General features: G+C 40.2%; 2 protein-coding genes across 3 annotated transcripts in view; both read left to right on the forward strand.

Moving 5' to 3' along the window:
• LOC109913006 overlaps positions 1–20,392 on the forward strand; it is a 194,196-nt gene extending 173,804 nt beyond the window's left edge. Inside the window, exons 104-114 of the mRNA XM_048609619.1 lie at positions 303–429; positions 3,716–3,900; positions 4,457–4,547; positions 5,955–6,072; positions 7,731–7,912; positions 12,747–12,893; positions 14,551–14,684; positions 17,720–17,853; positions 18,495–18,589; positions 19,199–19,385; positions 19,509–20,392. Of these exons, the coding sequence (XP_048465576.1) occupies positions 303–429; positions 3,716–3,900; positions 4,457–4,547; positions 5,955–6,072; positions 7,731–7,912; positions 12,747–12,893; positions 14,551–14,684; positions 17,720–17,853; positions 18,495–18,589; positions 19,199–19,385; positions 19,509–19,612 (1,504 nt within the window). The 3' untranslated portion in view covers positions 19,613–20,392. The remainder of the gene's footprint in view (positions 1–302; positions 430–3,715; positions 3,901–4,456; positions 4,548–5,954; positions 6,073–7,730; positions 7,913–12,746; positions 12,894–14,550; positions 14,685–17,719; positions 17,854–18,494; positions 18,590–19,198; positions 19,386–19,508) is intronic.
• Positions 20,393–32,798: 12,406 nt separating this feature from the next.
• On the forward strand, positions 32,799–58,830 carry narfl (nuclear prelamin A recognition factor-like). 2 transcript variants are annotated; one of them, XM_048609765.1, is made up of 12 exons: positions 33,197–33,218; positions 35,634–35,802; positions 36,757–36,852; positions 37,297–37,440; positions 40,857–40,989; positions 43,279–43,413; positions 44,990–45,108; positions 46,919–47,048; positions 47,618–47,690; positions 54,302–54,439; positions 56,114–56,271; positions 57,438–58,830. In XM_048609765.1, the coding sequence occupies exons 2-12, from the start codon at positions 35,767–35,769 to the stop codon at positions 57,677–57,679; spliced, it is 1,404 nt and encodes a 467-aa protein (XP_048465722.1). In that variant the 5' UTR covers positions 33,197–33,218; positions 35,634–35,766; the 3' UTR covers positions 57,680–58,830. The 2 variants fall into 2 exon arrangements, with proteins under 2 accessions (XP_020366728.1, XP_048465722.1); XM_020511139.2 differs by lacking the exon at positions 35,634–35,802 and having other exon boundaries at positions 32,799–33,218.
• Positions 58,831–72,089: the final 13,259 nt, after the last annotated feature.

Consider the following 72,089-nt stretch of genomic DNA (forward strand, 5'->3'; position numbering starts at 1 on the left):
CATTCAGGCACTGCCTTTGAACAAAGGACCTTGCCGTGGAGATCACAACAATCCACAAAGGCTTGCACTCCACGTTTTAACACGTTTGCCCCCTGTTGAGTTATTGCCAGTGGAAAAAGAAAGACCTCCTTATTGGGCACTAATTGCCTCTCAAGCTACTAAATTGGGAGTGTGGTGGGAACACTGACTTTCCTCTACAGATGATGGGTGAAAGTCGTTACAGTACATGAGCGAGAAATAAAAGTTGTGTTTAATCCATCACGAAGTAGACTTTAACCTGGGAAATTCACCTTATTTTTTAGCCCTGAGACATTCCCAAATGAAAGCTGCGAAAGTTACTTCCGGGTAGTTGGACGTGCCAACATTAACATTTTACCTCAAGGATCAGCAAGAAGGCAGAATCTATTGAGAAATGCTCAAGCGTGCCTGGTGAGTTCAAATGCCTCTTCAAGACTATTTATATTAAAACAATGAGAGCAATGTTCATTGTACATGTTGTGATGGCCAGTACCTGTCTGCTATAGAAGATGAATGAGGCTATCCACCTAACTCACATCCCCTGTTTGTAAAGTAATGCTGTTTCTCGGTTACCAGTCGCAAAACTCTGCCTCTCATTATTGATGAGCATTTTAAATACTTTGCGAAGCAGTTAATAATTGTGTTTTGAGTTTTAAACCTCTTCTACAGCTTGCAAATGTGACATTGCCAGCTCCCTATTAAAGTAAACAGGACATTGCTGCTCTCACAGTTCAGGTTGCAATGCCTAGTGATATTATCGCTAAACAATTAATCCAGAAGCTCAGCTAATGTTTCGGGGACCCAGGTTCAAATCCTGGCACGGCAGATGGTGGAATTTGAATTCAGTAAAAGAATCTGGAATTAAGGGCATTATGATGACTATGAAACTATTGTTGATTGTTAGGGGAAAAAAGCCCATGTGGCCCACTAATGTCTCTTCAGGGAAGGAAACTGCCTTCCTTACCTTGTCTGGCCCACATGTGACTCCAGACCCACAGCAATGTAGTTGACTCTTAACTGCCCTCTGGTCAATCAGGGATGTACAATACATGCTGACCTAGCCAGAGATGCCAACATGCCATGAGTGAATAAATTGGAAAGTTCAACTTTGTATGTGGAAAAATAGTTCCTTGTTAATCTGCAACAGGGAACAAGTTGTTGAATGTTTTCTTATCATTAGTAAAGGTTAAGCACCAATGAACTCACTTTATTTTCCCTGGCATGTAAAAGATCTAAAATTAATCTTTACTAAGATGTTTTATTTCCCTACTTAAAAAGAAAGTCACGTTTACAGCAAGGGGAACACTCAAATGGTGATTGTCACTGCATTGAAATTAAAAGCTCAACCTAACGCCAAAATAATGGATATTAATGGATTATCTTCATCACTAGTATTGGGTTGCACAGAGAAATTTTAATCTTTGCAAGTTTGTTATTCAAAAGAGGCCAACATTCAGTTTTGTTTTAAGTTCAAAGCTGTGACGAGTTTTTGTTTCATCGTTTCCATGTACCAAATTGGTTTATAATGATTCAAATTCTTCTTCTCCTGAAAGAAAAATTTGCAAAGCGGGTTTTCATTCAGCCACAGAGAAGTCTTGAAATCAAGAAGCAACAATAAAATAAAAATCTATACTTCCTGCAGTTTGAAACTCAAACAGGATTCACTGGAAACATTCAATCCATTAGCTAGTATCTATGGAGAGCACAGACCTGTTCCAGTTTTGCCTGCAGTTTCTTCCTCAGGACCTGAAAATCATTTTAACTTTACTTGATGGAAGCAGGTCCACTGAACAAAGCAGAGCATTCATTCACAAAATGTTGTATGTGATGCTCGAGATGACTATTATTTATAAAAATCAGTTGGACATGAATAGTTTACAGTGTTGTCCCGGGAAGTTCCTTAGTTTGCAGTTGACTGAGTTGAGATTAGCCAGTGATTGGTTGGTGGTTGTTGTATTGGAAAGCTGAGCATGTTATACAGCAGGTCTGAAAGTGGTGTGGGTTATGTGCCCTCTTCTCCACAAATTTGCTTGTTGCTGAAGCAGTGAGATGTGAGCTCATGCCTATGAGGATAAATTCCCTCAGACCTTCCCCACAAAGCTGCCAAAACTGGTGACAATTTGGTAGAAACCCTGTTTGCACTTAATAATCAGCTTCAACTCATATCTGCAGGAGTTCCTTAGAGTAGTGTCCCCGACTCAGTCATCATAGGTTGGCTCAGTGTTTAGTACTGCTGTGTCACAGTACCAGGGATCTGGGTTCAATTCTAGCCTTGGCTGACCGTCTGTGTGGAATTTGCACATTCTCCCCTCGTCAGCGTGGGTTTCCTCCAGGTGCTCTGGTTTTCTCCCACAGTCCAAAGATGTGCAGATTAGGCAAATTGGTCATGCTAAATTGCCCAGGCTGGGTGGGTTAGCCATGGGAAATGCAAGGTTACAGGGATAAGGTAAGGTGATGTGTCTAAGTAGGATGCCATTTGGAGGGTTGGTATGAGTGTGATGGGCTGAATGGCCTGCTTCTACACTATGATTCTATGATTGTCAGCTGCCTAAAAATAACCCAAGACTTATACCAAGGAAAAGCGTTCCAAAGACTCGTGACTTCGTCTGAGAAAAATGTTTCCTCATCTCTCTTTTCAGTGGGTGACCGTTAATCCTTAAACATTCTTATTCTCAAATCTGCCTCTTACATTCCAATTAAGTTGGCTCTTGGTTTTCTAAACTCCAGCAGATGCAATCCTAACCTGTCCAACTTTTCCTCATAAGACAACCTGCCATTTCAGATACTATATGAGTAAGTCTTCTTTGAACAACTTCCAATGCACCTAAATCCTTAAACAAATAAGGAGACCAATACTATACTCTTGGTGTGGTCTCACCAATGACCCGTACCGCTGATCTTTATTCTTTCATGGGGTGTCCACCCTAAATGTCCTTGAACTAAGTGGCTTACTAGGGCCCTTCAGAGGGCAGTTAAGAATCAATGTCTTTGTGGGTCTGGAGTTGCACATAGGCTGGACCAGGTAAGGATGGCAGATTTCCTTCCCTGAAGGATATTCATGAACATGATAGCTTCTTATGACAAATGCTAATAGTTGCATGGTCCTCCTTGCTGGGACTAGTTTTGGATCCAGATTGATGAATTGACTTTAAATTCCACCAGCTGCCACAGTGAGATTTGAATTTGAGCATTACTGAGGTCATTAGTCCAGTGTTAGTACCGCTACGCCGCTATCTCCAACTTAAGAGATAACATTGTGAATCCAATGTGTGTCATCGTCAGATTTCAAATGCTAAGTCTGTTTCTCTGTCCTCGGGTGCTGCCAGACCTGCTGAGTATCTGCAGCAATTTCTATTTCCTCCACAAACCCCTGTTCGCTGTGTGTTTGGAATCTCAAGCATGTGAATCATGCTGGGTTCCAGGTAGTGAACCAAGTGATGACTTCGCCTTTCTTTGGAGTTAAATCTCCACAGTCTGTGGGACAATCCTGATTTACAGAATTCCCTGCACCTTTCCAACCTCCTCCACCCACTGCCAGCCAATTAGCTTAGTTAAACTCCCAGCAACCTTTCCTTTCTGCCAACAAAATTATAAATAGCCCAAAAAGGTCTAAGACGGACTGAGTAAAGAAAGGGAACATAAATGGAAAAAATGCTGCCTACTTCCTTATCATTTTTATTTGTATTCCTACTCTCAGAAATTTTCCAATGTAAATCTGTCAAAAGATAATGTGACAATCTTGAACAATTTGACCTGCGACTATGAGGGAGACATCAAAACAGCTGACGTTTCTATATTAGAAACTTTGAAAAATTGTGTCAATTACACGTCCAGTCGACGGGATGCTATTGACTTCCTGCTTAACCAAAATACCACATTTGGGTAAGTTTTAACAGTTCTCTTTTTCAGGGGGTACTGTCACTAATATAGGCAACGTGTACACTTCTTCTTCAGCTTCATGTTTGCTGTGTTTTGTTAAAGTATACCAATAGTTTGAAAATGCTTTTGCACTGAACATGGATAGCCCATTAACACTTAGATAACACAAATGAGTGAGAATTTAGTGTTTATTTTTATTAAAGTTTTGGAGTAATGTACTACAAGGGATTGCTTATATATAAAAGGCTTTATTTAAGTTAAAGAAGTTGTATAATTTACATTGTATTATGAGGGTAATGTGACTTTTTGTAACGTGTAATAATGGACTTTTATATTGCATTAAAAGAAATGAGTTTGTACGACAAATACCTAAGTTTAGTACAGTTTTGTTTTATGGCATTTGCATTTTTTAAGAAAAAAGCATCTTTGACCTATGTATTGTTCTACAATGTTTAACGTAATTTTATTTAAATAAAATGCCTTCACATATTAGCGTATATCTCGAGCTCTGCATTTTAATTTTGCAGTAATTTAATGCTGTTTTTTCATATGCCTTCAGTGATCCCACCACTTGGACAGAGTCCACTCTGGAAAATTTAGGGTCACTTGTCTTTGCTGTGAAGAGAAGTACATGGAACAAAGTCAGCAAGGTATAAAACTATTAAAAAAGCTTTGAAATTATGTTAACTGGATTAACACTTCTGTTTAAAATCTGATGGTTTGGCTGCTATAAATGCAATAAAAACCTTTGTATACGAGTATCCAACCTATAATATTTTAATTAGCTGATTTGCAGCATGTTTGTATGCTGGAATTTTCATTAAATGCACTCCAATTACTTGCTTTCCTGATGATCTGATGACCAGACCTCATTGCTCGACCTGCTATTGTCAGATTTTTTTTGTTGCGCCTCCCTTCATGTCACTGCCCATGGTATTGTTGTCCCATGACCAGGTTGAAACTGATTATCCATTGGTTTCTATTCTCTGTGAGGCAAAGGGGAGTCCTTCCATTAAGATGAGTAATGGAGGTTCCAATGTAGCATTTTTCCCATTTATTTTACCAGTCGTCAGATTTTGGGCTCATTAGTGAACGCGTGCCAAAATTCAGTTTCCAAGAATTCTCTTTATATTTTAATCTTCTCCTTATTTACTGTCACACATATTACTATGTCAGCATAATTAGTTGTTAGAGTCAAAGGTCTTACAGCACGTAAAAAAGTCAGCTTTGTCTATAACGGTTATCAAATGTCCACCTATTGTGATCCCATTTACCAGCATTTGGCCTGTTGCCTTGATTGCTCAGGCATTTCAATTGTTCATCAAAATAGTTTTTAAATGCCTTGAGTGTTCCTGCATCTAGCACCCTTTTAGGCAGTGAGGTCTAGATAGCCACAACACTCTGGGTAAACATTTGTTTCACCAAATCCCCTCCAAACCCTTCCACTCCTGATCTTAAAACTGAGTCCCTTGTTATTGTCTCCTCTATTAGGGGAAAACTTTTTCCCTATCTACCCTGTCCTTGGCACCCTGACTTTTGTATGTCTCAGTTGGAATCCTCTGCAGCCTTCTCTCTGCTCTAAGGAAAATAACTCCGGTGTATCTAGTCTCTCTTCATAAATGAATTGCTTCAGCACAGGCAATGTGCTGGTGAGTCTACTCTGCACCCTCTTGAGAGTAATGGGATCCTTACTATAGTAACATGACTAGAATTACACACATAGTACTCCAGCTGTGGCCTAACTAACATTATATACAGTGTTGTCTGTTCTTTAGCACAGGCTGGGTAAAATCTAAGTGCAGATATTAGCAACAATAGAAGGCTGGGCCATTTTGGTGTTGGATGTACCCAGAATGAAGCCATGAAAACACTTAATTTATTGAGAAAGTATTTTATTAAGGAAAAAGGTACCTTTTTTAATGATTATACAGGATGGGCAATCTGTGACACATTATTTTAGCTCCTGTGATAAGTGTAAACTTTATTAAGTTTACCAAGTCTTGTATTTTACATTTCTCAAGGCGGAAAGTTGGCTAATGGTGCTTTTCCCTTCACAGAATGTCATTTTGAAAGGCTTGCAACGATACGTGAGGAGACAATCTAGATATCAACTCCAACAAAAACAAAACCTTCTCTCAGAACTCTTCCTGCATACAAGATCAAGACGTGCAACTGGTATGTGATCATTTGTGTCATGCTCCCAATCCTGGTTGGAAACGTTCTTGCAGATTTAATCAATTGGCATTCTAATCACCTTACCTGTGACTGCATGATGATTGTTTCGTTATTGTACCTCTCTCCCTTTCTCCGTGGATTCAGATTCTTTGTGAAGGTTTGATGATTTTGGACTGTCGTGTTGACCTGCATTTAGACCATACACAGCATGACTAACAAGTGCAGACCAACCTAAGGGCTCAGTGTTTGACGCTTTACTTACTGACAGGACACATCATCGTGAATTCAGCTCAGCACCAGCGTTTCTAAGTAATCTGGGACACGATGTCAGTGAGAAAGAGAACTTCCATGGAATTGTAAAAAATGCTTCCAGTGGAGGCTAATTTGACACTGATGATTATGCCAGTGTTTTCTTTATTTCTGCAACTTCCCCATCATTTCATATTTCTCCTGTTACAGATATTTGTCCTATTAGCTTTTAAAGGGCGTTTAGTGTTGACTTCAATAGACATTTGCCATGAAAGATTCAGTGCTTTAATAGCTCTTAGTTCAAGTCTGTCCCATGAGGATTTTAACCTCTCTCCCCTAATTCCCCATTTGCTGTTTATTGAAAACAGTATGTGATTGCTGACCCAGAGTACATTCCCAAGGTTTCACATCATCCTCTACTGCTGGGTCCTCTGTTGGCATATCTCCATCTGTAATATTGTTGCTGATTTGTGCAATTTAAATTTTGTTCTTAATTTTTTTCCTTTAGCTGTGTTAAAATTAAGGATGACATATCAGAGAAATGAATTACTGGTGCTGTCCAAAAAAAAACCAAGGAATGTGGAATCTCACTTGCGTAGGCCTGATCAATAGGAGCGTGGATCCCTGCTACTCAGTAGTAGGTTGGATTTACCTCCTATTGGTCCTGGGCATATTGTATGACCCTAATCGCATCTTGAGGAAATTTTTTAAAAATTTCCTCATGGGATGAGGGAGTCACTGGCTCAGCCAGCATTTATTGCCCATCCCTAATTGCCCAGAGGGCAGTTATGAGTCAACCACATTGCTGTGGGTCTGGAGTCACATGTACACCAGACCAGGTAAGGATGGCAGTTTCCTTCCCAAAAGGACGTTAGTAAACCAGATGAGATTTTTCTGATAATCGGCAATGGATTCACAGTCATCATTAGACTCTTAATTCCAGATATTTATTGAATTCAAATTCCACCATCCACCGTGGTGGGATTTGAACCCAGGTCCCCAGAACACTGGCTGGGTCTCTGGATTAATAGTCTATTGGTATTATCGCTGGTCTATTGCCTCTCTCCTGACACATAATCCATTCCCATTCACTTTCCCTCCATGTGGTGTGCTCAGACAGTGCAACATGTCTAAGTTCAGTGACACAATCAACTTTCGCAGAGATGAGGCAATCAAAGGAGATGGTTAGAGTGTTTCTAACAGATCAGTAAGTCAATGCACCATCTGGTGTGTTATCCAGCCTTAAAAAGCTAGATGACCTTTTGTTTTTGGAGAACTTGCTGATGTTGACAGTTTTCACTTGGGAACAATTCTAGAAAGCCTTACCATAGCCTAAGTCGCAATCCAGCAGAGTAAACTTAAATGTTTTGATTTTTATACTAATTACCCTTTTATCATTGTTTTCATAGAATGTACAAATGGCCAAATAACAGCAGATAAGATTTTTGATGTGATACTACCTGCACAGTATAGTGCTGCTGATTTGGACGCCTGCCTGGATAATAACATCCTGAAGGATCGACTGTCTCAACTGGGAACTCTTGCATTTTCTACAGAACAACTTCAAGTTCTCAAAAACAAACTGAGTCAGGTAAAGTTACACGGTGTGAAAATAATTACTGCAAGTTTGACAAAGAAACAAATGAGGCATGTGCTTTTGTATAGGTGAGGTGAACATTTGGTGTCGGGGGAAATCATATCAGAGGGAATTCCCCACAAATCATTAGCTTTAAATTTAAGTAGTAAATACTTCAATGTTTGCTTAATGATTATGCTTTTCTATTTTAATGGAGAATGTGAATTCTTTTTTGCCCGTTCTGCTATTTTATTGCATGAATTTATCTTTGTCAACATCTTCGAATGGTAAAGTAGTTTGTTCTGTTAGAAACCCTTGTGGCCTTCAGGGTCTTTTCTCACAGCAGCCAAACTGATGGAATAAAGTCATTTGTTTTGAATAGTGTAGGAATAAGAGAAGGCCACTCAGCCCCACCATTCAATTTAACTACATCTGATCTGCAGCTTAACTCAGTTTTCCCATGTTTGTTCCATACCCTTTGATACACTTACCTGAAGAAAATGACTAATATCTGTCTTGACAATTGAAATTAGCCCAGGATGCACAGCCATTTGTGGGATAAGAGCTCCCAAGTTGACACCCTTTCTTCCCAGCTTTTCAGTACTAACTGAAATAATGCATTGGATCATTATTAAAATAGCCATCCATTCACAAGCACAATTAACTTCTTTCCCAGTCAGTTTTTTTTTCTTATTCCAGAGGTGGAATTTATCACTTTATAACCGAGCAGCTTAGAATCAAGACAACTGGTTTCTAATGAGGTCAGCCAGCTGGACTTCATAGATTATGAGTTCCCTGATTGGGGCTCTTAATATGGTCCAACCAGGGAGCCCTGGCTGACAGGTAAAAAACAGGAGGGTCAGAGATACTGACACTCTGAGAGCTGACTCTGAAGAGGCAGCACTAAATTCAAGACCTGTTCATGTGTAGAACATAGAACAGTACAGCACAGTACAGAACCTTCGGCCCACAATGTTGTGCCGACCTATTACCCTACTATGTAAATAAAGGGTGACTTGGTGACAGGATACCGGCCTCTTTGGAATAATTTCATTGGACATCCTGGCTGATTATTTGATTCAGCATTGCTAGCTGGGAGTAGCACTCACGAGAAGCATATTCTAAGAAATCACAGGTTGCCAGCTTGTGGTGTTACAACCTGCATTCCTTGCAGGCATTAACTGTGATGGCAACTTGCTTCTTTGCTCTCTTCATTGCATTGGCAATAATAGCCTGAAAAATGCCCAATCATTTAAATACTTCTGGTTGTCAGCAAAATTCATTGGCAGTTGGGAGGTGTAGGAATTCCGCTTTTTGCAGTGCAGATAAGTTTCCTGAGAGGGAGGCATTCCTGGAGATTTGAACCAAGTCTTGAAATGCTAATAATCCACGGCAGAGATCTCAAAATTCTGTTGAGACACAAGATATTCTTTTGGATGTTAGAACAGTGGAGGAGAGACACAGAAATACAGATGTACATGTATACTTTCCAGCACACAGTTACTTACTATACTAGGGTCAATGACGACAGCTAATTCTAACGGGTCATTAACCAGAAAGGGTACCTAGCAGACAAGAACATGAAACACAGCAGGTCTGGCAGCATCTGTGGAGAGAAAAGCAGAGTTAAAGGTTTGAGTCTGGTATTACTGTTCTTCAGAACTCTGACCTGCTAAGTTTCTCCAGTGTTCTCTTTTTTCAGATTTCCAGCATCCATAGTATGTTGTCTTTATTCAAGCACACAAGGGAAATGGGTGAAAGTATAAACCTATATAAATAGAATGCCTCATTCAATTATAGAGGTCTTGTGTAGAGGGCAAAAAACACCTAATTAGATCCTTTTGTAGACCTGACAAAAGAATGGGAAAATTACAGTTCCTTTAACTTCCCCCTTGCCTTTTTCTTTAAAGAAAACAGTACAGAAAATGGGTTTCCATTTATTGTGAAATAATGTCATCCTTTTTGATTATTTTAGTGCCAGTATCAGGGAATGCCCAGATTGGCTGCAGTTTAAGAGAAATGGGAATGCTACATCTGGAGGGGTGGGGGGAAGAATTGAGTGACAGAATATTTCTTAACTGCCGAGTTTTGGGGAGTATGGGTTTCCAAAGGGACCTCATATGTCCTTGTTCGTGAGTCACTAAAAGCTAACATGTAGGTAAAGCAATCGGTGGGGAAGGAAAATGGTGTGTTAACAAGGGAGTTTTTGGCACAGGCTAAAAGATACCTTAAGTGATGAAAGGTGTGTGATTTTTTTTGAGGTTAGATTTTAAACTAGTGGCAAACAGTGAGTGTTGGTCTATTTTTGTGAAAAATGTTAAAAATTAACTAGATCAGTGTTTCCATGATTTTAAACCAGTATGTGCCTCCTGAAGTGTTAAAGATACTGTAGAGTTTTACAACCAGTGAGAGCAAATGTTAAGCCATTAGCATAGCAGAGGTTAGGAAGAGCAAGGTTTATTTTCAGATTAATTAGAGTTTTTGAGTAGCTTGAGGAAGACCTGACTGGAATCAGAAGCAAGTAAAGCCTCTCATAGGAAAAGGAGATTGTTTAGAGCAGTTAAAGAAATTGATTACCTTAGTGAAAGGGTGTTATTTGTGAAACTTCCAGATCAGAAGTGTGTGGTTAGAAACCTGCATCGGTTATTCAAAGACTGAGGAAGTCTAAACTCTCAGTTGTGTGAGTGGTCAAGGCAAAAAGTGTCACAGATCATGTGACCAGAATGGTGAAAAAGGAATTCAGTCAAATCTACTGAACTGATAGGGAAGGAATTTCTCTGGGTTTTGTTAAACTGTAAAGTGATAGCATTGAAGAGTAGATCTGATTTTGTTTTGTTGTGTGTTTTGAAGTCTTTTAAGCTGTTATATTTAGAAAGAGCTTGGTTTATTTTATTTTAATTTTTTTGAGGTTGACACCAAATGAGCACTTTAAATACTTATGTTTCATTGAAAGGCCAGCACATTGAAAACTAAATGAAATATGATCTATCAAGCCAGACTTTATTCTCGGATCTGACTTGTTCAATAGTAACATTGGCTGTGATTGTAATGCTTCCTACAGTTCTGTCGATACTTGGTGAGACAGAGCTATAGTATTGCGCGCAGTTTCGGTCTCCTTATCTAAGGAAGAATATACTTGCCAATGAGGGAGTGTAACTGAGGTTCAACAGATTAATCCTCTGGAATGACAAAGAAACCAAATCTGGAATTGACAGCTGGCCAAACAGCATTCATGTAACCACTGGTCAATTGTCATAAAAACCCATCTGGTTCACTAATGTTGTACAAGGAAGGAAATATACTGTCTTTACTTGGTCTAGCCTACATATGTCTCCTACAGATGGTTGAGTCTGGAAAATTCTGAAAGCAAGCAGAATCACAGAAGAATCCCTAAGGTATGGAAAGAGGCCATTCGGCCATCGAGTCCACACTGATCCTCTGAAGAGCATTCTACCCAGACCAACCCCCTTCCCTATCCCTGTAACCCTGCATTTCCCATGGCTAACCCATCTAGCCTGCACATCCCTGGACACTACAGACAATTTAGCATGGCCAATCCACCTAACTTGCACATCTTCGGACCTGTTAGAGGAAACCAGAGCACCCGGAGGAAACCCACACAGACATAGGGCGAACCTGCAAACTCTACATGGATAGTCGCCCGAGGCCGGAATCAAAACAGCTCCCTGGCGCTATGAGGCAGCAGTGCTAACCACAGAGCCCACTGTGCCTATCAGGGATAGGCAATAAATGCTGGCAAAGTCAGTGATTCCCACAACCCATGAACAAATAAAAAAGAAGCTGGATTTTCTTATGAGAAGAGAATAAGTCTTTTTTCTGGGCCTGTATTCTCAAGAATTTTGAAGAATCTCATTGAAACTTACAAAATATTTACAGGGTATGACTGCATGGATGTGTATAGGATATTTCCCCTGGTTGGTGTGTCTAGAACCAGGGGATATAATCTCTGGATAAGGGATTGGCCATGTAAGACTGAGGTGAGGAGAACTTTCTTCACTCGGAAGGTGGTAAATCTTTTGGAATCCTCTACCCTACAGGGTTGTGAAAGCTTTATCGATGAGAATATTCAAGAGAGAAATCAATATATTTCTAGAGACCTAGTGGGATCAAGGGATATGACGACAACATGAGAAAGTGGCATTGAGGTAGATGATTAGGCATGATCTTATGAAATGGTGGAACTGGCTCAGTGAGCTGAATGGCCTGCATCTATCTATATGATCCCTGTTGCTAATTCAGAGTTGCCCAGAAATCTTGCAAGAAAACTGAAATTTCCCTGGTCAACAGGCTCCTCAGCAACTTGCCATGCTGTTTACAGAATTAGCTCTCCAGGGCATGAGTGGATCCTCCAATTAACTTAAATCATTAGATTAGCCAAATGTGGTGGAAGACCCTAACTGATTGCTTCCTTGTGCAAAATACAATAACATAGAACTTTTCAGTTCGCGTGTGGAATGAACTTACTGACGAAGTGGTGGATATGGCTACAATTACAATGTTTAAAAAACATTTGTATAAGTCGATGAGTTAGAAAGGTTCGGAGGGATTTGGGCAAATAGGAGTAGCTTAGTTTGGGATTTTGTTTGGCATGGATTGGTTGGACCAAAGGGTCTGTTTCTGTGCTGTATAACTCTATAGAAAATGATCCTTATTCTTTTCTTAATCATGTACAATATGAATAAGTGTTATAATTCATCTCTAATTTTTCACTAACTTAAACATTTTGATTAATGTTCATGGATCTGAAACATTAACTAAATAGAAGCTAGCTAATCTTTGTCCGACATTTTCTGTTTTTATTTTCTAACTCTGAATATTTCCGAAACAGATTTATCCAAATGGATTACCAGAAGAGAAAATTCAGCTGCTGGGAATCATTGCTGTGGTGTACAATTCTACCGAAATCAGCACTTGGAATATAACCAAAGTGGAGACCGTTTCAGCTGTACTGCCAAACAGCCAGAATGATATCACGGTACAACAGCTCAAAAGAAACTTTTAACAAAAATTAAGTTGAGGGATTGTCTTGGTTGAAAGAGAGTCTGGCTTTAAACTCAGACCTTCTGGGCTTATTTGTTTCTGAATATGGGGAAATATAGGGCAGTAAGACAAGTCTGCAAAGGAGTCAGTTGGATTGATGTTAGGCTAAAATTTCTTTGCTGTTCTTTCAACATTTAACAGAGGATTACGGTTGAAAATGTTAATTATCATTTTTATTAACATCCTGTAATGGAAAACTGTTTTATAGTTTGCTAATGGTCTAATGGCTACTGTAGGGAATTTTGCTTCTTTTAAAATTACTCCTTGTAAAAGGATTCTACTAAAATGGAAACGTGGATCATGCACATAGAGCTTTCAGTTGATTGCCCTGGATATTCCAATGGCTAGACAGTTGTAGGAGAAGCATAAACTAATGTTGTACATTAGTACCATGTGGAGGTAGCGGCTGACTTTACAGGAAATGTCCAGGAAGTTGAGAATTCTGACGGCCAGCTCCCCTGTGTCTGGAAACCTCTGAGAAAAGCCCATAATTTCAGGGATGTTGGAGAGTTCTAATTCAGCGCAGCCTTACAGTTAGGTATGAGTTAGAGAAACCTACTCCAACTCCTGAGTATCTATTAAACTGAACTACTAAACTCAATCCAGTTGGATCCAACACCCTCCTTCTCCACATTCCAAACTGATACCAAACCTCCCCCCACTTTCCCAACTAGACAGACCCTCAAGCTGAGCATTCATCCATGTACCTGGTATCTCACTGAGCTAGCACCCAAACCCCCTCATCCACCCTTCCCCCTTAACACCCACCTGCTCCTTACTCAGCACCTGCAGAATCCACAACTACTACCATCCAGAAGGAGAAGGGCAGCAGATACTTGGGAAAACCCCAGACTGCAAGTTCCTCTCCAAAGCCACTCACCATTCTGACTTAGAAATATATCGCTGTTCCTTCGCTGTCGCTGGGTCAACATCCCTAACATTTCCTAATAACAGTTTGGGTCTACCTACAGCACACAGACTGTAGTGCTTCAAGAAGGCAGTTTACCACCAGATTCTTGAGGAATTAGGGATAGGCAATCGGCCAATAATGCTGAGAGTGAATCTAGACAGTGATTTTTTTTTTAAAAAGAAAAAAAGATTTTGAAATTTCATCAGAATACCTGGGCAATTTATCCCAAAAATCAGAATTCAAATCTAATCCAAGTTACAAAGGTTCTTTGTGAAAGTGAATTTTGGCTGTCTTAACTCAGCAAGTGCAGATATTCAGCTCAGAGTTGCTATAATTTGAAGTAATTTGGTAATTTCAACTAAACAGGATGTCAAGGTTTGCTGCCAGGTGAAATGAAAGTGTTCTGTTAATTAAGCAGGGCAATGCTTTGAGATTGGGGTTAGACATTAAACAGAACACACTGGAGGGAGTCTTGATTTTTCAATAACTGATGCCATATTACTAACAGTGTCATAATTGAATACCATCTGGTACTGAAGAACAAAAAAAAGACAAATTAAATACTACCAAAAAGAATAAAGTAAAATACGCAGAAAGTTTTGTCGTGTGAAATTCACTTTGATAGAAGATTACTTGCCTAGCTGCAGTCATTTTCTTAACATTCTGTCATTCTAATCCATAGAGAAAAGCTGTTGTTTCAACATACTTGAAAGCAGGTGGAGTGTTAAACGCAAGTATATTGAATATGATCGGTGGTAGCGTGTTGTGTCTTCTTGATGAAAGCCAAATCCAGGCAATCAGCTCCACTGAAATCAGGTAAGTGTTCTTATATCCAGGCTGCTGAGAACCAGTTACGTGTATTCTGTGTTTACGTGGCCATTGCTATGAACCAGACCAGACCCTGTCAATACATTTTAGGAAAGTCGCCTAACCCTAACTTTCTCCTTTTTTAAAGACAAATATGAAGTGCCTATCCCAGATGGAATGCAACTGGTCAAACTACTCAACATTAAGCAAATCACAATTTATTTAAACATCATGGTTAAAATACATCCAGAGCAAACAGGATTTTAGAATAACAACTCTATTGGAAGACTTAACAGAATAATAAATACAGTAACTATGACTAATTAACTGTTCCAATATAGTCATATCTTACAAACACACCCTTTGGCAAAAAGGCAAATTCAGAAAAAAAAGATTTTGTCTCTCAAGTAATCTAGCAGCCTAGGAAGACAACCCTCAGTTTTTGGCTGTAATCAAGAGGGGAAAATAGCTTCCACTTCTTCAAGATTACAACAGCATCAACTCTGTTAAGACTCCGACAGCAACTGCTTAAAACTAAAAAAATTAAAAATCTTGGTCTGTGAGAGCTGGCCACACCCACTCAGGCTACTTCTAATTGTTCCAACTTGAAAAAACACCCAAGGCATCACGAGCTGTTTATGTTACCACAGACTGCTCGGCGCCTCTCTCAACTGCTCTCATTCAATCTCTCTTATAAAAAAGTCAGAATAAAATAGCCTCTTAAAGTCACAGCATTGTCACATCATGCAAATGTCACAGTTCTAACCCACACAGGAACTCGTTTTTATACTGATTCCTTTTAACCAGGACCTGGAAATTTGCAATCACTTCCCCAATCCTCCAAGTTCCCTCAGCAACAAAAATTTAAACGGCCTCGAGTCTTCTATTTTCTTCAGTTACACTTTGATTGCTGTAGAAGTCTGTTTCAACACAATACAGAAGGATGCACAACAGATGCTGCCATACATAAATAACATACTTCTGTACATTTTATACTTAGCAATCCATTGAAGACACATCTCAATATTAGTATGTAAGAAGTGATGACTACACACACATTTGCTTTAAACTCACGTGTCCACATTTCTAATGAAACTCTCTCAGTAGAGATAGTAAGAACTGCGATGCTGGAGTCAGAGATAACGCAGTGTGGAGCTGGATGAACACAGCAGGCCAGGCAGCATCAGAGGGGCAGGAAAGCTGACGTTTCGGGTCGGGACCCTTAGAATTGTCTGTAATTACAGCCTCCCACCACTGGTGGTGTAGCGCCATCCAACCGTTCTAACTCATTCTTTGAAGTGAACTGTTTCTGTTTTACCAAAAACCACATTGCACTAGGTTTTTCTTTCCCTAAACAACGGATAATAGGAGAGAATCAAAGTAATATATAAAAATAAGAGTGGAAATATATAACTTATTTAGATAGAGACTAAATTGGCTGTAAACAGTTTGGTCCAGTTAACAGGCTGTTCAGAGACAATTTGTTTTCATTGATTATTGCTTTAGATTCAGTTAGAAAAATATTCCTTCTGAGCTTTTTAGGTGTAATGTTTTGTTTGATACAAAAGCTTAAACATTTTATGATGACTTTCTTAAAGCAAAGTTACAAATGATTGAATAATTCTGCAAGCTTGCTATGGTATTTGTAAACTATCCAACAGTCTCAATGAAAAAATTGCACAACCTTCACCAATAATTTCATATGCCTTAACTTGCACAAATGGAAAATGTGTGTTTAAGTACTCGACAATAAGGACCTAAAGATAGGGCGTAAAAGGGCCATAAATGATGATGGGCAAAGTGATGATGAGGAAGCATAATGTGGAAGCACACTTGGGGAAGGTTGATCATTTGAAAGGGAATAATGGCATTTTGGAGTTCCTTTTGATGGTCAGCCTTCCTCAACAAGAGTGTTAACTCCAATTGTGCTTTCAACAACCCTTAATGGTCCCAAACTCCCAGCCAACCCAGCTGGAATCACCAGGGAAACCTGCGAATGATACATACTGCTCCAATGCATCTTATATACCATGGAATTGAGCTGTAGTACATTCATTTCCAAGTATCACTGTTTCTTTTTAACTAGTTTTTCCCTCACCAAGCTTCTTAAGTCCCACAACCACAAATCCCAATCTTTCCTTTTGCTGTGTGATACTCTTATAATTTTCTTCAATCTGACTTTAAGAACTTCCACTGCAAAACCTCTTGTTTTCAACATACCTCTCTTTGTGATCCAACATGTAAGCCCAGCTAATAGAGTCATACAGTTGTACAGCATGGAAACAGACCCTTCGGTCCAACTAGTCCAAGCCGATCAAATATCCTAAATTATCTAGTCCCGTTTGCCAGCATATAGCCCATATCTCTCTAAACCTTTCCTACTTACATACATATCCAGATGTCTTTTAAATGTTGCAATTGTACGAGGCTCCACCGTCCCCTCTGGCAGCTTCTTCCATACACACACCACCCTCTGCGTGAAAAAAAATTGCCTCTTAGGTCCTTTTAAAACTTTCCCCTCTCACATCAAACCTATGCCCTCTAGTTTTGGACTCCCCTACCCTGGGGAAAAGACCCTTGATTATTCACCCTATCCATGCCCCACGTGATTTTATAAACTTCTATAAGGTCACCCCTCAGCCTCTGCCACTTCAGGGAGAATAGTCCCAGCCTATTCAGCCTTTCCCTATAGCTCAAAACCTGGCAACATCCTTGTAAATCTATTCTGCTCCCTTTCAAGTTTCACAACTTCTTTCTTATAGCAGGGAGACCGAAGTTGAACGCAGTATTCAAAAAGTAATCTCCCCGAGTATTCCTGGAAATGTAAGCATCTCCTCCCAGTGCTTTGAGGCCTTGAGTGCCCCATAAGGTACTATTAAATCCCAACACTCTATCCCAGTACTGCCATGGCCTCCCTCAATGCTAGGACTGGTGCCCAAGTCTCTGACACTGAACCATGCTTTGAAAAATCCAGTTGTTGAATGGAATACTGCTTGCTTTTTGTAAGTAAAATAATTCAGACTGTTGTAACTATTTTCCCACAGCAACGCTTCCACATTGAATATTTCGTCGTGCTCTCAGTCAAAGAAAAAGATAATATACAACAAAATAAAAAGCATTATCGAGAAACAAACTAATGATTCAGTCATTTATTATAATCAGATAAAGACGTACCTTGGTAAGTAATACAGATATAAATCTCAGCAAAGAAGTTGTTCTGAATTCTGGATTTATTTCCTGTACTGAATTGTACAATTTTCAGGACTGATATATAAAAAGACTATTTTTTCCACGATTGGCAAAAGACTATTAAAATTTGTGGAAGTACAAATTGAACCTTTGAAAGCTACAATTAATCAGAATATGACATTGAAGCGGAAGAAGCATTCTGCTGCTTTTATTAAGGAAAACTCTCTTCTATCTAATTCTTATCTACTTGCAGATATAGTTATTGTAACAAATTAAGGAGTAATGATTGTAAAATGCTGATTTAAACCAAGACACTATTGACATAAACATTAAAAATGAAACTAATCTGAGATTGAACTGCTACTACTTTCAAAAAATTGCTGCATTTCAATTTTGTGTGCCTTTTATTGGTATTTCAGGTCTACTTATTAACACTTTAAAAAGAATTGTCAGCACAAGTACGAGTAAATATTGTCTCAGTATGAGAAGGGAATTTTACTAAGGAACTCACAATGATCACTGTATTACTGAAGCTTATCATGTGCAGGAAGTTCTGTATATTCTAAGATGCCAGTGCTTGGAAAGCACACTGTCATTTTTATTAAACGAGTTCTTTTTTGTTTTCTAAAGCTGGTGCAACGACATCTGATTTACGGACTCTTGCTAAGACCACTACGAACATGGACCCGAGTGTATTCCTGACACTGAATCCTGAAGAAGTAAAAGTATGGAAAAACACAATATTTATGATTGTGTGAGTGTGTGTGTGTGAGTGTGTGAGAGAGAGCTGGGAGGAGTGGGTGAACAAAGTTGAGCTTGTCCTTATACAGTGATGCCTTTCAAAATCAAATAATCTGTTAATAAGCATTTGTGACACGTGTTCAGAGAATTGTTACTCAGTTTAAGTAGTAAATGTCTGCCACTTCTAGGTTCCACACCGAGAGCTAGCGCCATTAGAAAATTAGCAGGATGATGTGTAACATAGTGCAGTGGCATTGAGTGAAATTATGACCACTAAAAGCATGAGCTTTATTAGTTTGGTCATGTCATTTCCTAATCATTTCATATTATAGCAAATGCAAAAACTGGGTTTAAGTTAGAAACTAGGCTTTAATAAATTGACAACAAATACATTTGACTGAGAAACATAATGGTACATTAAGTTCACACAAGCTTCATGAAAGTGCAAATCTTTCTTATTCTTTTGTTCAGAGTTTCAGTTCTGCCCCATAATTTAGGCACTTTCCAGCATTTTATGCACATCAATGAGGTCTGTTGTGTGGTACGAACATGACCATTTTTCTTGAAGTAACACACAGTTCTTTTTGTTTCAGGCACTCAGTCCTGGCAATTTGAGAAATTTGCTTGGAGTAAACCTTCAAACTGTTAAGGATGCTGAAAATTCCACATTAGTCCAAAAATGGATTGAGCAGCATACAGTAAGTGAAGTCCAGAGTCTAAAAATTGGCTTGACAGGAGGGAACCCAGACATAATACCTCCAGACCTAATAAGTATCCAAGGTAAGTGGAGTCGATTATAAGTGAATTATGTTAATAATGATTACTGATAACAGAAATGCATTTTAAGATTTTCAAAACTTGTTGAATAATTAGAGTTAAAAATCTTTTTGTTTTTCATTTTAGAAATAGGTTCATCATCATCTTCTATCAACAAGAACTGTCTCCTATGTACAATCCAATCTCTATCTATCAGCATAATAATCATCATACTACAAAGGTGGTTATAGTAGGGAAAGAGAGTTATTGTCCTCAGCAGTATCTGTAGTACACATGTCAGTGAGGAATTCAATGATTTCTGTGTGCAAATCAATAATGCATCCAGCTAATGAAAACACAGTCTGAGTATACCACTCACAGACGTTTACTGTATGGCTTAAATTATATGCTAATATTTTAATTCACAAAACAAAATCTATATAAGTTCTGCTCTGTATATTAGGAGATGGTTAACTGGGATCCTAGAACGATTAAAAAGATTACCAGAATATGATTTTGAATGAATCATGAAAGTCATGCGAAGGGACACAAATTTGAAGGAGAAACTGAAGAATTGATATAAAGAAGCTCTTTAATCAGAATGTTAAACGTTTTTGAATAACATGCCACTTAGCCTACTGAAGAATAAGTTCATTGTTCAAAATCAATATTTATCTTCCAATGGATGTAAGAAGCTACCTGAGAAATTAACTACATTGGATCAAATGCCATATCTTGTTATTTTACTCCTTTGCCATATTTTATATTTAAAATGCATTAAAGATACATATACTAAGATATTGATATATTTTTTCAGTAAATAATAATTGAACAATTTATATGTGATAGGTGAAATAATTATTTTTGTTCTGGATGGGTGTGACAATTAGTTTTGTTAAAAGAGCAATAGAAAAATTTGTGTTAAATCTGATTGAAATAGTAATTAAATAATTCAGGACAATGATATGTAAAAACTGCATTTATCTGTCCTAAACTAAAATGGAAAAATAAATTGAACTATTGACTTGAATCTCTGACTTGTGTTTTCTTTAAAATATCCACGCATTGTAGTTCATAGGATTCCTACAGTGTGGAAAGAGGCCATTTAGCCCATGGAGTGAGCAGTGACCCTCTGAAGAGGATGCCCCCCCGCCAAACCCAGACCCCATCTTATCCCTGTAATCCTGCATTTACCATGACTAACCCACCTATCCCTGGACACTACTGGCTATTTGGCACAGCCAATTCACCTATACTGCACATCTTTGGACTGTGGGGGGGAGACAGAGCACCTGGAGGAAACCCACGCAGACACAGGGAGAACGTGCAAACTCCGCACAGACAGTCGCCCGAGGGTGGAATCAAACACTGGTCCCTAACGCTGTGAGGCAGCAGTGCTAACTACTGAGCCACGTGCTACCCCTAGTTGTTGCCCTATGTAACATTTAAATCACCAAGAAGAATTGTATGAGCACCTTGAGACATTTCAGATTCAAAAATTCAAGTACCCCAGATTATAATTAGTTTGTCTGTGCCTAGTGTTCAAGGGAAATGTGTTCAAGAAATACCTTATGCGGTTTGTTCATATATACTCCATGTTAGGAGGCTGTTTTACACTGAACAGTTTTTAACACTTCTTCACCACAGTCACATTTAAATACTATATGTCATTCTGATACTTCAGTTGACGGAAAAAGAGTGGATTCACTGAGAGCAGACCTGACCGGCAAGTGGTCAGGAATTAAATCTCTCCAAGCTTGCCTTTCTTAACATTACTGCCACACCAGCTCCTGCCAAAAGACAAAACCTGGCCACAAATAAGGATGGAATAAATTCCAAACTGCAGCATAAAGTATCATTTACCAGAAACCGAAACACAATTGAATGCTTTAAAAAGTAACAAAATAAAGCACAAAGAAGCTTTTCACAAGCTCCCCTACCCATTCAGGAGAATGGTCAGATTAATCAATTGGTTACTGAGCATTCACACTAGGTGGCAGTCTAAGACTGCTCAAGTGTTTTAATGTCTTACGTTACGATCAAGGATGAGAATATAGGATGGGAGATGAACACTCATTCTGTTCTGTCAATCAGGCCAATCATTGCTGTTCCATACCTCATTGACCTGTATGGTTGTATAAAAGTATGATACATAGTCAATTAGGTTGTGAATAACTTCACCTCTTTGCCTGATGAAGGAGCAGCGCTTCGAAAGCTTGTGATTTTAAATAAACTTGTTGGACAATAAGCTGATGTCACGTGACTTCTGACTTTATCCACTCCGACGCCGGCACCTTCACATCGTGAATAAAGTATGCTGTAACACAGTCAGACAACAACAGGATGTTTGGAAAGGGTGATCAGAAATCAAATCAAGCTAGATGATCACTGATGTGTAAGCTTTATCATCTTTTTAATGACTAGAAGTCAACTAATATTGAATGTATCAGTAAAATCCATAGTTCTCTGTCATATTCTTGTCAGTGGAATAAAGCAGTTTAAGAATTTATATCTTCCTGTTTTTCTAAATTTAACTGTCTATTTTCCAACAGATTTAAGAAATACACATGCAAAAACATATGACTACCTAGTTCATCAGGTACAGCAAGTAACTATGGTCACATACCCAAGTTATCCTACTCTGCAAACAGATGTGAGGCAGTTGTATAAAATACTTATGGGAGCCACTAACACTACAGACCCTTGTTTGCAGCAGAAGTGTTTTAGTCTCCATCAAATCAATTTAAAAATATCTATTTTAAAGGAAATTAATTCCAATCAGTTCTAATCATTAAGTTAAGGATATTAGTCTAAAATGGTTACCTGTCATATATAAACTATATTTAAGAAAGAGAATTTTGTGGACACTACGTTTGATCTCTCACATATCCTACTCCGTACCGATCCAGCCACCAGCATGGATCTTCGTAACTCTATCCCATCCAATGCCCTTCTATCCACGACCCTGGTCTTTTGAAGCCCCTATGCTCCCTGCCTACCACACCTTTCCCTTCCCCTGCCATACCAACCCATCTAGTATCCATGGATAAGAATCAAAGGCCACAGTAATGTGCCTATTCATGATGTTGCTATTTGCAAATAAATGTATTGAAATTCCTTTGACTAATCCTTTACAAAAACAGGATCTGTGTAATGGGTTATAGAGTCATAGAGATAAAAAGCACAGAAACAGACCCTTTGGTCCGACCAGTCTAATCTGACCATAATTCCAAACTAAACTAGTCCACCTGCCTGCACTTGACCCAAATCCTTCAAAACATTTCTTATTCATGTACTTACCCAAATGTCTTTTTAATGTTGTAATTGTACCCACGTTTACCACTTCCTCTGGAAGTTCATTCCACACGTGAACCACTCTCTGTGTAAAAACAATTGCTGCTCCATCATGTCTTTTTTAAAATCTTTCTCCTCTCACCTTAAGAATGTGACCCCTACTCTTGAAATCTCTTGCCCTAGGGAAAAGACACCTGCCGTTCACCTTATCTACATCCCTCATGATTTTATAAACCTCTATAAGGTCACCTCTCAACATCCTACGCTCCAGTGAAAAAAGTCCCAGCCTATTTTTACAACTCAAACCCTCCATTCCTGGCAACATTCTGGTAAATTTCTTCTGAACCCTCTCTAGCTTAATAATCTTCCTCCTATAACAGGGTGACCAGAACTGCACATAGTACTCCAGAAGAAGACTCACCAATGTCCTGTACAATCTCAACATGACGTCCCAACTCCGATACTCAAAGGTCTGAGAAATGAAGGCAAGCGTGCTAAAAGCCTTCTTAACCACCCTGTCTATATGTGATGCAAACTTCAAAGGATTATGTATCTTAACTCCTAGATCATAGGATTGTTGACAATTTTGACAGTCTTTGACACCTTGTCAATTATTTGTCACCTTTGACAGTTCAAATGAGTTTACACACTCTTTACTTAAATTTTGGTCTACATACTGCAACTCCAAGGTTAGCTGATACTGCCATAACAGCAGGGCAGCTGAGCCCAAACTGTCCTCATACTGCATCCACAGGGGTACCATACCACATCTGTCTCCAGACCAGCCAAAATAAATTCACTGAAACAAACCCCTGGTCAGCTCTGCCACATCCAAGTTTCGGACAGCAGAGAAACCAAAATGGGATTTAAATTGAGACAGCTGATCATTTGAAAGGGCACAGCCAGTTCTGGAGCCCACATTTTCAGTATTATTGCTGGAACATTGTTACGGCTTACAGCCTTTGGCAGTATCCACTGCCTCCGACTGTGTCTTAATATCCGATGGTGTGAATCGAGTTAGCTAATTGTCATCTAAGATGCTGGAAAAATGTTAGCATTTATTCTAAGCAGAATTGTGTCCAGGACGAGTAAAGTCTTGCTTCAATTGTATGCGAGCTTGGTTGCACTGCACCTGGAATACTGTGAAAACAGCTTTAAAGGGTAGTTAATGTAACCCCATCATTTAAAAAAAGTAGAGAGAAAACAGGTTGGTTAGCCTAATATCGGTAGTAGGTAAATTGCTACAGTCAATTCTAAAAGATTTATTAGCAGAGCACTTGGAGAACAGTGACAGGGTCGGACAGAGTCAGTTAGGATTTACAAAAGGGAAATCATGCTTGGCAAATCTACTGGAATTTTTCAGGTATGTAACTAGGGCACTTGATAAGGGGGAGCCAGTGGATGTGGTTCACTTGGACTTTTGGAAAGCTTTCAATAAGATCCTGCGTAAGAGATCAGAATATAAAATTAAAGCACATAGGATCGGTGTCGTGTACTGACAAGGCTAGAGAACTGGCTGGCAGACCGAAAACAAAGAGGAGGAATAAGCAGGTCTTTTCCAAGTAAGACCATGAGACCATTAGATATAGGTGCATAATTAAGCCATTTGGCCCACTGTGACTGATCCACCATTCGATCATAGTTGTTATGTTTTTCAACCCCATTCTCCTGCCTTCTCCCATGACCCCTGATTCCCTTACTAATTAAGAACCTCGCTACCTCTGATGAAAACACACTCAATGATGATTTGACCTCCACAGTCTACTGCAGCAATGAGTTCCACAGATTAACCAGGCAGTGACTAGCGGGGAAATGGATGTATCAGTACTTGGGTCCTAGGTATTCATAATATATGTTAACGATTTAGATGAGGAAACTAAATGTAATATCTCCACATTTGCAAATGACACAAAGTTGGCTAGGAGGGCAAGCTGTGAGGAGGATGTGGAGATATTTCTGTGTGGTTTGACCAATTTAAATGAGTGAGCAAATACATGGAAGATGAAGTATAATGTGGAGAAATGAGAAGCTATCCATTTTGGTAGCGAAAACAGGATGGCAGGTTATTATCTTAGTAGCAGTAGAATGATAGACGGGGAGATGCAATGAGACTCGCACGTCTTTGTACATCAGTCACTGAGACTAGAATCACAAAATCCCTACAGATTGAAGCAGACCATTCAGCCCATCAAGTCCACACCAACCCTCCAAACAGCATCCCACCCAGATCCAACGCCTCCCCCACCCCCCATAACCCTGCATTTCCCATGGCCAATCCACCTAACCTGCACACCTTTGGACTATGGGTGGAAACCAGAGCAAACCCATGCAGACAGTTGCCCAAGGGCAGAATCGAACCTGGGTCCGTGGCACTATTAGACAGCAGTGCTAACCAATGAGCCACCATATGTACATAGGTGCCACAAGCAGTCCAGAAGGCAAATTGAATGTTGGCTTCAATGTAAGAGGATTTGAGTACAGGAATGGGGATGGTTTGCTACAATTGTACAGGGCCTTACAACTGGAACATGGTGTGCACTTTTGGTCTCTGAGGAAGGTATTGGTTAGTTCAGGCTGGATAGTTGGTTTGCAATACAGAGTAATGCCAACAGCATTACAGCCCGTTGTCTCTTTCCAATGAGAGGTCCTCTGAGGCTATGGCCTTTATTACCTGAGGAAGGATGTTCTAACTATGAAGGGAGTTCAACGTAGGTTTTCCAGATAGATTCCTGGTTGGCAGGACTGACAAATGAACAGAAAGTGGATTGGTTAGGACTATATTGGAAGAATGAGTTGTAGGGGGGATCTTATTGAATCCTATAAAATTCTAATAGGACTAGACAGGGTGAATGCGGGAAGGATCGTCCTGATGATCAGGGAATCCAAAACCAGGGGGTCACAGTCTAAGGACACAGGGTAGTTTGTTTAGGGCTGAGATGATGAGAAATACCTTCATCCAGAAGTGGTGAGCCCGTGGAATTTTCTGCCACAGAAACTGGTTAAAAATATTGAATGTTTTCAAGAAGGAGTTAGATATAGGTTTTAGGGTCAAAGTGATCAAAAGGCCTGGGGAGAAAGTTGGAACAGGGGATGGAATTGGCCATGATCATATTGAATGGCACAGCAGGCTTGAAGGGCTGAATGGCATACTCCTGCTCCTATTTCCTAGGCTTCCATGTTTACAAAATACTTTAAGGGATCGACAGCGTAGCTACAGGGAAGATATCCCCCTGGAAGGGGAATCTAGAACCAGGAACACAATTTAAAAATAAGGGATGGGGGTGTCACTTCGAATTGAGATGAGGAGAATTTTCCTTACTCTGAGGAACCTTTGGAATTATCTGGTACAGAAAGCTGTGGAAACTCAGTCTTTGTGTATGTTTTAGGCAGAGATTGACAGATTTCTAATTACCAATGACCTACAGGATTATGGGGATGGGGTGGTTCAGACGAATTGAAACGTTTGATCAGCCATGACCAGATTGGATGATGGGGAAGCCTCAAGTGGCAGAATGGCCTACTCCTGTTCCTAATTTTAAAGTCATTCTTTTGGAAACAAGTAACATGAAAAATGGTAGCCTCAAGAAATCATAATCATTGCATACTTTGCACCAGTTGGGCCCCTGTCATGTCAGGAAAACAAAGCTATGCATGTACAATGTAAACATTAGCAGAATGAGTGGCATAGGGTGGCACAGTGGTTAGCACTGCTGCCTCACAGCACCAGGGACCCAGGTTTGATTCCACCCTCAGGCGACTGTCTGTGTGGAGTTTGCACATTCTCCCTGTGTCTGCATGGGTTCCCTCCAGGTGCTCCGGTTTCCTCCCACAGTCCAAAGATGTGCAGGTTAGGTGGATTGGCCATGCTAAATTGCCCATAGTGTTCAGGGAGGTGTAGATTAGGTGCGTTATAGGGGAATGGGTCTGGGTGGGATGCTCTGAGGTTGGGTGTGGACTTGTTGGGCTGAAGGGCCTGTTTCTACACTGTGGGGATTCTTTGATCTATGATCTTACCTGGCTTTGCCATTTTTGCATCCCTGTCACTAACTTGATTGAGTTTTTTGAAGAGGTGACAAAGAAGATTGATGAAGGCAGAGCAGTAGACGTTGTCTACATGGATTTGAGTAAATTATTCAACAAGGTTCTGTATGGTAGACTGTTTCGCAAGGTTAGATCACATGGAATCCAGGGGGAGCTAGCCAACTGGATACAAAATTGGCTTGAAGGTAGGAGCCAAAGGGTGGTGGTGGAGGGATGTTTTTCAGACTGGAGGCCTGTGACCAGCGGTGTGACACAAGGATTGGTGCTGGGTCCACTGCTTTTTGTCACTTACATAAATGATTTGGATGTGAAAAAAGGGGTATGGTTAGTAAGTTGGCAAATGACACCAAAATAGGTGGTGTAGTGGAAAGTGAACAAGCTTATCCCAGACCTTGATCAGATGGGCCAATGGGCGAAGGAGTGGCAGATGGAGTTTAATTTAGATAAATGTGAGGTGTTGCATTTTGGAAAGGCAAACTCGGGTAATAAATGGTAGTGCCCTGGAGATTGTTGCCAAACAAAGAGACCTAGGGATGCAGGTGCATAGTTCCTTCCAAATGGAGCCGCAGGTAGACAGGGTGACGAAGAAGGCATTTGGCATGCTTGCCTTCATTGGTCATAACGTTGAGTAAATTAGTTGGGATGTCATGTTGCAGCTTTACAGGACATTGGTGAGGCCACTTTTGGAATACTGCATTCAATTCTGGTCGGCCTTCTATAGGAAGGATACTATTAAACATGAAAGGAGGCAGAAAAGATTTACAAGAGTATTGCTAGGACTGAAGTGTTTGATTTATAGGGAGAAGCTGAACAGGCTGGGGTCTTTTTTCCCTGGAGCATCAGAAGCTGACCTTATAGAGGGGAATGGATAGGGTGAACAGCCAAGATATTTTTCCTAGGGTAGAGGAGTCCAAAACTAGAGAGCACAGGCTTAAGACGAGAGGGGAAACATTTAAGAAGGACCTGAGGGTTTACATTTTCACACAGGGGTGGTGAGTGTATGGAATGACCTGCCAGAGGAAGTGGTGGGTACAATTACAATATTTAAAAGGCATCTGGATGGGAATATGAATAGAAGGGTTTAGAAGAATATGGGCCAAATGCTAGCAAATGGGATTAGGTCAGATTGGGATATCTGGTAAAGTTGGACTGAAGGGTCTGTTTCCCTGCTGTAAGAATCTGTAAGAGAATGTTTCAGAGCTGCCACATTCTCATGCCTAACTGTAGGTGTGCAAGGATTTATTGTATTGTATTTGATTCATTTGATTTATTGTAGTCACATGTACCTAACTACAGTGAAAAGCTCTGTTTGTGAGCAGTACGGGCTGATCATAGTAAACAAGGACAGACAGATCATAGGGTGCTTAAATAGAGTGAGGCATACAGGTTACGACGCAAAGGAGGTGCACGAAGCAAGATCAACAATAACAAGATCAACATTATACGAAGTTAGAGAGTCCATCCATCATCCTAATGGCGGGAAGAAGCTGTTCTTGAACCTATTGGTGCGTGTGTTCAAGCTTCTGTATCTTCTGCCTGATGGAAGAGATTGCGGGAGAGCATTAGGGGGGGGGGGGGGGGGGGGGGGGGGGAAGGGTCTTTGATTATGTTCACAGCCTTTCTGCAGCAACAAGCTGTGTAAATTGAGTCCATGGATGGGAAATTGGCTTCTGTGATGGTCTGGGCTGTGTACACAACCTTCTGTAATTTCTTACGGTCGTGGACAGAGCAGTTGCTGTACCAGGACATTATGCACCTGGACAGTATGCTTTCAATGGTGCATCTGTAAAAGTTGGTGAGGGTCCTTATGGACATACCGAATTTCCTAAACCACCTGAGGAAGAAGTGGCATTGTTGTGCCTTCTCAACCGTCGCTTCTACATTGGGAGTCAAGGACAGATTGTTCGTTATCGTCACTCCAAGGAACTTGATGCTCTCGACCCTTTCCCCCTCTGCTCCGTTGATGTAGATGGGGGCGTAAACTCCTTCTTTCTTTCTGAAGTCAACGATCAGTTCTTCTGTTTTGCCGACATTGACAGACAGGATGTTATCATCGCACCACAACGCCAAGTCCTCTATCCCCTTTCTGTATTCTGACTCATCGTTGTTAGATATCCTTCCTACCACGGCGGTGTCATCAGCAAATTTGTAGATGGTGCTTGTTCGGAATTTGGCTGCACAGTCCTGGGTGTACAGGGAGTACAGTAGGGAGCTGAGAATGCATCCCGGGGGGGTGGGGCTCCAGTGTTGAGGGTTATCGTGGAGGAAGTGCAGTTGTCTGTCTTCACTAATTGCGGTCTATGAGTCAAGAAGCTGAGGATCCAGTTGCAGAGGGCAGATCTGATACCTAGGACTCAGTCTGGGATGTGAAAGGACGGCTTCTTTTATGAGGAGATGCGATCATGGTGAAGTGCCTGTATTTAATCTCCCCAGTGTAACATTTGTAGTTTCGTTCTGCATAAGATTATCTAGCCCAGAACTCTTAATCAAGGCAGGATATTGGCCTCTTTGCAAAGTCACTGTCACATTGTAAGAGGGCATAAGATGTCACATCCTGGTGAATGGTGTGAGGGATTGGAGTAACATCACTGATAAGCTGCTCTATTCCAGATAGAGACTGAGGGAACTATCAGAGGGTCCCGAGTGCCATTACTGACCATAGTGTCGGAGAAAACAGTAATTGCAACACCTTTCCAAGCCCAGCAAGGCCAGAAAGTTCCAGTGGTTGTCAGAGGGAGCACCAGCAAGCAAAGATCTCCCAACTAGGCATGAAAGATTTGGCTGGGATCCCCCCAACTCCACCCTGAGAGTTTGGGTCTAGAGGACTCAGGTCTGCCCAGATGTAGATTCACCCTTGTTGACTTGGAGCTCTGCAGACTTTGACATCACAGGCAGGGGCAAAGCTAGAGAGCTCCTGATGACACATAACATTCCAGACAGACTGTGGAATGAAGTGGGAAATAGACCTTTTCATAGGAACTGATTATCTTATTACCTTAGGCTAGTATTCTAGGGAGATCGAACGGCTAACTTCAACGTGTACCACTGAGAGTGTAGAATTGCTGAAGGCACTTTCGGTCTTTATGCCATCACAGACACGTAATCAATAGAATCTCTACAGTGTGGAAACAGGCCAGACAGCATTGCACCCAGACCCAGCCCCCGCCTTATATCGTAACCCCACATTTACCTTGGCTAATCCACATGACCTGCATATCTTTGGGCTGTGGGAGGAAACCGGAGCACCCGGAGGAAACCCACGCAGACACGGGGAGAATGTGCAAACTCCACACAGACAGTCAACCAAAGGTTGAATTGAACCTGGGTCCCTGGTGTTGAGGAACCAGTGTGAACTACTGATCCAAAATAAATTGAAAGAACAGCGGATGCTGGAAAGCAGAAACAAAAGCAGAAATTGCTGGTAAAACTCAGCAGGTGTATTGGCATCTGTTGAGAGGAAACAGAGTTAATGTTTTGGGTCCAGTGACCATTTAAACTGATGGTAGTTGGAAAATGGGGTGGGGGGAGGAGGGAGGAGTGAAACACAGGTAGAGATAGAGCCAAAAGAGAGAATAAAATAGTTCGACAACGGAGTGGGTAAAGGTCAGCCTGGGAGAATGAATATCTGCGAATGGGGACCATCAATGGCTAACAATGAGTTGTCTGTATTCGCAGACCCTGTGATGACAAAGCCTGCTGTGTGGATGGTGGGAGTAGGGATAATGGGAGAAGGTGCTCAGGGCCTAAAATTATTGAACTCCATATTGAGTCCAGAAGGCTGCAGGGTCCCCAAGTGGAAAATAAGGTGCTGTTCTTTCAGCTTGCGCTAAGCTTTGCTAGAGCACTGCAGCAAGCCTGAGACAGATACATTGGCCAGGGAGCAGGGTGGTGTGTTGAAGGAGCAGGCAATGGGAAGCTCAGGGCTTTTCTTGCAGACAGAACGTAGATATTCTGCGAAGCGGTCACCCAGTCTATGTTTTGTTTCCCCATTGTAGAGGAGACCACATTGTGAGCAGTGAATGCAGTAAGCTAGATTGTGAGAAGTGCAGGTAAAGCGCTGCTTCATCTAGAAGGTGCATCTTGCTCCTTTGATACTGAGGATGGAGAAAATAAACAGGCAGGTGTCAGACCTGCGATTCCAGGTGAAGGTACCGTGAGGCTGTGGGGAGTTGTTACGAGTGAAGGAGTATTGAACCAGGGTGTCCTGGACGGAACAGTCCCAACAAGGAAAAGGAGGGGAATATGTGTCTGGTGGTGGCATCCTGCTGGAAGTAGCAGAAATGGCAGCTAATGATCCTCTGGATGTAGATGCTGGTGGGATGGTAGGTGAGGACAAGGGGACCCTATTGCTTATCCTTTAACTCCTCCCATTTTCTTCACGTTAGACCCACGTGGGCCCCAGTTACTCTTGTCACTTTGTGGGGAATGTGGAACATTTCTTGTTCCAGTCCTATTCTGGCCCCCACCCATAACTCTTTCTCCGGTATATAGTTAACATCATCAGAACTGCTTCCCTTTCTTGTCCAGAATTGGAAAAGTATATCAATGTCACCTCCAATTTTCACCCGCTTTCACCTTCACCTGGTCCATCTCTGACTCCTCCCTTCCCTTCCTCAACATCTCTGTTTCCATTTCTGGGGATAGGCTGGTCACCAATATCCACTCTGAACCAACCAATGCCTACAGTTACCTTGATGATACATACTCACACCCTATTTCCTGTAAAGACTCTATTCCATTCTCCCAGTTCCCCATCGCATTTGTTCTGATGATGCCAACTTCGACAAGGGTCCCTCCAAAATGTCCACGTTCTTCCTCAACCGAGGATTCTCCAGCACTGTGGTTGGTAATGCTCTCAGCTGGGTCTGCCCCATCTCCCGCACTTCAGTCTTCACCCTCTCTCTTCCCTCCCACAACACTGAAAGGGACCCCTTGTCTTCACCTACCATCCCACCAGCATCCACATCCAGAAGATCATTAGCCACCACCAGATCCACATACCTCTATGCTCCCTTGTCAGCCCTCTGCAGGGATGGTACCCTTCGGAACACCCTGGTCTACTCCTCCTTCACTCCCAACACCTTCACATCATCTTCCCATGGAACCACAGAGGGTGTAACACATTTAATTCCTACTCCTCACTATCCAGGGCCCCATACACACCTTCCAGGTGAAGCAGTAATTTACCTGCACTTCACAGAATCTACTGTATTTGCTGCTCACAATGTGGTCTCCTGTACACTGGGGAAAGAAAACGTAGACTGGGCGACCGCTTTGCAGAAGACCTACATTCTGTCTGCAAGAAAAACGCTGAGCTTCCCATTGCCTGACACTTTAACATAACATCCAGTACCTTGGCCAACATTTCTGTATCGGGTTTGCTGCAGTGCTCCAGAGAAGTTCACCACAAGCTGGAAGAACAACACCTCATTTTCCACTTGGGGACCCTGCAACCTCCAGGACTTAATATCAGTTCAACAATTTTGGGGCCTGAGCACCTTCTCCCATGTCCTTAGCTCAATCCCCACACACCAGGCCTTGTTGTCACATGGACTGCTACCAAACACGACCCAGTGTCAGCCACTGATGGTCCCCATTAGAAGCTATTCATTCCCTTGGGCTGACCTTTCCCTGGTCCTTTGTCTGTCCAATTGTTTTTCTCTGTTTCTGTCTGGGCTCTATCCCCTCCTATCATTTACTTCCCACACCCCTATCTCATCTTCTGCACGTAAACCAACTTTTTCCGGGTTAACATTGGTTCTGAGGAAGGGTCACTTGAGCCGAAATGTTAACCCTGATTTCTCTCCGCATTTGCTGCCAGACCATATGAGCTTTTCCAGCAATTTCTGTCCTTCTCCTAATCACTGAGCCACTATACCCACCCCCCTCATTCTGACAAGGCATAACAATGTGTGGTTGGCTAGTGGGCGGGGCCCCGTAGATGGGGGTGCGGCCCCGCGGCTGGAGGCGTGGCCCGGTGGCAGAGGGCGGGGACAGGGTTTGGGGGCGGAGCCGGAGACTGGTTGCGAGGCCATTTGCGTAGTGGACCGGCACCGTGGCTGGGGATTGGCCCCGTGGCTGGGGGCGGGGCCCCGTGGTCTGGGGGCGAGGCGCTGTGGCGGGGGAGCCGGGGAGTCGAGCCGCTCGGCGGAATCCTGGGAGAGGGGCCTGAGCTTTGGGAAGGGGGCCACCTGCCTGGGGGCGTGGCCCGGAATCATAGGGGCGGCCCCTCGATTTATGGGCGGGAGTGGGGAGCGAAGGGGCGGGGCCAGTCGACGGGGACGTGGTGTCGTGTTGCGGACTGTTGTCGGGATCTAGGGGCGGGGCCGCAGTGGGGAAGGTCACGGTGGTGAAAGGCATGGGTTTTGTCGTTCACCTTTGCCTCACTGCCGTAGATTGAGTCCGAGAGTCTACTTTACGGCTGTTATTTTGCGGCGCCGTCGGGCACTAGTTAAGATGGTGTCGCAGTTCAGTGGGGTGCTGCAGTTGACGGATCTCGATGATTTTATAACCCCATCCCAGGTAGGATAGCCATTGGGCTGTGGTTCGACCCCGGCGATAGTATTATTTTAATTGGCTTCCACAGGAGTTGAGTCGCAACAAACAAACAATAAAACGAGGGTTTGTAGGGTCCAAGATGGTCTGAATGGCCAGGTTAATTGATGTACCTGTATTGTTACTGTAATTTTTTTTCCCCCCAGTGAGATCCCCAGCATTGTAATCTGAGTTCCCCCATCTCTGGTTTAAGGTCATACTGACTTGAGATCATCAGAGTGTGTGGGCCAGTAAAGTGGATCCAGACTCACTGAGAATCACGCCATACACAGAAACAACAAACTTCATTCCCTGAGATAGTTGATTGTGAATCCTCAGGGCTGCCTGAAACTGAATTGTAGTCAGAGAGGAAGATGTAAGCTAAAATAATGTGCCTGTGTTATATTTATTGTGTAAATGTTTCTGCTGAAAGTAATGAGAAGTAAAAGTAATCCTTTAAATCTGCTCTGCCACTCAACATCATGCTTGATGTGCTCCGAGCTCCTCTTTCCTGTCAGCTCCTCATAGGCCTCAACTCCCCAATATTTTAAAAAAATGTACGTGTTCTTTTAAATAGTTTGTGATCTACCCTCAACAACTCTTTGGGGTAGAGAATTCTAGACTTTCTCTACCCTCAGAAAGTTGAAATTTGTTTTGCATCTTTGTTTTTAATTCAGTACCCCCTTATTCTGTAACTAGGTTCCTTAATTTGAGATTCACCCACGGGTGCAACATCTCTATCCTGTCAAGCCCTGTGAGAAACTTGTAATAAGATTGTCCTCAATTTCATCCCAGGAGTCAGCATAGTGAATCCCTTTTGAAGATCCTGCAATACCAGTTTGTCTTTATTTTTCAAATGTCAGCACAGTACTCCAGGTTCTGCCTCGCCAACACCCTGTACAGTTGTAACAAAACTTCCCTATCATCTTAGAAATGATAACAATTGCATATTCACTGTGGGTGCACTGATGATGCTACCTAGCAGGGTGACGAAACGTTTGCCACCAAACCGACCAGCTTGTTGAGCATGTGTACAATCTCATCCACAACCCGAACTACAAATCTTCTCGAAAGCTTTAAACAATTGCATATCATTTGGGTTAACATTTCTTCCCGTTTGTGCATTCCTCCAATTTGATACTGAACATGGATTTTGGTATTTACTTTTGTTTCAGTTCCAAAAGTGTATGCTTCTTTATTATACTGATTCACATTTATAAAGATGCATTGTCTTTTAATCTTTACCACTGAGTAAAAAGTAAGATATGTTGCAGCAAATGCAGTAGATTCTTTACTAATTTTCAGAGATACATAGAGGTAGAAAGTCCCTTTTATCAAGTTCTGTTCCCTTAAATTTACAATTAAAAGAAGTATTAAGGTCCTAACTTCAGCAACATGACATTGAATGTGCACATATCTGAAAGGATATCACAATCATTGAATTCTCTTAATGCAAATACGCTGTGAAATTTCTTGATTTAAAGATAGTATGAAAGGACAGGGGAATAGTGTAGGTTTCCACTTAGCTTAAAGAATTAATACAGAACTCCAGAAATGCATACCGCAAAAGTTTGGTATTAACCTTCACCTGCTAAGCATGGCATAAAGGTAGGAAACAGTTAACCTAACTCTGTCCAGTGTTTTGCACGAGGAAATAGATTTGTCAAAGTTTAGTGGTTGGCATCAAGTGTTCCATTAAATTGAAATCAATGAAAAAGATTGAGCAAGTTTTGTTAAAGTATAAATGTATGGGGGTTATTAATGTCTGAATTTCTTCAGTCTTTTGTACTGAACATTGCTATTTTGTTGCTGTTTGAGTGAAACTTTAAACAGGGTATTTCAAACTGAGAATGCTCTGTATCATTTGCCTCTCTGACATGCACATAAATTCTGAGCGGCTTGGGTCCTGCCCTACTATTTGATGGCCTTGCTTAAACATGTACATGTGTTGTTCTCCCAACTGCACTCTTAGACTCTTCTCACTAAATTTCCTTCCGCTCCACAGCCGAACTACAATCCTGTGAGGCGATTATAGTGAGAAATGGAATTGAGAATATCTACCTGGCTACATTATGTGAACGTCCAGGTTAAATTTCTGTCTTGTAGTTACACCTGGATCCTTGTCTTATTAACATTCTTTTCAACAGGTACACAAACTAATTCAGTGTTTAGTTAAACTTAGGTTTCCCATGTTCATTTAAATATTGCAGAGAAACAAACATTTGTTTTGGCTTGCTATGCCACTGCTGCTCACATATCTTAAGTTTGTTTAACAGAAGAATGTGTTCACATTTTTGTTTTGTACTAAAATCCAAAGCAAGGAAAACATTGGCTAATATCCCTGGTGGGTTTGTAGACAGTAGTACTAGCCACACCCCTGGACAGATCAGTACTGTGCTCCAGTTGCAGACGCCTTCAATACTGGGTTGCAGGACAGATGATAACACCAAGATAAAGCTGAGACCAGCCCTGGGGTTTGAGTTGTCATTATCTTAACCTACTTCACAGAAGATCTCCTCAACATACTTAGTTTGTCATGAAGCTGGAAAAGTGTGCCAACTGCCACAGTCAGGTGAGAATGAACTATTGTATAACTTAGGAAGGAATGCTGTTTGCTTTTAGAAATAACAATGCCACATTAAATAATAGAGAGAAGTTTGATTTTTCACCTAGCTTGAATGTATTTTATATTCTTTGAGATAATATTATTCTGTAAATATCATGCACGAATGTGGTTCTCGTAGCTGTAAAGTGAAAGCAACAATACAATTTTTCAACTAATTATATTCTACAGCATATCAGTAAGGAAATTAGCATTAGTCAGAAAGGCACTTTGAAAGAGTGTGCTGAGATAGTACTTGCCTAGAACAAGATAATTCTGAACTAATAATCACATTCATTGTGAAGGGGCTTCACTGCTGTTTGAAAAATTCAAGGAGACTTTTTCACTGGAAATTTACAAGTTGCCTTTCAAAGTACAAAAACTGTAAAACTGCCCCACTGACAATTCTGTTGCTGTGCCCTTTCTGCGTGTTCCAATTCCTTTATTATAATGTGGCATCAATTTATATGTAAATCTATTTTAAAATAGCTTTTGTATGTCTGGTGGGATTGGTTAGATATAGCAGGCTCCAAAATAAGTTCTGCTGATACTCTTAATCCTTTCAGTACTGCAGTGTTATTGATTTCTGATCTTTGTAGGTCTTATGTGGCTCTGCTGTTCTATAATCAGCTAGTGTTAACTTTCTTTCAGTTGACACTTGTGCCCAACTTTACGCAGTCATCAATTTACCCCAAATGTTGCTGCCAGTATTTAAGAAAAATTGCTTGTGGAACTGCTTGTTGTGTTGGTTCAAGGAGATGCTTCTTGCAAGGGGCATTTTTGCCATCTTCACGCACTGTAATTGCGAAATTACACGACAGCATCGATACACAAGATCCAAAAAAGTTTTACAACAAATCTGAAGGGGGAGGAGACCCCACTTACAGTTGGAATTCAAAGTTAAAACATACTTTGCTTTAATAGGAATGTGTGAAGCCAGTGAAAGTGGAAAAGAAGCCAGGAAAAACGTCTGGGATAATCAGAATTGAAGACGATGGTAGTTACACTCAACTGAACCAGGTAAACCCTACATGATCATTTGGTTGGTGTTTGGCCATACTTTGGTTTCAGTGCCTGTGGAATTGATGTTTGTGCAGAGAAAATTTTATAATTCATTCTTGTTTTTGTACAGCTGTTTAAAATTAGATTAGTGAAGGAAGTCTAAAGCGTGAATATATGCACAGATAAACGAAAGGCAATTATTTAATAAAACGTTTTCCTCATAATGCCGAGGCAGTTTACTTATTTAACGTTCCCAGACCTGTTAAACCTTGTACTCTGGCAAGAATACTTTGGCAGGGAGAGTTTCAAATTGTTTGCACTATTGTGCTGATTCAGTCTATATTCTGAATAGATTTTGATCTCTACTCAAAATGAAATATAAAATGCGAAGAAGATTTATTTCTTCACTATTGGGTTAGCATATTTGTTTGTTCTTTTTTTCTCATTTGTTTTCGTTTTCAGGATGGAGGCATCAAGAAACTTGAAAAAGCAAAAATAACCTTGAATGACTGTTTGGCCTGTAGTGGCTGCATTACCTCAGCAGAAAGTGTATTAATCACGCAACAAAGTCACGAGGAACTATACAAGGTTCTGAATCAAAACAAAGTAAGGCTCTGCTATATTGTGGTGGGTGTAGTCAATCCTTCAGTGCTAATTTTTATTTTCTGCAATCATTCAAAGTGCACAGGAAGACATAGATGCTTCATCCTGGAAAACTGACTGATTCATAAGGTCATACTAAGGAAGCTAAATGTCTCTTTGTTATAAGATGGCAGAAGTGCAATTTACCATTTTTTAAAATTTGTATGAGGGAATTTGAAAAGAGAGCTTCATAGAGGATAGTTTAAGTAAACTGGGTTATGAGAAGCAGAAATCATTATAAATTGAGAAAGCTAGAGTAAGTCAGGTATGATTTGATAGATTTTCCAGGCCTAGTCATTTTGCTGTTGTCTAACATAGTTTAGTACATAATGCTTAAATCCCAAATTTGACTGGGAGGAGATGGGTGTAAATTTAGTGTAAGATTTGTACTAATTGATATCAGATGGGATTGCACGTTGTTTCATGGTAACTTCTCCCATGGTCTAATACTGCGCCAAACGTAATCGCTCTCATATCACAATCTGCTGATACTTGAAGTTAATTTCAAGTGTTGTAATGTTAAAACTAAAATAAAATGGGGATGCTAGAGATCTGAAACAAAAACACAAATTACTGGTGAAACTCAGCAATCTGGCAGCAACTGTGGGGCAAAAGCAGATTTAATGTTTCAAGACTGGTGACTGTTCATCAGAGCTGCCAGATTTGATGAGTTATGCCAGCAGTTTCTGTTTTTGTAATGTTCAAAATGATCGAAGGAAGTGTGTTTTTGATGAGAGGTGAAGAGTAATGCTTCCAGTTTCTCCTATAACTCATATATTTTGGTTTGAATAATTGAGGATTTCATTATTCATTCACGGGATGTGTGTGTCACTGACTAGACCAGCATTTATTGCCTATCTCTACTTGCCCAATGGGCAGTTAAGAGTCAACCACTGCTATGGGGCTAGAGTCACATATAGCCCAGATCTGGTAAGGTAGATTTTCTTCCCTAAATGCCATTAGGTGAAATAAAGAGATTCTTTTAGGACAATGTTTTACATAATTACCATTAGGCTAGCGTTTTATTTCAGTTTTTCATTGAATTCACTTTTCGCAATCTGTCTTGGTGAGATATGAACCCATGTCCCCAGAGCATTAGAATGGGCTGCAGTGTTAAAAGTCCAGTGACATTACTGCAGTGTCATCACATTCACTGTGCTAAATTTTAAAATTATTTTTGATTCAAGATGTGAAAATAGAGTCATAGATCCATGCAGCACGGAAACAGACCCTTAGGTGTAACTCATCCTTGCCAACTAGACATCCCTACCTGACTTAGTCTAGTTTGGCAGCATTTGGCCAATATCCCTCAACCCTTTCTATTCATGTACTCGTCCAAATGCCTTTTAAATGTTGTAGTTGTACCAACCTCCAACACTTCCTCTGGCAGCTGATTCCGTACACGCATCACCCTCTGCGTGAAAAAGTTACCCCGGGTCCTTTTTAAATCTTTCCCCTGTCACCTTAAACATATGTTCTCTAGTTTTGGACTCTCCAACCCTAGGAAAAATACTTTGGCTATTCATCCTCTCAATGCCCCTCATGATTTTATAAGCATCTATAAGGTCACCCCTCAGTCCCTGACACTCCAAGGAAGAAAGCCCCAGCCTATTCTGCCTCTTCCTATAGCTAAAACCCTCAGCAACATCCTGTTAAACTTGAGAGGGCGCAGAAAAGATTTAACAATATCCTTCATACAGAAGAGTGACCAGAATTGTACACAGTACTCCAAAAGTGGCCTCACCAATGTTCTGTACAGCTGCAACTTAACATCCCAAATCCTACGCTCAGTTTTATGACCAATGAAGGCAAGCATGCCATACGTTTCTACCAGTAGCACCAGATGGACTTGTATAAAATTGTTATGTGCCAGGTGCATTGAGTTCCATGTTCAGTTGTAAGTTGCGTTCTTCATTCCAACTCAAAGATTTATGCTATACTTCAAGCTATAAAACTTGATGACCTTTGTATTTTGTTCAACACACACTTATTGCTGTCTTTCATTCAAGCCTAGATTCTGCCTGTCTTAAGAGTTTCTGAGAGTCACATACATAAAAGTGAAACTGAAAAACATTCCAATATGGCAGAGCAGGTTGCAAAAGTGATTAATAAGGCATATGGCATCTTGGGCTTTAGAAGTAGAAACATAACACATGGGAGCAAGTAGGTAAAACTACTGTGAAGGCCCGATTAGAATCTGGGATGCACTGCATCTGGTGGAGACTGATCCATTTGTGGTTTTCCAAAGAGAATTGGATAAGTACTTGCAGAGAAAGTATTTGCAATGCTGTTTGGTCTGGTTGAGTTGCTTGCGCAGCGAGTAGGCACAGCCACGATAGGCTCGATGACTTCTTACTGTGCTGTAATCATATTGCGATTCTAAATCTAATTGCAGTTTTGTGAGGCAAGTATGATCACTGTTTTGCAAGTGTTCGAATCTGGGGGAAAAAGAACACTTGGATTGGTGCAAAATATGTGCTGATAGAAACTGCACACTGTGGCATTTTGCTTTACCGATTAAAGGGCAAATGTTGCCCAGGTCACTGAGGACAATTCCCCTGTTCTTTGCTGTGCTCTGGAAACTTTTATATCCCAAGCAGGCAGATGGGGCCATAGTTTAACCTCTTACTTTCTTACTACTCCATAATCTTTCAGTAGTCAAAATATTCCCTCCCTACAGCACTAGGTTGTCGATCTTGATTTTAATTTTTGCCCTCCAGTTTGGAATTAGCTCTTGAGCACACACCCTGTGACTGACAAATGAGAATGGTATCAATTGAACTATGACTGACACAAAAATGAAAAGTTACTGTTGGCTTAGCAGAGAATTATTCAATTTTATCTTCTGCAAATCAAATTATGCACACTTTGTTAAATCTGGCAGAGGCAAGATAGTTAATAGCACACTCAAACTTCTGAATCTCATTCGAGTGACTGCTATTTTCCACATTTTGTGCATTATTGACTAAATGAATTCAATGTGATTTATGTTTGAACTCCTATTATTGACATTTCAGTCACTGTCACATCTCTTTCCCTACCTCCCCTAAATTCACAAGATAAATGGACACGTGCTTTCCTTTCCTGAAAATGGCAATTCTTGGCAGAAATGCATGAAAGTATTACAGGTGTGCCTGCCCCATTTTGACCTGACTCCTCTCACCTTTCTAAGTTCTACAGAGATCTTTGAACAGTCATCATGAGTAAAACAAGTGTAGTGGATTTTGAACAATTTTTTGCTTAGCCAGTGTACAAAGGGGAGAGGACAAGGAATTATGAAGAGTACATTTCTTTGAATCCATTTGGTTGTGGCCACTGTCTGAGTACATCACAGAGTAGCACTGAGTACATTTCTTGAGCACTGCTGTTTCATCGATTAGGTGTCCGGTTCTGAGAATCAGAAGCTTGTAGTGGTTTCAGTTTCACCACAATCCAGGGCATCATTAGCTGCAAGATTTAAACTGCAAGTTACGGACACCGCACGACGGCTGACCGCATTCTTCAAAAGTCTAGGTGAGTGGATTTACAGCAACACAAGGCTGACTAAGGTGCTTTTATGTGCACAGGTACGATGCACTTTAATGAATAAAATCTGTGCACTCAATCTAACCCTGCATGTAGGTGTACTCAGTTTACATATCAAAGTGGTTGAAGGTGACGTCATGTAGAACCACTTTGGTTCATCGTTCCATGCCAGAGTGGAGCCTGAGATCTAACCTGCACATGTCGAATTCTTTTTTAATTGATCTGGGGAACCATAAATTAGCTGCTTCCCTCCGGAAAGGAGCCGTAATTGAAAGGTGAATCAGAAGTAGAAGACCGCTGAAATAAAACACAAAATGCTCCGCAAGTCTGGCAACATCTGTGAGGAGAGAACCAGAGTTAGTGTTTTTGATTGACCAATAGGTCATCAATCTGAAATCTTAACTCTGGTTCTCTCTCTCAATCTACTTGACGTACTGAGCATTTTTAAGCATTTTGTTTTTATTATTTACAGGTGAGCTTTCCCATCCAACAGTTATCACCTCATCATTGTTGATTCTGTGCAGAGTTGTTGGATTATAAGAACAATCTCCTGCACACCTGACCGGATAATGAGAGACCAGGGAAGAAAAGAAAATTAAAGAGGAAGGTCTTTCGCAACGATTTATCTAGGAGGCTTTGTATCCGAGTCATATTCAAGCAGTTCCCAGTTTCAATCTGCATTTGTTGCTGAATTTGTTCATTTGAGCTGAGAAATAATAAGCATGTTACAGTCTGTGAAACCATGCCAAACATGGAAGTCCTGTTGTCTGTGAAACCATTTCTAGCAATAGAGCTGTTTGTAATGCAGGGTTTATGGATCTGAATATTTTACTTACTGCCAAAACGTAAGCTGCTATCTCTGTTGTTTTGGCAGCTGAGATTAAATAACAGCCTCCAGAGACTTGATTGCAATCTAAATTCCTAATAGTGCACTTCATTTTACTGCATGCTAGGGCAGCATAGCATGCTCTCTTAACAAGTGAGAAGCAATATCCACCAGACGATTACTTCCCGAGTATGTAAAATTTGAATCACAACTTCAGCTTTTACATTGCAGACTTGACTTTAATATCTGTATTGTGCAGATTGCCATAATAATTGCTTGTCTTTTACAAAATTGGATAAACCATATAAAAGTCCAAAGCTTCAGTTTTATTTGTGGTCAGGTTTGGTAGCATAAAATTGTCATGGTTTCACCAGTACCACTGTGTCCATCTCAAGGGAGGGGAGGATGAAGAATGAAGCAAATGTTTTGCGAGCAGAGGCGATGGCTCCATGAAAATCTTGGCTGCCTGTGGGTCAGTGCATGCCATTCTAACTCAACATCTCTAAAACTTAAGATTAGCATGGAGTGCGGGATGAACTTATCACCATGTTATTAATTCAGCCCAATGTTGCGATTTGGTGGGTGCTTTTCTCTTGAAGACCCTCTACAAGTATCAGTGGAATCTTTGATGCAAGTCACTTGCATTGCTGCTGAAATGTTGATCTGGGTCGAGAGTATATGGTGGTAGGCTGGTGCTGTAGGTCATCCAGCTCCTATAGAACACAAGTAATTTCAGTTCCATGATAGGATGACAGTGCAGGATAAACTCGTTATCACCTGCTGCTGTACAAAGCTGCGGCTTGATACAGTGTGGGCACAACTACAATGATAGTTTAATGGCGCAAGAACTCTATCACTGCTGAGCACTTTCTTCATGGGCAGATTAGTCAAAAGTCTGAATTATTCACAGGAAAACAGCTGAGCCTGAAGGGAGTTAAATCACTCTTTCAACAAAAAAAATCTAGACAATTTTTTTTCCACTCTTCGTTAATGACACATTCAAGAAATTATATGACTGCCTTACAGTGGTTTCTGAGAATCTATTGTTTGTTTAGTTTTATGACAGCAACTATCAATCATATTCTCCATTAAAGGAATTGCATTGTATTTGGCATGTGCACCTATAGACAAGCATGAATTAGCTGGAAAATGCCACCTTGCCTTGTCTCATGCTTGATGCAGTACCCCTCAAACTACGTAACTAAATGTGTCTTTCAAATAGATAGCAATGCTGTGTGGATTATGGTTACGGCTAGTGGTAATTACACACATGTTCAGGAAGTGAATGGATTAAAGTATGCAATGTGAACAAGAAACTCCAAAATAGTTTATGATTTTGAGTTCAGTTGATTCAAATAAATACTTGGATGAAAATATTTAATTATTTTATGGAGCATATTCCTAAAATTTAAATTTCTCTAAACCTCTTCTTGCCTACGGCATATTCTAAGGTGTTCACTATGTGTTTGACACAACCTTCTCGAGAAACTTCAGCTTGCTGGAGAGTCAACGTGAATTTGTACAGCGTTTCCAGAGGCAAAAGGAAGATAGCAAAGCCCTGCCGATGCTGGCTTCTGCCTGTCCAGGTATTTGTAACATAAATAAAGAAATTGGATTTAAATAGCATCACAAGATAGCATAAACAGAACTTAATGTACTGTCTATTGTACTGAAGGCAACACAGCCACCAGTAGGATCCCACAAAAGTCAATATGATATTAGCTGGATAATTTGATTTTATGTCAATTCAGATATTGTTTCCCAGGACACTAGACAGAACTCCTCTCTTCTTTCCAGGAACACCATGGGACCTTTTGAGGACAGTCAGGGACTCCATTTAAGGTCACATTTGAAAAGCTGATATGGGTATATTCCCCTGGATCTGGCGAATCAGCCTAGATTAAGTGCTCAGTTTCTGGTCTGAGATTTTGACCCACTCAGAATGAAACTGGGATTGCAAACTGTGAGTTGAATAGTGAGATGTAAAACAGTTATATGATTCGACATATAGACATAAGATGTGGGAAATTTTTTTGGAAGACTAGAACAACATTATTAAATAGTGAGAAACTAGTAAGTATCAGTTATTTAGAGAGATCTGGGGATCCTTTACATGAAACGCAGAACTTTAGGTAGGTATAGCAAATGGTTAAGAAGGCAGATGATACATTAATATTTATTACAAGGATATTGTAGGACAAGAATAAAGAACTTTCTGAAATTAATAAGGCTTTATAAGACTAAACCTAGAGCACAGTGTGCCGTTTGGTCTCCTCCCCTAAGGAAAGATGAATTTATTTTGGAGGGAGTGCAATGAAGACCCACTGGATTAGGCAGCTGGATTGAGAGGACTGGATTGAGAGGACTGTCTTATGGGAGAGATTGAGTTGAATGAACCTATATACACTCTAGTTTAGGGGAATGACAATTTTGGTAAGGCTCTGCAAGAGCTTGACAGAAAAATAACAGCTGCTAATCTTTGGAATTCTTTACTGTGGTCAATAAGCATATTCAGAACCAGAATCAATAAGATTTTCGGGGACTGAGCATATCGGGGGATATGAGAATTGAACAGGAAGGTGAAAATGATTTAGAGTTTCAGCCATGTTCTTAGCGAAGGATGGAGCAGGCTCAGTGGAATGTGTGGCTTACTCCTGCTCCTATGTCTTATGTTGATTTAGAAGGGAGCGCCAAGGCCGTAATACAAATACCAAAACAAACGCTCTTAGCGCGTGACTTGTACTCCTATTCCCAACTAACAATTTATTTAAAGATAAAAACATCAAATTTTGACAACCCAAATTAAAAACAAATCCACAGTGATTAAGCCAGCAAGTGTAAAAGCTGATTAGTTGGCAACTTATTGAAGTAGTTAATTGCCACTGCACTAAATGATTATGCAGAAAATTGGCTCCGCTTCTATTCCACAGCAGCTCTGTTCATTCTTCTTGAACTGATTGAATTACCCAAACTGATTGAATTATAAGGAAGTTTAGGTTTACAGTCACTATCAAATAGTTGTCTATAAAATAATTCTTGCAGCTGTACTTTGCCTTTTTTATACTAAAAGTTCAAAATCCTTTGCTTGAAACATCTCGTCAAATGTTTTTAAATGTCATCTAGCTAAATTACGTGGGAATATTTCATTCTTGTCCCTTTCAGGTTGGATCTGTTACGCAGAGAAAACTCATGGTAGCTACATTATTCCCTATATCAGCACAACAAAATCCCCACAGCAGGTGATGGGCTCTTTAATCAAGGACTACTTTGCAAAACAGCAGGTCAGTGATAATGTCAGAATCTTTAAATCCCTCAAAAGCTTTATTGTTGTAGCAGAGTATTAGAATCTCAAAAGCTGACATCGCTAACTGGAGGCCTTTCTGAGCGAGGCCAGTGTGGGCTGAAAGAAAGCATCTCTTTTCTTGTACTTAATGGTGTGGGTACGCTTTCCCTAGCTTTCCCCGCTTCAGTGCTGTAACTTGGCTAAGATTTCGTTCATGTGGACAGAAGGGAGGACCGCCGATGTGCATTATAGTTTCTTCCATTCAAAAGATCCATCAGCAGAAGATGGTCATGTTGCTGCATTGATTTAAAAGTAAATTACTCTGTTGGTTGCTCCAATGAGATTTAAATGACTTCTGTTGTTACAGATAATGGATATTTTGTGTACAAATCTCGCATGAATGCATTATGAGCTGGGTAATGTCTGTCACATTGAATAGTGCCTTTCACAGGAGGCCTAGATGTATTTTTGAAGGGTTTAAATTCAATGACCTGACTATAATTTGATGAGGCTATTGAATGGAGATTTACACAGCCTCAGACCTCCTGTTGGATGACACGGATCTCAAATTAGTGCACTTTATTAATTTATCTTGAGTTAAGAAGATTGAGGAATGCTGTCATCAAGATATTGAAGAATGTTAAGGTGTTCAGTGAAGATTTAGATTAGATTTAGATTTTGTTGTCATGTGTACTCGAGTACAGAAGTACAGGAGTACAGTGAAAAGTGTATAATATCACCACACGTGGTGCCATCTTGGGTACCATCAGTACAAAAAAGCTTAGGTACAATGTAGTAAGATAAACAAGTGTTAAAAGTTAAGCATTATTTCATGGAACAAGTAGAAAAATAAAGAAATATGGCAATTGTTAACATTAAAGTTTTTCTGTAGTTTAAACTATGAAAATAAAGGAATAAGCGTAAAGTTCAACAGTCTTTGATGAGTCCTCCACTTATCTCACTGTCCGGAAGACCTCAGCTGTCTGTTCTCAACGCAGCTGCCGTAGATACCATCGCTGCTGCCACCTCCAGGATCTCCCCCAGTATCTCGGGAATGGGGTACCGCGTGCTGAGCCGAGACACCGCCGTGAGCCGTTAAGAAACCGACTGACATACCGCCAGGAGACCGGGCTGAGGCCCGCCACGAGCTGGTCCGGGAGACCGGGCCGAGGCCCGCCACGAGCTGGTCCGAGAGCAAAGTGGGAGTAGTGTTTCATCTACTATCCAGAACCTGAGAGTATAATCTTGACATTAGAGCTAGACATGAAGGAAATGAATCAGGAAGCAGGTTTTCGTGGAGGCCAGTGGAAGTCTAGAACTCTAGCAGACGGCTGTGGATGCTTGAACCATTGAAATATACAAGTCTGAGATGGTTATATTTTGTTGGGTAAGGACAGTGTTTCCTCTAAGCTGCAGTCACATAGCAACCCAGAGATTTCCATGCGGCCGTGCATTTAGGTTGCGATGTGTACAGACTAAATAATTTAGAGGCCAATTACTTAATTTGCTTGTGCACTCAAATAAATTACAAGACATGTTGAGTTATGTTGTAGAATTGAGGTACAGATCAGCCATAACCAACTTATATGACAGAGTGGCCTTGTAGCTGACTGGCCTATCGTTTTATATTCCTTTGAAATATGTTGCTTGCAAGTTAGCATTTTTCTTCGTAATGTGAGGTGTTGCAAATGTCTCATTTGACTCTAGCAAGAAATGTGAATTAATTGGATAAGTGTTTACATGCGTGTGCAGGATTTAGAAGATCAGCAGCAAAACACAGTGTGATGTATTCTGTTTTTCCCCCATAGAATATGATGCCAGATCAAATATACCATGTAACAGTAATGCCATGTTATGATAAAAAACTAGAAGCTTCAAGGGAAGACTTCTTCACTGAAGGTCACCACACAAGAGATGTGGACTGTGTAATTACTTCAGGTAAAAAACAAACGTGAGCAGAGTTCCCTGTTTGTGTGCACTAGCGCTGATGATTTTTACGATTCTGTGTCTGTCTATTTTACTCATTATTTTTCACACAGGCTTGTACTTTGTTGATAGGGTCAAACTAAAAATTTTCCAAATCGGCTGTCTTGGCAGAAGTCTTAAAAATGAAAACTAGACAAAGTCATTTTGGATGTAAGCCACACCCTACTTAATGAAACTATAGTATTGAATAGCAGCTTGAACACTTTCATTGGAACTTTTCACTGTTATTTGTGTAACGGTGTCATCAGTACCTTCATGAAGCCACCTTTCACTTGCTCTCAAGTTATCTGGTTGGTCGGTGTTGCTTCTCAAAATACTTGTGTTGTAAGTGATTTGACGTATGATCAAGTTTATGAAAGCATCATAAAGACTTCTTTTCCTGGAAGAAATCTAGTTGTTCGTTATATTGAAGTAATTTACATCTGGGATTCAGTGCGTACTCGATCCATGTACAGACTGTCATTTGCTTGCTTTAAAGTTCTGCCCAGTGATACACTAATGGGAGAATTTCTGTTTTAAAGGTGAAGTGTTGAACATGTTAGAACAAGAGGGGCTTGCATTGACAAACGTGGACCCAGTGCCATTGGATACAATGTAAGTCACAAATACTCTGAAGAAACCCAGCAGTCCCTTTACAGGTTAGGTTGTAATCATTGGCTCACTTGAACAAAATGTTCATTTTTCAAAAACAAATCTTGTCAAACGATAGCATTCATAATCTAGAATTCAAAGGGTAATTTAGTTGTTGTACTGAATTTTGAAGGAACCACTCCCTTTCCTTTAATATCCATCTCGCCATCTGGGTGCTTCACTGTAATAGCAGCAATGCAGGAGTTCAGACGTCATTAATTCCAGGAAGCCCACAGTTTCCTCCACTATGTGCTGTAAACAGAAACCCTGTCGCAGCTATGTAAAGCTCTATACTGGTGGCGTGGTTATAACTGTATATTTTTAATCCAGAGTCATAACTTTTCAATTTATTTCACACCGAGCTCTTGTGCAAAGGTAATTGCTTTGTCCCTTCTAGTCTTAAATTGAGCAATCTAGTTCTTAATGCAGCGAATCCTGAATTCCTCCTCACTGTCTTCAGACAGTTGGTGTGGCAGATAAGTAGCTTGAGCTTCTTATTGCGTCATTGTTGTCTAATGTAGTTAGCCCATTAGCAGGTAGGAACTCACCGTCTGCTCATGTTTAGTAAAAAAAAAAAATCATTTTTATATTTCAACATTTTTGCTGATGGAATTGTAAATCCTTTCTTGCAGATATGTAGAATATTCAATTCTTAATCCTTTGTAAAATACATGTATGTTTTGCTGCTCTAAAACCACCAACTGCAGAACTGCACACTACTCTTGCAGGGTCAGTACAGACATGATGAGCCAACGGACGACCTATTGTACTGTAGCCAATTTCTGATTTTGTGATTTGTCTTCATTCATTTTATGAAATAACTATTCTCAAATTACTAATATTTTAAGTTTTGCATAACAAATCAGCACTGCAATCCAGATTTCAGATCAAGGAAGTTCACTGTATTAAGCTACACCTGCCTGTTTTAAGTCCTCACTCATCTCCAGTATTCTGAACAATCTGTTGTCTGAATATTTAAAGTAGTTTCCATCATAGCAATTCTTCCTATGCACCACTTACAGTGGGGAGAAAAAAGAAACAAATTATATCTTAACGCACTGCACCCATAGATCAGAATTTCCCCAAAAGGTATGAGCTGGAAAAACATATTGCAAGCAACATATTGCAAGCAGTTTGTCTGTCACAGGTCATTAACTTCAGGAAGCTGGAATACAGCCTATCTGCATATATCAAAATCTCTAAGCATCTAACAACAGAAGCCAAGATTGTTTTGTCTTTGTTCTGCAAACACCAAAATGCAGCCTTTTTCTTAAACTTCAGAAAATCAAATAGACTTAACATGGAACATGACTAGATACATCAAATAGCAAATTATTACAGGAGTAATGGAAATTTTTGGAGAACTTTTGAAGTAATGTCAGGTTTTGACTTGTTTTATTGAATTGTCAACAAGTGTAACAGTGCTGGGGCACAGCATAAGACTAAACTTGCAGGTTTCATTTATGAAGATTAACATTTTGTTTGTTATTGGTGGGGGTGGGGCGACGGCGACACAGTGGCGCAGTGGTTAGCACTGCTGCCTCACAACGCCAAGGACCCGGGTTCGATTCTAGCCTTGGGCTACTGCGTGTGCGGACTTTGCACATTATCCCTGTGTCTGCGTGGGTTTCCTCCGGGTGCTCCGGTTTCCTCCCACGGTCCAAAGATGTGCAGGTTAGGTGGATTGCCCATAGTGTCTAGGGTAGAGGGTGGGTTTGGGTGAGATGCTCTTTGGAGGGGCAGTGTGGACTCACTGGGCCAAATGGCCTGCTTCTACACTGTAGGGATTCTGTGATGATTCTATGATCTGGAACTTGCTGAATACTATTCCATGTCTAAATGCCTCAAAAACATTTGATGTTTAGCTATATCCATGACATAGCCATAATGAAAGTTTATCAACAATCTTGACCCCACCGTTAACTCTAAATTGTCACACTGCTGGTTCAAAAACCAGTACAGCAAAGGCCATATGCCCTGACAAATCCCAGCTGTGGTAGTGAAAACCTCCTCCAGAGTTAGCAGCACCTGTACCCACTTTGGTCTAGTACAACACTAACATCTAAACAACAGGTGCCCAGGTGTGTGCTATCCACAAAGTGCAAGACAAAACCAATACAGCCATGTACTATAACTCAGAGCCATAGAAATATACAGCACAGAAACAGACCTTTCGATCCAATGCTGACCAGAAACTCAAAATTAATCTATCCCATTTGGCCTATATCCCCCTAAATATTGCTATTCGTGTACCCATCCAGATGCCTTTTAAATGTTGTAATTGTACCAGCCTCCTCCACTTCCTCTGGCAGCTCATTTTCATTCCATACACGCACCACCCTCTGCTCGAGAAAGCTGTCCCTTGGGTCCCTTTTAAATCTTCCCCCTCTCACCTTACATATTTTGCTTTACTAATAAAGTGATGGAATGTGTCATGAACAGTGCTAAGAAGATGCACTTGCTCAGCAACACCTTTCTGACTGATGGTTCAGTTTGGTTTCCTCCATGTCTCCTCAGCTCCTGAACTCATTGCAATCTTAGTTGAAGCATGGCCAGGAGAGTTGAATCCTAGAGGTGAAGTGAAAGTGACTTAATATCAAGCCAGCTTTTGAGCAACAAAGGCAAATCAGAGGTTTGTGCAAATTGGATCGAAAACTTTCAACTAGCTGGAGTCACCTAAAGGAAAATGGTTTTCAACGTTGGAAGACATTCATCTCAGCCCCAGTGTAAGAGTTCTTCAGGGCAGTGTCCTAAGCCCAACCACTCAGCTGCGTTATCAATGATCTTTCTCCACTGTAACGTCAGAATTAGAGATGAATGTTCATTGTAGAATCATCAATGTTCAGTATCATTTGTGGCTCCTCGGATACTGAAGCAATCAGTGTTTTTATGAAGCCATACCAGGACACCATTGAAGCTTGGGCTAACACTGACAAGTAATATTCACAACACAAAAGTGCCAGGCAATGACTATCTCCAATAAGTGAGAATCTAACCTTGATGTTCAACAAAAATGCAAGTGCTGCCATCAAGATTCTGGGGAACTACCATTGACAGTAACATAACTGGGACAGCCATAGAAATATTGTGGCTATGAAAGCAGGTCAGAGGCTAGGAACGCTGTGGCGAGTTACTCCTCATCCGACTACCCAAAGCTAGACCACTGTCTGTAAGTCAGAAGTGTAATGGAATATTCCCCAGTTGCCTGGATGGGTGCAACTCCATTAATACTTGAAGATTTTGACACCATCCAGGACAAAACTCTCTGTTTGATTGACAAACTGTTTACCACTTTAACTGTTCATTCACTTGCCTATGGTGCGGTTGGCAAGGGTGTGTAACATGTACAAGATATACTGCAGATACTCGCCAAGGCTCCTTTGAGATCACAGCACAAACCTGTGACCTCTACAACATAGAAGGACAAGGACAGCAGATGCATGGGAACACTACCACTTGTAAATTCCTCTCCAGGTGACACACTATCCTGACTTGGAACTGCATCAACTTTTCTTCACCATTGCTTGGTCAAAATTCTGGAATTCCTTCCTAAAAGCACTGTGGGTATTCAAGAATGCAGCTTGTCACTATTACTTAAACGCAATTGAATGATGGGCAATAAGTGCTTATCCTGCCAGTGAACCTCGTTTTGGGAGCTAATTTTTATAAAAAAAGGATGAGCAGATGTTTTCTGCAACTAACTGTTGGAAAGGCCAAAGCTATTGTCTTCAGTCCCCATCAGAAACTCTTGCCTTGCTACCATCCCATTCCTCTTCACACTAGCTCTCCGATTCTGAATCAGACTGCTCACAACCATAGTTGTTATACTTGTGATGAGCTTCAGACTACAAAGCTAGATCTTCACTAAGAACGTCTTTTCTAATTTCAGTACATCATGTCTGTATCCATCTGCTGCTGGAGTGCTCACTTACGCCTGTTTTAGACTTGACGAAAGCTGCTGGCCTCCCAGTTCATACCCTCTAATCATGAGGCCATCCAAAAATCTGCCGCCAGTGTCCTAGCTGGCACCCAGGCTGTTCACCACGCGATGTTGCTGATCAATACTGGCTCCTGGTGAAGAAATGCCATGAATTTAAAATTTGGATCTTTGCTTTAAAATACCTTTGATTTCACTCTTACCTTTCAACTTTAAATTTCTCTCACACCTCTACACTCTGCCAATTTAGGTCCATCTCCAATTTAAATCATTGCTTTATTGAGGATTTTGTTTTCAGATGCTAGCTCTTAAATTCCCCTCCCTAAATGTCTTGAAGGCAGGTGGACAATCCTTAAGACCTGCATTTAGTTAGCTGTCCTGATGTCCTTTTAATTGTTTCTAGTAATTGCCCCAATTATGAGCCTGTGAAAATCCTTTGGCTGTTTTAAAATTATAAGTTATTCATCATAAGTTTTATAAGTTATTCACAATATTGCTCCATGAGAGTGCTGCAAAACCTTAACTCGGCTGCCTACTTTGGATAGTTTCTGGCTTTGGGAAATCACTTTGCTGAGTCATGTGTGCTTGTGTCAATTTTGTCTCACCATGCTGCAGCATGTCCATGTTATTTTAAAAGTTTTGGTCAATATTAATTGAAACTTTTGCAAGGATCTTCAATTTTACTGGACTACTTGATCATATTCATTCATTCATTCATTCATTCATAGCTTAAAATCCTGCTATTGAAGAGAATCCTATATGTAAATAAACAGGAATTACTCAATCAGTTAGAGGCTGAGGAATTTTGTATATTTTTAAGATTTTTTTTTGAAATGGTTTACGAGTGAAAATGCAATGTTTCCGCTAGTCCATTACTTCTGATATCTTAATTGGCTTGTAGGAAGGTAAGCAAAACTCACTGAACTTGGCTGGGATAGAAGAGTCTAATTGCCAAACTCTGTTTTTATCAGAGCAGACCTGTCTGGTGCTTTTATTGATGAGCATAATTTCCGCAGAGCTACGTGATGGGAACCACACTTAGCTATTAGCATTAAGGGCTTCCTGTAAACAAGCCAGCTATAAATAAATCTGAAAAAGATAGTCTGTCCACAAGGTAATTGAGTCCTTGGACAGTAAATCTTTTTAAAAATGTCTGCAGGTTTTTAGTAAGCATTTTTTTCACACTGCCGAAATGTAATTGTAATTGATATTCAAGATGGTTCATAACACTTCACCTGCCTGAGTGAGGTCAAACTCTTGCAGGAATTAATTTTGTATTAAAATTCAATGTTTTCCAATGTTTAAGATATGACCTTAGCATTTTATAGTTAGGCTACCAGCTGAAATTAAGCATGTAGACTAAATGCACTTACTTCTACATTCAACTAAAAGAAAACAGGCTCAGACAGTAATGTGACTTAAAGTCACCTTACTTGTGAATTATCTGTTGAACTTTGTCCTTGGAGACTCCGGATGGTCACAGGATTTGAGGACTGATGGTTAGAATGAACAACTGCACTTCATTCTCTGTTACAACATATTTTCTCTACTAAATATAATAATAGTTGTACCTCTAAACAGTCAATGACACTCTAAACTAAATCAGTCAACTGTTGGCACCGAATTACAGCCAGGTGCTATTATGTGATATGTGGTGCTAAAAATTGTTCACCATGTGGATCTAACTGCTATAGTTTATACATTTCTATAATTTGACCTTACTCCTTGTGCCCTCAATTATATGATGAACTGCATAAATACATCAAACTGAGTACCAGAACCAGGCTATTTTGCTTATGAGTATCCTAATGGTTTATGTAACTGTTCCTTCCGATTCTAGACAAGCTTCATTAGAGTAATGGTATAATTCTAACTGTTTACACAATAAATGTTCAGAGGCTTTTATGGACTGTTTGGTTACATCTGAGTAATTTTAGTATCCTTGCACTGATTAAATAATAAAGGTTACTCCAGTTCAGTTAGTAATCTGTTTACAAGTGGCCTGCTGCTTTGTCAAGCTGAATTTTTATGTGAATCAAGGAAGGACAGAGGAATAGAATATTTTACTACCATGTGTAGCCAAACTCATCTGTTCTCCCCTCCTCAAACTTAGGTTTATGTGTGGTTTTTGTGAGCAACTACTCATTAAAATACTCCCAAGTTAGATGCTCATACTAACCTTAAAATTGCACCAGTTTCACCTTTTTATGACTTTGTGGGACATCATCCTCTTCAACTTAACAGCAAGTGCAGCACTGTGTTGGGAGGGTATGGTGAGGAGCATGGAAATTTAATCTGACCTGCAGTTCACTTCTACTGGTGACTGTTGCAGCAAGAACAATACCATTCATCCACACTGCTTAGAACGGAGAAACTGACCATTAAATCTCATTGAACACAACAACGTTCAGTTCAATTTTCAGACCTCTCCTGTATAAATTCTAGGGAAGTAAGTTTTTCATTTAAGACTGGCCTTGCTGAAGGTACTCTTTGATGTTATACTAGGATCGCTGTGTCTGATGGATCACAGTGTGGTATTAATGTTTCTGTTTGTCTGAACTAATAGTAAGGCTGTATCTTTTGGTTTTTACATAACATCAAGGAATTTGGAATTCATGTCAGTGTAACTTGTTTTTAGGTTCAGTAGTGAGGCTGAAGCAGAAGTGACTGGGCATTCAGGTGGTGGTTCTGGTGGATATCTGGAACATGTTTTCAAACATGCTGCTAAGGAGCTCTTTGGAATTGATGTACATGAGATTACCTATAAAACACTCAGGTTGGTGGTTTCATCTTTCTTTTAATGGAATTTGTTCTGCTTTTATCGTATCTTGATTAAAACAGGAAAATGTTTGATTCTCCTGATTGCTCGGTAAGTCCTGTATATTAAATAATGAGTCAAACAGGCAGGAAGTTCCCTGGTTTTTTGTTTATCTATTACTGAGTAATACCGAGCCAGGAGATGGGCTAAGGCAGCTACAATTTCCTCTCAGCGATCAGGGAGAATATTGGTTAGAGTTCTCATTCCTGGCTGCCATCCAGTCACTTACCATAAGTGCTTATGGTCACATGAGGGCAGCATTGGACTTGTCTGTGATGTGCTGATCATCAAATAACAAGTTAATATTGGACCAAGTCAGCCTTGGTCAAGCTAAAGGAAATCCTGTAGCTCAGGAAGCAGTTACAATCCTTAATTCAATACCTGGCCTTCAATAACAATCAAGTAATCCTTCACTAATTTTGTGAAGGTTAATTGTTTTAAAAACTATTCGAATTAAATAGACTGCTTTTCAGTGATTGCATTCCCAAATTGACCAGACCCATTGTTGCTCCTACAATGGCGATCAGTTTAGCTCAGTTGATTCTTGATGCAGGGTGATGGCAATAGTGTGGTTTCCATTCCCACATTGGCCAAGGTTACCATGAAGGACCTCTTTCTCAACCTCTCATCTTGCTTGAGGCATGGTGGCTCTCAGTTTAAAGGACCACCAGTCATCTCGGAGAGCAGCGCTGTGGTCTGGTAAGCCTGGTGACTTTACCTCTTGCTATTATAATTTGCTTATTCTACCTTGGTTTCTTTATGGTAGTCTGACCTGACAGAATATTGAAGGAAATTACCTCTAATTTAGGGGACTTGAAATGTCCAGTGGTGAACCACCCCACCCTATAACTTCTACACTGTTCCTTGAACTTTTTTTTTCTTTATTCATTCACGGGATGAGGGCTTCGCTGGCCAGGCAGCATTTATTGCCCATCTTAATGTTTACTTAACTGATCAATGCATTTCCATTTAATATACTACATGTGTAATCAACCAAATAAATTTGAAAGGAGGACTCACAATGATAGAAGTGCTGAAGTAATGGGTCCCATCACTATGTTCATCAGTATTTTCCTGGTTTTGTTACCTAGTGCCTGTGTTGCCCTTGTCCAGGAACCCATAGGAAAAAGGTTTCATGGATAATTTGGATACCGTACAGAAATATCCTGTGTAACAGTCTTTTAAACTTCACCTGCTGCAGCTGTTTAGTAAGCATAGAATTTTATTAGCAAACTTTGTAGCTTTCTTAAATTTGCTCATTGTTAACTAAGCTAAGAGCCAACAAAACAAATTCACAAATTGTTTCAAATTCACAAATTGTTTAACTGGTTGTGGATATTGTTGGATGCAAAGGTTGTCACTTAATGCTTAATTTTAAGGTGATAGTAGAAAACAAGTGATTGAAGGTACTTTGTTGTATAGAAATCTTATTTAAAAGTACCCACCTACCTGATGTTTTACAGTAATTCACAATTTCTGCACCTATCACCTGACAGCTGACCATTCTTCAGTAAACTGTGCTGACCTTCCTATTCCCTTCAGATTATCAGCCAGGATTCTGAAAATTTACTGTGGCAGAATACTTTTAGTAATACCAATTATCAAGCAATAATGTCTCTAATCTTTCTTTAGGAATAAAGATTTCCAGGAAGTAACACTGGAACAGGATGGAACTGTTCTGCTCCGTTTTGCGCTAGCCTATGGATTCCGAAATATTCAGAACCTAGTGCAGAAGTTGAAGCGTAAAAAATTGACTTACCATTATGTGGAGGTGATGGCTTGTCCTTCAGGTAAAACTTTAAGGATTTTATGAGAACGCAAAACAAATTAGGGCGTCAGTGTGAGAAATGCTTGCTTGGTGGAAAAATAAAGCCTGACCACTTGAGTCTACAGGAGATTTGTTTTGAAATACAGTGTACAATTTCAGTTGATGTTTTGCACACACTCGCAGGGTTTTTTTGTACACTTTTCATGTACTGTGAAGTTTAGACTTCTTTTGGATTTTTTGCAAACTTCTGGTTGATTTTTCTTCTCTTATTGCAGATGAGTGAGGAACAAATGTAATTTTGAGGTCCATGGGGCTTAGAAAGTGGGTACTAGTTGTATGTGAAATAATCCTCATTTTAAAGTCGTACACTATATCTTTGATTTCAGCTTTCTGCCATTAATTCCTAATGCTCCCATTATAATGGAGAATGCCTAAGTAAAATTACAATGCAGTATTACACATCTCTACCAGTGGTAGTGTGTCTCGGCTGAGGCTTGAAGATTCTAATTTCAAGGGCAATTTGCAATGGCCACTTTACATTCTAAATGTAGACATCAAAGTGATTGAACAAAACTTGACAAGAAGTGAAGTTTTAAATATTTTAGTAGTTGTTTCCTTAAGGCATTGCTTATAACAGGAGGTTAAGACTAAGCAAGTCTTCAGGAGAAGAAAGGTTAACAGCAAGGGATAATGTGTCCTGTCCTTTATTGTTATAATTCTCCTAAATATACTAAATTATAAATGGAAATGTACTTTTGTAGGCCTGTTGGTCTATTATTACATCCTCTTAAAAGTTGGAATATAATTAATACTTCATCTCATTTAGGACAAGTGTATTTATAATGCAAGTTAATAAAGACAGTTTCATTAAAAATTTGAATATGTGTGCATTGTAAGTTCCCCTTAAGGTTTTAGTTTATGAATTATGAATTTCATAATTCTTATCAGGAATGCCATATTTCATTTGAAGATGTTTGGTATTTAATTGACCTATTAGACGTGTTACACCTATACAATAACTGACATTTTAACTTGAATGTAATTATCTACAAACTAATGTAAAGGTTAAAGCTGACATCCCATAGATGTAGTTCTGCTTCCTTTCAAATATAACTCAGAACTTTTGTTAATGTGTTCATTTCTTTTGAAAACTAATTAGTAGTTAATCAGACTTGTTGCTGTTTGCAGGTTGTCTCAATGGTGGTGGCCAAATACGAGCAGAGGGATCTGAGTCCAGTAAGGATTTGTTGCAGCAGGTTGAGGAACTTTACGCAAGTGTGAAGGTCCAGGCACCAGAAGCAAATGAATCTGTTAAGAAGGTCTATGAACAGTGGTTTGAAGGTGCTGACAGTACCAAATCTTTGAAAATGCTGCACACCCAGTACCATGCAGTGGAGAAATTGAACAGTGCCCTGAACATTAAATGGTAAAGGATCTAAAACGTCAAAGTCTGAACTGAAAATAGTTGGCCGTTAACAAGATCTGCTGTGGTACCTTCTATGTGGAGATATGTATTTGGTGAATTATTGAATCTTCATGTTTTGAGGGTGCAGACCTACAACTTACAAGTCGATGTTTAACTTCCAGTCTGTTGAAAATGGAAGGAAGATGCCTTGGTAGCTCTCTGTGTTGTAGGATTGTCAGGTACTCAAATCAGGACAATCAAATAGCAATAGGTTATGTACCTTCTAGCTCAACTTAGTTCTTTGAAACTGAAATAACTTTCAATTTTAAGGCAGGAGGAAATACTTCTAAGGCATTGTGCCATTGAAGTAATGAACACATTTTCTTGCTGGGGCTGATTTTTTTTTTTCCATTTCCCAGATAGGCACAAGCAAGTATCTGCATCTCTGGTGTTCAGCTCTCTGTGATGCTGTTCATCATGAGCAAATTGCTGATGTACTACGGATTGTTCAGATGACAATGCCAATCAATGGTAGTTTTCATTTCCCTTCCTCTCTGAACAGTATCTAAATCTGCATGCTTTCCAGTTCTGACTTGTAGTCAAGCAGTGTCCATACTAAGAAAACAAATTCAGTATCAACCAACACCACCACCACCACTTAGAAATTTCTCTGCAATTATTTTGAAAATAAACCAGTGCCTTATGTTGATCACCTGAGCAGATGAGGAAATTCGTTAAGTAATACAAGAAACTACATCATATTAATCACCACTGATCTTGTAAATGACCAAAATTTAGCAAATATGTTTTTGCATTGACCTACTCCAGCATAATTTCTAATAAGTTCAGATTTTCAAAAATATTGACTGCAGCCTTTGATGAAGAGGATATTTATTGTTCCTGGAATTCTTATTTTCACGCTCTCGTGGAGTAATATATGAATAAATTATATTTTAATAATGTTGTTAAACAGGAGGGAAAGGGGAAAAAAAACTGCTACAAAGGGAAATTTAAAATGAGAAAATGCAAATATGATCTGTCACTTTTTTTTTTACAAACTGTTGTATATTTGATTTGACTACAAATTCTACTGAAGGTGTTGTGGAGTGTGCCATTCAGCAATATACTTGATGTAACTCTGTAAATGGTAAATGTAACTATTTTTAACTTTGAAAATAGTGTGGAAATCCTTTATTATACTTAAACAATACTTTATAAAACTGAACACATCAAATGATTAAAATGGTAATAGCCTAAATTTATTAACATTACAACAGAAGACCAAATTTTATATTGCAATTGTTTACAGAAGTAATTTTGAAGAATTAACTTGCTGTTCCATAGTCAAGTAAAAGGTCCCATGAGCAGGGAGATTCATTGGGGAACTGTATCATAAGAAATGTTATCATTTTAGTTCTAATCGTGTATCCATTAATGATGTACACTAGCTGGAGTTAAGTGCAGTAGTTCATTCAGTCACTCTCATTTTGAGAGCCTTTAACTTAATGTGATTCAGTCCTATGATGACATAGACATAGAACAGTACAGTACAGCACAGCATGGCCCTTTGGCCCACGATGTTATGCCGAACTTTTACCCTAAACCTAAAGTCTATCATCCATACGCCTGTCTAATAGCCGCTTAAATGCCCCTAATGAGGCCAACTCCACTATCCTCTCCAGCACTACATTCCACAATGATGTACCGATCTAAGTTCTAAATCATTGAGAAATCCCATCAGAATAGTCCAGCCCTCTTCTCTGGTGTACATTCATTTACAAAATTAGTTTCAGCATTCAGTACATATTTGGATTAAAGGAAAAGTGGGAGAGAAAAATTGCAAACAAATTCAGTTCAATGCAACAGAAAACAACAAAAACTTATACACTGGTATTGGTTTGGAGTCTCATCTTGTACAGCTCCAAGGAGCTAGACTTCTGCCTTTCTGCTATCTTGATTATAAGGGAGCCCAGTGTTGTCTGGGTATGTGCCCAATGACCTGATACTTGTGTTGTCCCTCCTGGAGAGAAGCATCTTGGGATCCCCACAATTCTACAAACAGTGGGTGAGATTATGGTCACACTAGTTAAATTGTGCCTTATGATTAACTTGTTCATTTCGCAAATCTCACTCAGCCATGATTGCTATCCTCATTAACTTCATTGGCTTCTTGTATTGGATTTAAAATAATGGTCTTCACATCTCGCCATGACCTCAAACATGCAATCTTGATCATTTATTCTGCTCTAAATACCCTCCCTACACTACCCCACCTTCTCTCCTTCTGACTTTAGCCATAGGAACTTTGCCATTTAAAAGCAGGATACTGCAGATGGTGGAAATCTGAAACAAACACAAGGTGCTGGAGAGAGACTCAGCAGGTCTGGTAGCATCTGTTTTGTGTCCAATATGAAACTACTACTCTTCAGAACTGTAAGCTGTTGATAAGGGCAAGAAGAACAAGTGGAACAGAGTCATACAGTATGGAAACAGACAGTTCGGTCTAACCTGTCGACGCTGACCATACTCCCAAACTAAACTAGTCCCACCTGCCTGTCCTTGGTGGATCTCTCCAAATCTTTCCCATTTATGTACTTATTTGAATATCTTTTCAATGTTGTAAGTGTACCTGCATATACCACCTTCTCTGGCAGTTTATTCCACTCTGCAAAAATGTTGTTCTTCATGTCCTTTTCAAATCTTTCTCCTCTCACCTTAAAAAATGCCCCCTACTTTTGAGCCCCTGCACCCACAACAGAAAAGACCATTGTTATTCATCTTATCCGCGCCCCTCATAATTCTGTAAATCTCAATAAGGTCACCCCTCAACCTCCTACACTCCAGTGAAGAAAGTCCCAGCCTTTCTCAAAACTTCCATTCTCAGCTACATCCTTTCTGAACCCTCTCCAGTTTAATAATATCCTTCTTATCTCTGTTCTTACCTCTGTAAAAAATATTACTCTTTCAACACTAGCAGGTGCGGGGCAGAAATGTTAGCTAGGGAACGAGATGCTGGAAAGTCAGGGTGATTCTATGGGCAGAGCAAACACATTCCACAATGTGGTCACCCAGACTTTTTGTCGTAATCTCTGTAATTCTCACTCTAAATCTCTGTTTCCAATCACTTTGAGGATTTTCAATCAAAGCTTTCAATGTGCTCTCCTGGTTCTCTTGTGGCTCAGCATTTATTCATTTTATCCGTTTTGGTTTTGTCTCCCTCAATTCTGCAGTGAGGGTATATAAATGCAAGATGATCTTTATGAAATCTTAAGGGTTGCATGATTACACAGGACTGGAACTATCTATCTTCCAATTTTGTAACTTACTTGAAAGTTTGCATTAATCCACTAGATGGCGCCAGTTATTTTAAAAACTTGATTATTAAATGTATAGGTTTCCCACTATGATCCACTCAGTGCTCTTTAGAAGCATTGCATGAGTTATTTCCACAGCAAGAATAGTTTGGGGGATAATTTGGAACCAGTGCAATTTATTGTTTCAGTTAATGTGCCATGTAGTCAATGCTCCCCTATGACAGACGGGCCCCTCCTGACCCAACTGTGTCTGGTCGATTTTGCTCTCAAAAGACCGAAACCCTTCTCTCCTTTCCATCCCTTTGTTTATGTGCATGTTATATCTCTATTTCCCCTTTGTCACCCATTAGCACTTCATATCTGGGCACCCTCACCCTATAGGAAGGATACTATTAAACTGGAGAGGGTTCAGAAATGATTTACTGGGGTGTTGCCGAGAATGGGGGGTTTGAGATATAAATTGCAAAGGCTGGGACTTTCTTTACTGGAGCATAAGAGGTTGAGGGGTGACCTTATTGAGGTTTATAAAATTATGAGGGGCATAGATAAGGTGAAACCACAATCAGGAACTGGAGGTTACAGAACTGCATTAACCTTCCCAACAGGGTGGAGAGACTCTAAATCACAGCTAAATCTGTTTAATCAGAGTAATTTCTACCACTATAATGTTCAAATGTTTTTTTCTCTGCCAGTGACCTTCTGGGCTATTGGCTAGTTATTAAGGGCACTTCAGGCCTTTTCCCTTGTGAATGGAGGAGTTCAAAACTAGGGGACACTTTTTTAAAGGTGAGACCTCTGTTAAGAGGTCATCTTGAGGTAAACAGGATCCGTGTGTTAGACAAGCTGTCGAAGCTACTCTAACTGTCTGTGGAGAAAGGAGTGTGACAGCTTCTTTGAGTAAGTTACAGTCTAACCACTTTGTGTTAAACACACTGTTAATTCACCACTCTGCAGCTCAAATGCTGCATTCAGTTTTGTTCACTTTCAATTCCACAAGCAACTGAACTTGCAGCTGTAGTACTGTGTGCCGTTCTGGTCACCTCACTGCAGAAAGGACACGATAGCGATAGAGGGGATACAGAGGACTTTCACCAGGATGTTGCCTAGGATGGAGAAATTGAACTATAAGGAAAGACGGGATAGGCTTGGATTGTTTTCTCTAGAGCAGAGAAGACGGAAGGGGAACATGATTGAGCTGTATAAGATTTTGAGGGGTATGGACAAGGTGAATAGAGAGCAGCTGTACCCCTTAGTTAAGGGGTTAGTCACAAGAGGATTTTAGGATAGGGGGACAGGAGATTCAGAAGGGATTTGGCAAAAAGCCTTTTCACTCAGAGGATGGTGGGAATCTGGAATGCACTGCCTGGGAAGGTAGTGAAGACTGAAAACCTTACAACCTTTAACAAATATTCAAATGAGTATTTCATATTTCACAAGATTCAAGGATATGAGACAAGTGCAAGAAATTGGGATTAGCGCACTTTTTGTGGTAGTTATGTTGGTACAGATTCAATGGGCTGAAGGGCCTTTGCTGCGCTGTATGAACCTATAAAGGTTAATGAAACAAAATCAGCATTCTTTTGAATAAAATGAAAGTGATTCGCATTTATAAGTTGATTAAAATATATATCATCAGGTATAAATCCATCTGGTCTCTGGGTCAGGAACAGAATCTTCCAGATAACATTATCTCCAATGATGCTATCAGATCCTTGTCATCTCCCGACATTTGGACAATCAAAAATCCTCAATGGTTATGTAGGACTTTCTGTTTTGAGGCAGCTATGAAATGTGAAACAGGTAGGGAGACAGAGAAGTATCTGTTGGGAGGTAGGGGTAGGGGAAGGTGTGCTACTTGAACTTCTCCTGTGGTCCATGTGGCAATTATGAGCCACATTAGGTCTCTGGAGTGAAACAATGTTTTACCTGTACAAATTGTAATGGGAAATCTCACAGCCAACATGTGCCTAATGGGGAGACCTCTGTCAATATCAGTTGAGATTCTTATCCTGAAGTGCCCTTAATACTTAGACAATAGCCCAAAAGGCCACTAGCAGGCAAAAAAAAAAGTTTGAACATTACAGTGGCAGAAATTATCCTGACTAAACAGAGTTAGTTGTGATTTGGAGTCACTCCACCCTGTTTGGAAGGTTAATTCAGTTCTTTGACCTCCAGTTCCTGATTGTGGTAGACCTTGTTTGTAAAAGTGCCAACAGTTTAATGAGCTTTGTACATATTGAGGGTGGGTTGATGCTTAAGCTGTTCCTCAGTGTTTCTGGTATGATTCTTTTCAAGGCGTCCACTATAGATGTGCTGCAATTATTTAACTTTTTCACTGTGATTGCCAAAAATGCTTGTAGAATGCAACAGGTAAATATTTTAACATAATGGATAAAATCATTATGAATGGTTGCATGTAGGGTATGATTCTTAAAATTGCAATAGTTAATTATTTCTCACTTTGGATTGATGTGCTAAGTTAATTATGTAAACAAATGAATTACTTTGCGTTTGGAATAGCACCTGGTGGATATAAACATGAAATACACACTAACAAAACCAATAGGAAATTCTTGATGCAAAGAGAAGCAAGAATATGGAATTCCTTATCTCATACAAATGTAGTTGAGGCTATAAGCATTTAAGGGGAAGCTTGGTACATACACAAGGGAAAAAGGAATCGAATGTTATGTTTGAAGAATGAGGTGATGAGAGGTAGGAGGAAGTTTGTATGAAGCACAGATACCAGCATGGATGAATTTAGCTGAATGTTCCGTCTCTATGCTTTTAGACTCTATGGAATGGACTGTGAAATGAAAGGGTTGGCATTGGGTAAAAGTTAAAATGCTATCTGATTCTGTAGTGTAAAGGGTTAATATGAACAAATAAACAAGAGAGTTTACATCCCTGTTGGCAAGTGATGACTGTAAAGACCTACGAAGGAGATGATGGCATTGTTGATGTCACTGAACTTGTAATACAGAGACCAAGACTAATGATCTTGAAACATGGGTTCAAATCGCACAACAGCAAATGGTGGTATTTGAATTAAACTATTAATTCCAGATTTCTTTAATTAAATTGCAACTGGAAGCATTATTGACTGTCATAAAAAGCTGTTTGGTTACTAATGTTCTTTAGGGAAGGAAATCTGCTGATCTTACTTGTCCTGACCAACATGTGCTGCCAGACTTGCAGCAATGCTGTTGACTCTAAACTGCTCTCGGGAATGGTCCAGCAAGCCACTAAGTTCAATGGCAATTAGATATGGGCAATAAATGGTGACCAATGCAGCACCCATATCCCATGAATGAACAAATAAAAATGACTTTCAAGCAACCTAATGGTAGAAGTGAGGCCCTGAGCTGTTTTACTATGTTCAAATAAGAAAGTAATGTTTGACCCAACATCAAAAGGCTCCGATATTTATCACCTCATCTCCAAGACTTAACCATTATATCAACTTGTCCATTTCTGGATTTAGTAGGGATGTGTTTGAGTGTGTGCGAGTAACTTGTTCAGCAACAGTGTTGTGGTCATTAGTTAAACAAAACTATTCACAACATTAATTAAATTCAACATCATTTGTTAAGCAAACATTTGAATTTAACACCTGTTAAATTTAAGGAATTCACTAGAAATTAAGAAATTTAAGAAAGGTTTTAGAAATTCACCAGCCACAAGGTGAGTTTCGGTTGCAGGTGTCTATATCTCTGATCCCCGGGTTCTTACAATTGCCTCGAACAGACATTTCTAGAGAATTCTGGTCACCAAATTTGTGGAGACATTTGGGAGTACCCCAGCTATAAGCAGCATGGGAGTCACATGGCTGTTATAAAAAGGAGGACAATGTGCTGATCCAATCGCATTATGTTCTGTCGATGAGAAAATAATGGAGGGATCTGTGATACCTGTGTGAGGGGACTGACCAACAGGTTCGACTTCATAATGAAGTCAAGCCAGCATGTGTATCCGAGAGTTTTATAACTGTCAAAATAACCTGCGCACTTCTGGCCTCTCCTTCAGATCGAGGGGGGACAAAAAACAGAAGTTGCTCCTTCATAGTTACCGGCCTCGCAATGTTAACTCTGGTCCCTTCCCACAGATGCTGCCAGACCCGCTGAGTTTATCCAGCACTTTCCGTTCTTTGTTTCAGATCTCTAGCATCTGCAGTTGGCTATTGCTATTTAACTCCAGGGTCTTGTCTCAATTTTACAACCTCTCAGACAGAATCTTATATCCTCTCACAGGGTGACCTTGGTGACAAAGGGATATTTAATTGGGGAAAGCCAATGGTGAGAACCCCTCTCTCCCACCCTCCGATTTCAGGGAGCTAATGGCCTTGTGGATTTATCACGGGACTATTAATCCAGAGACCCCATCTAATGTTCTGGGGACCCGAAATCAAATCCACCACAACAGACAGTGGAATTTTAATTCAACATAAAAGTCTGGAATCAAGAATCTGCTGATAACTATGAAGCTATTGCCGATTGTCAGAAAAACCCAGAAATCTGGCATCCTTACCTGGTCTGACCTATATGTGACTCCAGCCCCACTGCAATGTGGCTGACTCTCTGAGCAATTAGGGATGGCTAGTAAATGCTGTTCTGGCAACATGTGATGCTGAAACTGGATTTGCTGTGAGGAATGAGGTTCTGGAATGTGTTTAGTGAGACAGATGGGGTGGGGTTTACAGCTCAGAATCCTCTACAGGGTAGAAGCAGGCCATCTGGCCCATTGAGTCTCTACTGACTCTCTAGAGAGCATCCCAGCCAGACCCTCCCTATCCCCTTTACCTTGCATTTACCATGGTTAATCTACCTAACCTATAAATCCCTGGACACTATAGGTAACTTAGCATGGCCAATCCACCTAACCTGCACATCTTTGGGTTGTGGGAAGAAATCAGAACACCTGGAGGAAACTAACACAGATAATTGCCTGAGGGTAGAATTGAACCTGGGTCCTTAGTGCTGTGAGGTAGCAGTGCTAACCACTCAGCCACCATGCTAGGTATATCAGAATCAGTCATTACTATTTCTACACATTATCAGAGCATGGCATCATCCTCCTAATGCCACCTCCGCTATCTTCAACCATTTCTCCTTGGTGACTGTCACAGGTTTCTACTCTCATTGCTGGGAATTAATTTCCCTCTCCTGCTCCTGACTACACCCAGTGGTAGTTGCAGGGAAGCATCATAAATTATGGCGATGGCTTTTCCCTTTGTGTTCTATCCTAAACATATGCCTCCTCCAAATACCATTTCTGCACTGGCCCTTCAAATAATAGGCATCAGATTACACCAAGTGGGTGCAAATGAATGCAGTGCACAACACGCAGATACGATACCCAGAATGAACAATCTGATGATTGACTCAGGGAATGCCGACCTATTGAATTAACATCAGGGCTTATATCTCAATTGTAAGCCCACTATGTTTCCTGAGAATCGTATCCAGGGAATCACCAATCTCAATGTTCATCTGCATTCTAGGGTATCCTCCGATTTCTTCCTTAAACACACATCCCTAAGCATGCACTGGAATTTTACACCTCTGACACACTTACACAAACTCTATGATGATAGTAATGTGACCACCATTAATAGCTTCCAAAAACCACCACATGCTCTAGACCGATAATAATATACAGCAAATATCCCATTGTGCAACACAGTACTGACAATAATAATTTTACCGCAGCATCAAAAGATAACTTACCGAAATCTGTACTTAACTTACATTAAATAGCAAAGAAAGCCACAGCTACAAGCTTTTTATTATCTGCTAAAAGCAGAAATTGGTTCAACAAGATGATTAGGATTGACTGAGAAAGATGGATTATTATTTCAGATGGGACTCTGTCTTTACTGATCAGACTGTGAATAACTGACTATTCATTTATAGCGGTGTGTGTTTTCATGAGGTTATGCTTTATAGCTTGGGGCTGGGTCTCTCATTCACACATTTCCCTAGAGCAATATAGCATTATTAATCATTATGATGGATTACCATAATTTGTGTACATTTCAGTCAAACACGGCAACACTGACATCGGAGTTTTACATTTTTATTTGCTCAGCACATTATCAAATAAGGTGATTCATTAACAGCAATTAGTTTGTTTGAAGGGATGGGCTGGGAATAGAGGCTGTTCACTGACGCCACACACAGCTTTAGATCATTAAAAAGTGATTCTGTGATATCCTCATTCACGGGCCCCATGATCACACCAAGTGTTGTAGGTAAATCATTAATACCTCACATATGGTGCATCTGCTAGTCTTCTCTGGTCCAGGTAGGCTAGTAAAGCTAGCTGCTAATCTGAAATGTTAATAAATCAGAGGAACTCCCACCGGAGAAAGCTTATGTCTCAGTAACTGATGCATTTAACACTTTGTGGACAGAATTTTAACTCACACCTGAGAGCTTGTTTCATACACAGTTATGAAATATGAAGAAACCTTCGAAGATGAGAATGAGAAATAAAATGTTTAGTCCATCATTTCTCATTTAAATCATTCACCAGGATCACAGCCCTTATTCATAATCATTGAGATATTGTTCTTTTCCATAAAACCTTTGAACTGCCTCTTATTGCAGTTACTCTCTGGTTAGTGCAGACCATCATATAATTGTACACAAAACACTACATACGTGATATAGAGCAATTAAAAATAATTTGCAGATGATCCAGAAGACAAATTGATTAGTGACAGAGAAGTGCACTTGGTATATATGAGTGGGAAAGTTTTTTTTTAATTATCTATCTGTTGTTAGGACAGCAATGAAGCACAGCACAGCAACATTCCTGACAATTAATTTTGAATTACACAATGATTCGCCCGACATTCAACCAAACATGATATTAATGAGCTGTAGTATCATTGAAATCAATGGGACTCGGGAGGCAAATTCTCTGCTGGTTGCAATCATACCTGGCACATAGGAAGATGGTTGTGGTTGTTAGAGGTCAGTCATCTCAGCTCCAGGACATCTCTGCAGGAGTTCCTCAGACTGGTATCCTAGGCCAAACCATGTTCAGATACTTCATCAGTGACCCTCCCTCCATCAGGAGGTCAGAAGTGGGATTGTTTACCAATGACTGAACAATGTTCAGCTCCATTCGCTACTCCTCAGCTACTGAAACCGTTCGTGTCCAAATGCAGCAAGACTTGAACAATATTCATATAAATGCGATGTAACATTTGCATAAATGCAAGTGCTCGGCAATGATCATCTCAAACGATTAAGAACCTAACATCACCCCTTGACTTTCAATGGCACCACTATAGCTGAATCTCCACCATCAAAATCTTTGAGATCGTCATTAATGAAAATACTTAATTGGGCCAGCCACATGAACACTGTGGCTGCAAAAGAAGTTTGCAGGCTGGGAATTCTGTAGAAGGTAGGTCACTTCCTGACTGTCTCAGCCTGTCCACTATCTACAACTTCCAAGTCAGGGTCATGATGAAATATTCTCGACTTGTCTGGCTGAGTGCACAGCACAAGGATTTTTGGCAGCATTCAGGATAATTACCCACTGTCTACTGGTGAAGGTTTATTTTCTAATTTAGCCAATGGAAAAGTCTTCAGTAAGATTGATTGGGGGAAAAGGTGAGATCGTAATAATGTTTCTGGGCTAGTGATCAAGAGACCCAGAGTACTATTAGGAAATGGGTTCCATTGCGGATCAACTGACTAGACAGTGTAACTTAATGTACTTTCCTCCCAGTCATTAATAATATTAACATAAAGAATAGAATCAGGAGTCCATTCAGCCCTTTGAGCCATCTTTGCCATTCAATATGATCATGACTAATCATCTATCTCACTGACCCTGCCTTCCCTCCACATCCCTTCATGCTTTTAATATCTAAAAAAGTGAATCTCTTTCTTGAACATACTTAGTGACCCTTGGCCTCCTGTGGCAGCTAATTCTGCTGGTTGACTACTGTCTAAGTGAAGAAACGTTTCCTCATCTCCGTCTTAAATGGCCTACCCTGTATCCTGTTACTATGACTCCTGATTCTAAACTCGCCAACCAAGGAAAGCATCCTCCCTGTGTCTAGCCTGTCCAGCACTGTTAGAATTTTATACATTTCAATCAGATCTCCCTCTCATCCTTCTAAACTCTAGTGACTACACACTCAGTTGAACCAATCTTTCCTCAGATGACAGTCATGCCGTACCCAGCCTCAGGAAACTCTGTTGCATTCCCTCTAATGGCAACCATATCCTTCCTTAGGCAAGGAGACCAGAACTGCACACAATACTCCAAGTGTGGTCTCACCAAGGCTCTGTATAACTGCAGTAAGACATCCATACTACTGAACTCAAATCCTCTTGCAATGAAGACCAACATTCTATTTGTCTTCCTAATTGTTTGCCTGTTTACTTTCAGTGACTGGTCTGCAAGGACACCCAGATCTCTTTGTATATCCACACTTCCCAATATATCACTGTCTAAATGGATGCCTTTCTGATTTTCACATTGAAGTGTAGAACCTCTTGAGAAGGTAGAAAAAGGAGGAAAAAACATCTTACAGCCAAATTCAGGAACAATTCTGGCAACTACTTTTCAAGTTTCATACAAGGATTTAGGAAACATTGTGGGCCATGCACTTCACTAAGCAAACTTAACACACAGACTCTAAATTTAGTTAAAGAACGTGCTACCAATAGTCTTTAACAACCTCAGCAGCATTGAGCAGCCACAATACAAATTGTTCTGCTGCAATGGCCATTGTCTCACTCTCGATGTATTACTTCTGGAGTCCCCAAAGATCGAACTTCTGCCCCATCCTCCGTGCTGCTCCTTACCAAAATGCTACTGGTTTGATTCTAGGGGACAGCACTCAGAAGGAAAAGTCTTTCAAACTGATTCTTTGCCTCTGTATATTTTGTCCACATTCTCTGGTCATATCAAACTCGAGAAAACGTTTCCTAAAAACATTTCTCCTTTTCAACTCGGTAAAACTGTGGGAAGGTTCAGATATTGTCTGAAATAGTTAAACCAGATGCATTTTAAAGGCCAAAAAGGACATTTAGAATGTTAATAAAGTATCTTTCCCTGATGCGATTCCTTTTCGCAAAAGCAAAGTGATTGTAGGTGCTGGAAATCTGAAATGAATGGAGAAAACACTGGAAATACTCAACAACTCTGGCAACTTTTGTGGGGAGAGAAACTGATTTAACATTTCAGTTCGGGGCCTTTAATCAGAACTGGAATTGTTATAATATTTGAGCCAAGCAAATGTTGTTGGGGGAGGATGGGGAAATTAGTTGGAAGAAGAGTAAAGGGGAAGGTCTCGGATCCGTAAAGAGCAACAGAGATGAAATTACAACATATTTCACGGTTCAATGCCAAAGGGGCGTAACAAATGAGAAAAAAAAGTCTGGAAATGGCATGAGTGGAAGAATCCTAAATAAACTATCGTCTAAAAACACAGTAAAGGAAATGACAGAGAGAGAAAAAACAAACCAGCAAACAAAAAGCAAACGAAGCAGAGGTTAGGATTTAAAGTTAGTGAACTCAATGCTGAGTCTAGAGACTGTAAAGTGCTTCTGAGATAGTTTTTATTTAAAAGCAGTTTGTTTTTGAACCAATCAAAAGACAGTTTATATTAGACTTCTATTGTATAATGTGACAGGATTAATTAATAACCTCTGAGTAAAGACACCACTAGGTAGCAGGCACCACAATATTTTTGAATTCGACATCCATTTCAGAAGGGTTCTATGGAGTCCCCAAGTTACACAAGCCAGGGACCCCCTCAGACCCATTGTTTCACTACCAGGTACGCCAACATACAGGCTGGCCAAAGAACTACAACAGAAACTGAAACACTTAGTTAACAACACTACCACTCCATCCACTCCTCCAAAGAATTCCTCATCATCAAGGACATCTGAACAGAAGAGGTCGAGATAATGGTATCCTTTGACGTAACAGCACTATTTACATCCATAAACATCGACCTAGCCAAAGAGACAATTGTCACACTTCTGGATGCACCAGGAAGGCAGGCACCCCACAACACCAACAGCATCTACACAGACAGCACCCTGAAACTGCTAGATCTGTGCCTCACAGCCCACTTCACCTTCAACGGTCATATATTTAAACAAATCAACGGAACACCAATGGGATCCCCAATATCAGGACTGATAGCAGAAGCAGTAATGCAAAGATTAGAATGAACAGTGCTCCCCATTATCCAACCCAAACTCTGGGCCCACTATGTAGATGATACCTTCGTGATTATTAAATGCACAAGACTAGAAGAAACCCACCGACACATAAACTACACCCTCACTGGAATAAAATTCACAAAAGAAGAAGGGAACAACAATCGACTACCCTTCCTGGACATAATGGTAGAACGTAAGAACAATGGGGAACTCCAGACTAGTGTATATAGACAGACAACACATACGGACCAGACACTTAATTACACCAGCAACTGCCCCAACACCAATAAATGGACCTGTATCAGAACACTATTTAAATGAGCCACAACACACTGCACCAATCTGGAATTGCACAAAGCAGAACAGGAGCACTTATACAGAGTTTTTAAAAGGAATGGATACTAAAAACCACAATCTGACGTTACCTCTCCGACAGACCACAACAAGAAGACACAACACAGCCAGACACACTAGTCACCCTACTGCACATCAGAGACATATCAGAGATGACCACAAGACTACTCAGACCCTAGGTACCAGGGTAGCCCACAAACCAACAACTACCCTGCGACAGCTACTAACGAACATAAAGGATCCCATACTCACAACCAATAAAACTAACATAATATAGAAAATATCATGTAAGGACTGTGAGAAACATTACATTGGCCAAACTGGAAGAAAACTGGTAATAAGGATACATACTCATTTATACATACTCTCTGTTTTCTTCCAGCCAGCCACTCTTCTGTCCATGCTAATATTTTATCCCCTACAACACCAGGAATTTTTTTATTCTGCAATACCCCTATGGCACCTTATCAAATGCCTTCTGACAATCCAAGTATAGGATATCTATAAGTTCTCTGTTCTTACCTCTGTAAAAATATTACTCTTTCAAACAACTCCAATAAACTGT

This window comes from Rhincodon typus, chromosome 21 (assembly GCF_021869965.1).
Source record: "Rhincodon typus isolate 14 chromosome 21, sRhiTyp1.1, whole genome shotgun sequence".
Taxonomy (NCBI): domain Eukaryota; kingdom Metazoa; phylum Chordata; class Chondrichthyes; order Orectolobiformes; family Rhincodontidae; genus Rhincodon; species Rhincodon typus.

Coding starts and splice junctions, on each gene's coding strand:
- narfl (XM_020511139.2), top strand. CDS start 33,153: ATGGTGTCGCAGTTCAGTGGGGTGCTGCAGTTGACGGATCTCGATGAT. Junction 37,441..40,856: donor AGGTTCTGAATCAAAACAAA/GTAAGGCTCTGC, acceptor TTCATCGATTAG/GTGTCCGGTTCTGAGAATCA. Junction 40,990..43,278: donor CGCATTCTTCAAAAGTCTAG/GTGAGTGGATTT, acceptor GCATATTCTAAG/GTGTTCACTATGTGTTTGAC.